Here is a 72,089-nt window from a genome sequence, read left to right as displayed (position 1 = left end):
CCTCTTTCTATACTGTCATGGACAGGTGCACCTGTGGCAGGCAGATTGGGGAGGATGAGATTAAAGAAGTGAATTTTGCCCTTCTTCGTTGTTCCCTCACATCCTGCCTTGGGCCCAGTCTAGCAACTATGTTGTTTAGGGCTCGAACCCAGCTCAGTCAGTAGTGGTGCTGCCAAGCAACTCTTGCTTATGGACGCTGAAGTCGAATAAACATACAAACAAAAGCAGGTCACTAAGCCTTTTGAGCCTACTCCACCATTCAATAGCTGATCCTATTTTAACCTTAAGTCTACATTCCTGTATATCCCTGATCATTTTTCTTCCCTTGGTAATCAAGAATCAATCTACTGCCTTAAAACTATTTTAAAATTCTGTATCCATTGCCTTTTGAGGAAGAAAATTCTAAAAACGTCCATCAGAGTACATTCTGTGCCCTTGCCACTCTGCAAGTGGTGTTCCACTTGGAGGAGTACTGCTTCATCAGCTGATATGGGAGGGGAAGGAGTGCTATTTGGTAATCAGAAGCATGTTTTCTTGCCACATTTAACCTGATGTCATGAGACTTCATGGGGTTCAATGTTGAGAACTCCCAAAGGCAACTCTCTCCTGACTGTGTCATGAAGTCTGACGGGACAGTATTGTCTGTGAAATAGGATGTAATCAGGGTTGGTGATGGCGGTAACTGGAACATTATCATACCAAATTGTAATTTGCAGACAATATCAGGCTTTTGCTTTTCTAATCTGTCAGACAGTTCTCTCAATTTTGGCATTAACTCTCAAATGTTACTAAGAACCTGCAGGACTACAGAATCATACAATGCAGAAGAGACCCTTTGACGCATCAACTATGTACTGTCAAAAAATTATACTATGACCTACATCAGTCATGCATTCCTGTACTAGACCTGTAGCCTTGAATGCCTTCTGAACTGCTCATTCATATACTTTTTAAAGGTTCCTGTCTCAACTACCCTCACAGGCAGTGCATTCCAAATCCCACCACCCTCTGGGTGAAAAGGTGTATCTCAAAATCCCTTCTAAACCTCCTACTGTTCACTTTTAAATTATGCCCCCTTGTTACTGACCCTTCAACTAAGGGAAACAGTTTCTTTCTATTCACTCTGCTCCTCATAATCCTTTACATTCTCTGCTCATAATCTATGTAATCCCATATGCCTTCTAAACTATCCTATTAACTTTACCTGCCACCTTCAGGACAAGCACACCAAGATCCCTCTGTTCCCCTAAGCTCCCTAACATCTGGCCATTCATTGAGTTCTCCCTTGTCTTGTTCCCTTCTCCAAAGCACTCATCTTACATTTATCAGGATTAAATTCCATCTGCAACTAATCTGCTTAATCCATTTACATCTTCCTGTAACCTAACACCTTGCTCTCCACTGTCAGCCAATCTTTGTGTCATCTACAAGCTTACTGATCATTCCTCCCACATTCTCATCTAAGCATTAATGAATATCACAAACAATAAAGGAACCAGCATTGATCCCCATGTGGTATGCCACTGCACTTTAGTCTTCAGTTACACAAACTGCCTTCTACCATCATGCTCTGTCTCCTGTATATAAGCCAACTTTGGATGCATTTTGCCAAGTTACTCTGGATCCCATAAGCTTTAACTTTACTTATTTGCTACTCGAAGGCATTGTTCCTAACATACTCATCAGAATGTCATTTGTTTGCTTTTTTAAATTCATTTATAGAACGGGTTGTCAATGGCTGTCCCTAGTCACCTTAGATAAGGTGGTCGTGTACAGCTTTCTTGAACTGCTGCAGTCCACTTTCAGTTTGGTTGACCCACAATGGCTTTAGGGAGGGAGTCAGCGCCAATCAAGTCAGCTGCTTTGTCCTAGATGATGTCTATATTGAATAAGTTAACCCCCCCCCTTAGTTTGGTGATAAAGGTATAGTGAGGGATATTGTTGTATGTATAGAGTGATAACTTTTAAACAAGAGATTTGAATTCTCAGAGATTATATTAAAAGGATTTGTGCAAGATTTTAAATAATGTTTATTGGAACAGAACTTAAAATGTTACTAAGAGATGACTAGAAGTTGAAGCTTTGAAATATTTACTCAGGGTGCCTGTAATCACCTAAAATATTTTTGAAACTTACATTTTTATTTTTAAGTTAATGGGATGTGGGTGTCACTGGCTTGGCCATTATTTATTAAGTGAAAGTGAGGACTGCAGATGCCGGAGATCAGAGTCAAGATTAGTGGTGCTGGAAAAGCACAGGTCAGGTAGCAACCGAGGAGCAGGAAAATCGATGTTTCAGGCAAAAGCCCTTCATCAGGAATCAGGCCATTATTTATTACCTTTCTCCAATTGCCTAGAGCGGAGATGAGATTCAACCAAATTGCTATGGGTGTGGAGCCATAGGTAGGCAGATCAGGTAAGGATATTAGTGAACCAGATGGGATTTTTTTAACAAAAATTAATTGTGGTCACCATTAGACTAGCCTTTTAAACTAGAATTTTACCATCTGCCATGGTGGAATTCAAATTCAGTACAATAACCTGGGTTTTGGAATATCAGTCAGTGATTTTACCACTACCTTCCTCAAATATGTAATAGATGTAAATTATGACTAACATATGGACAGTAGAAGTATTATCATGCTGTCCATTAATTTACTGCGAATGGCTGTTTTGACAGAATGGCCTGAACATATATCTGAAAGGGGATGATACCTTCCCCCTATATGATTGTACATGGCGTCTCTGAAATTCAACTGAACTACATAAGCTATTATCAACATGTTTGTTGGTTACCATGGGAAGGCCATCTTCAATGCTCTAACCCTCTGCTCTTCACTTACTTCCGAAATGTCGGTGACGTATTCACAATATCGGAGTCTGAAGCCACATCACAATTTTATTACAGCTCAATATTCTCCATTATAATAAAACAAAGAACTATGGATGCTGGAAATCTGAAAAATACAAACATGAAATATTGAAAAAACTCAAATCTAGCAGCCTCAGTCGACAGAAAAATTAATATTTCAATGCCAAGTGTCTCTTCTTCAGAACCCAAATCATCAGTTCAAATATGGATAAAAGATCTGAATTTTACAGGTGAGCAGGGAGTGACTGCCTTTGAAGTCAAGGCCACATTTGACAGTGTGGTATCAAGGACTCCTAGCCAAACTAGTCCATGAGAATCAGGGGAAATTCTCCACCCCTACCTGACACAGGGATTATGATTGTTGGAAGTCAATCATCTCATCTCTAAGATCTCTCTGCAGGTCTTCCTCAGGGAATATCCTAGACTCAGCTATCTTTAGCTGCTTCAATAATGACCTACCCTCCATTATAAGGCCAGAAGTGGGGATATTTGCTGATCATTAAACAATGTGCAACACCATTCAGAATCCTCAGATGCTGAAGCATCCAGGTTCAAATACAGCAAGATCTGAACAATATTCAGGCTTGGGCTGACAAATGCCAAGGAACATTTTCACCTTGTAAGCTTCAGGCAAAGACCATCTCCAACAAAAAACAGAACCTAACCATTGCTCCTTGATATTCAATGGCATAAGCATCATCAAATCCCCACTGTCAACATCATGAGGATTACCTGAACTGAACAAGCTATTAGCCATAGTCCTTACAAAAGCTTAACCACATTCTACAAGCCAACAGTGTGATGGAATACTGTCCACTTGCCTGGATGAGTTGGCTCCAAAACACTAAAGAAACATGACATCATCCAGGACAAAGTGGTCCACCTGATTGTTTTTGGATGTGATTCTATTGACTCCCTCAACTACTGACACTCAAAAGCAGCAAGGTACCACCTTCAAGATGCAAAAATTTACCGAAGTTCCTAAGACAGCACGCTCCAAAACCCGTGACCACTACCACGTAAAAGGACAAGGGTAGCAGCTACATAGGAACACCACCACCTTCAAGTTCTCCTGCAACACACAGCATCATCATGCAGAAATACATTGCCGCTCCTTCTGTGTCAAAGTCCTGTAACTCCCTCCCAAATTACATTGTGGCACTATCTGCACCAAAAGGATTGCAGTGGTTCAAGGCAACGGTCCACCACCATTTTTTCCAAGGGCAACTAGGTATGGACAATAAATGCTGCTGCAGCTAGTGTCATCCAGTGGGCTTCCCAGATATCAAAAACTATCAGTTAAGGTCATTGCTATTTTACATGAATGATTGGGCCCAGGGGGACCCTTGCTCACTTTGGTTGGACATTGAAGCGTCTCAGGCAAGATGCCCTCTTATGAGCCCACTGTTCTAAGGGGAAAAAAAAAGAGAACAATGGATATTGCTATAGCCCAATAATCATCAATATTGTCAAGGCTTGGAGGGTAATGTGTCAGGGTGAGGGCAATATTGTGCAAACGTAATTTTTGACACCCGTAGTTGGTATGCCAGGCTTTCAGCCAGTGATGATGAACTCTGGGTTTAAACTATGGACAGCTAGGGGCATGTTGTGCCTGGGTGATTTATTCGAAGAGGACATAATGATGTCCTTTGACCACTTGGCTCAGAAATATGAATTGCCTAGTAGGGACCTCTTTTGTTTTTTTCAAATTAGAAACTTCATACAAAAAGAGAGCACACTTCTAACTGATCCTTATAGATCCAACAAGAAGACATTGAGTGATGACGATATGTTATTTGTTAGCAATGCTTATCTATTTGGAGAGGGTCCCTTGGGCAAACAGCTCTGTAAGGTATGGGAGAGGGAGTTGGACGTTGAGATCTCTTCTGAATGTGAAAGGATATCTGGGAAAATGCAAGAAGGATCTTGATTTGCAACAGGCCTTGCAATTGAAGATTCTCCACAGGATCCATCTGGCCCCAGACCATCTCACTAAATTTAAAGTGGGAGCATCTTCGATGTGTCCTAAATGAAAGTGAGCATGGGCAAGCTTACTCATTGTCTTTGGTCCTGCCACAGACTCTGGCCATACTGGAGCACTGTGGTAGGTGAAATAGAGAATGTCTTGGAGAGGGAGGTGGAGAAGGACCCAGTATCTCCTCTTCTTCGCCTTATTAATTTACTTCCATTAGATGCACACAAAAAAGGCTTTTCAGTATCCTCATTTTTGGTGCTAGAAAGAACATTCTATTAGGATGGGTGTTGTAAAATCCCCTGGGGCTGGCAGGCAGGCATTAGCTACTCATGGAGCACAGCCCCTTGGGCTTTCTTAAGAGTATGGTGCACCATAAAAACTTAGAATTTCTATAAGACATGATGGCCCTTTTTGGACTACCTGGGTACGGATTTGTCTAATACTATTAAGAGCCTTTGTAGAGTCATGGCAATTCTATGTAATGAAGCTGGTATCCAGAGGGGAGGAACTACAAACATATGAATATGTATAAACTTATGCACTTGATGATCAAGAGCTATTGCTTTGTTTACTGAGCTTCATTATTGTTATCATTTTTATTACTATTAGTTAAGACTTTTTTTAGCTTAGTTATTAGTTGTATTTATGTAATTAGCAGTTTTTAAAAAAATATTAGTTTGAATTGTTTTGTATTTGTCATAGTGTGATGCATTTGCTAGAAGCTACATATATAAAAACACAGGACCCTGTTTTATGAAGGCAACATAAATTGACACATTATAAATGATCCCCTTTTGAAAGATGCACAACGTAAGAGCCAAACTCTGATCACATCACCATGGGAACATCGCAATCAGAATCAACCTGATACAAGAGCAGGAGAGTACAAGAACATGAAAAAAAAGATAGGCAACTAAAAACATTGCTGATACTAAGCCAGGAGGAAGATGAAGTGCTGGGTAGTGACAACAATCCATGTAAACGGTTGAAAATAGGTTTGCTATACTAGAAGCAAACCCATTGAAAGCAGGACCTAGGGACATAAAGAGGGCATGAGAATTCAGTGGTATGGCGAAGCAGCAGGCAACAAGAAGGTCAAAATCCTTTTTACAGAGACAGCATAAGTATTCAGCAAGGCAGTTACCCATTCTGCATTTTAATATTCCCAATGTACAGGAGACCACATTGTGAGCAATAAATAGGAGTTTGATTGGAATGTTACATATAACTCTCAGAGACTAGCATAACTGGCACCCACGACAGTTTCAATGGCTACATGTTTGACCTGAAAAAGGAAGAGGAATTAAAGGCAAAAAGCTGTTTAAGGTGAGGATGAACTCAGCCGGACAAAGGGTGGTAGCATGGGATGGGGACAGTTCAGGTTTTTGCCAAGAAAGCAGAGAACCCTCACTTTATTTTGTGGGGGCGGGGGAAAGAAAGAGAGAGGGAGGGGTTTGGGGGTAGAGATGAACATGTAGAGAGACTGTTCATCCATGGTGAAGAGGAAGCAGCTAGTGCTGGCAAACCAGATATTTTGAATCCAACAGTCAGATGAATGGTGGAAGTGGAAACAAATAGACAATGGGCGACAAAATAGAGTGAAACTAGGAGGAAATAAAAGTCTCTTGGGACAGGAACAGGCTGGAACTATGGGTCCACTTCAGCAGAAGGTAGAAGCAGACTGCACAGAGTTGGGAGATTGAGATGGGAAACAATTGCGGAGTTGGGAAGAGGAAAAGGGGTTTTGAGAAAGATTACCACATGAGATGAGGTTAGTGACAGTCATGGATATAGACTGATGTTCAATGGGAGAGGTCATGGTATAGTGAGGATATAAGAAATGTCCAACAGCTTAAACTCAGCCTCTACAAGGTAGAGGTTAGTATGCCAGACAATAACAGCAATACTCTTGTGGACGGGTTTTATCAGACAGCACGGTGCGCAGTAAGGAGAGACACTGAGGTGAGAATGTTGTGGGGAGCAGAAAAATTAAGGTAAAAGATGTCACATCAACGGCTCTCAATAAACAGGTCGAGTGCAGAAAATAGACCAAAAGAAGGGGTCTAGGTAAAGACAATGTTGGTGGCAGGTAAAGAAGTCTGTGGAACAGGAATAGGACTCATGTCAAAAGAACTGGGCACAATGGTAAAGACAACAGAAAATGAGTTGGATGCTACTTCTTTCCTGACATTCATTGAGGTGAAGGTATAACTTTTCAAGTTTGTTTCTGGAATCCAAGTTTTGATGAGTACAAGTTCAGAAGCCTCAACTTCTTGTCTCCTTTTAGCAAACAAGCTGAATTGTTTTATTAGAAAGTTAGTTGCCGACTACATAAACCAGTTATTCATAGTATTCAAATGGATGGCATGATAATTAAATTCAGAACCAGAGGCTTATATTTAGAAGACAAGGGTTTGAATCTCACCATGACAGATTGTGAAATTTGAATTCAATAAACAAAATTTAAGAGAAAAAAACTAACCTAATGGTAATGGTAACCTAATGGTGTCAAATTGTTGCTAAAAGCCCATCTGGTTTCCTAATGCCCTTTAGGAAAGGAAATCTGTTATCCTAATCTGGTCTGACCTACATGACTATAGGCCCATAGACAGTCCTGAAGGGTTAAGCACCTAAAACATTGACTTCTCCACCTCCTGATGCTAACTGGCTGTGTTCTTCCAGCCTCCTGCTTGTCTATCATAGCAACTTGGTTGATTCTTAAACACATCTCTTAAGGCAATTAAGGATGAGAAATAAATGAGGGCTTAGTCAGCAACATCCAGATTCCAAGAATAGAAAAAAGATATTTAGACTGAAATTGACACTTAGTATGCTACAATTTTAGTTTGAACCAACTGAACAAATACAAGAGCTGGACTCAATTAAATGGACTTTCAATAGCAAGGCAAATAATAGCAAATATTTTTACTGAATTGTAGCAAATATAGCTGCTGTAAAATTTAAATAATTGGCACACCATTAGCCGCTTATTGTGATTGTATTAAAACTTTTCAATGATTTACATACTTAAAAGTTTGAAAATTATTCAGCAGATTCAGAAATTAGGAACAATTAGCACAATTTAAAGGATTGAGAGAGGAGCAAAGTGATAAAGTCACAAATCTGACAAACAAATAGTTTGACATGTAGCAAAACTAAGCAAAAAATCCTGTACAACTTTATTTTGTGAATTTATTTTCAAATTATTTTTGCATCAACTTTAACCATTCTGTTCCCTCAAATTATACTTACATTACAAATTATACACAATAAAATTAATTTCCTTCCCTTCCTCTTACATCATCTTGATGTGAACTGTTAATGCCAAGAATTCCCTCAGAGTGCTCCACAATTGGGACAAGCACTTTTGGTTCTTTACCGAATCAATTTTAGGTCCTTCACAACAATAGCGATAAAACATAGGGGAGTGATATTTACATTATAGTAAATAGTATGTATCACATTAACTGACACTTCAATGGACCCTGACAAAGAAGAAACTAGGAACATCAGATAGCCTACTGCGGTATGCTGCTCAGCGAAAAGACATTTTTAGGTAATTCTCCTGGCTCTTAGCGGTTACATGTGTATTGGAAATAATCTAGAAGGAAATGGTGGAATAGGACATTGGTTTCTCAAACTTCCTTGCCTTTTAATTTCAGTTAAGATTGAGAACTTGCTGTTTACATAAACACAACATGGTCTGAAAGTCTAGCTGGCAGTTATACAGATTGCTTCCCCTCTGAAGGTTATACTCCTTGCATCATTTAAATTTTTATTTTGCCATTCTTCATGCACATATTGGAGTCTGTCAAACTAATTACCTTTGCAAAATATCACTCAAACTGAAGTCCATTTGTGACTGATAATATACAGAATATCATTTGGTCAGCAGTCAGAAGTGAAATTCTCAGCTATTTGTCCCTGCTCAGAGAGATTACTTGTATCAGTTTAGTTATAGGGCAGATACTAAATCTCAAACATTATTGTCAACATTGCTTAATAATACAATGGGCAGTAATATTTTCTTTTTAAATCACACTCGTCTCCTTTACAACACAGACTCTCCTAATATTCCTCTTAACAGTAGCACCCTCCACCTTTCCTCATTTAGAAATACCATTTAGTAACTCCTCTGATGGCATTCATTCTCTTGGAGCTATAAGCATATTTCTTCAGCTATAATTATAGCCAACCATGTATCCGTCACTAACTTGATAGAATAAGATTAATATATTGTAAGGTCAATGACAAAGTTAATCTGACCCTCATCCATAATCCATGCATCAGCAGATATGATGGTGGTTCACTGAAACTTTTCACTCTTATTCAAGTAATTAATTACAATAGGATACAAATAAGCAGTTAGGTAGATTGTTCTGTCAAATTATCAAGATTGCAGTCTTTGATCACTTTAGGATATTTCATTATCTTAAAGTTGATACATTATTGCAATGGGCAGTCAACTACATTTCCTTAAATCAACAGTGAGCAGGGTCTGAAGCAGAGATCTACTGGTTCATTTGTCTCATGATGATATCAACTGTGGATACAAAGTGAGCTTATTTTTTCCTCAGATTTAACCAGGATGCATTTCCCTTTTTGTAGTCTATGGTGTCAGCTAAGGAACATATGCATTAACACAATAACTCCTCTATCAAAGAATTTAAATAACATGAAATTCAAATGGAATAATTTGTTCATCACAAAAATGGGAATCATATCACAGCATTAAAGAAAGCCACTACACAGTATTATAGGGTGCAACACAAGAGTGACAAGATGTTATTGGACACTATAAATGTCAAATGGTTAATAAATCTACTTCCATTCTATTTAAAATATTACTTTCAGAACACATCATGCAAGGTCATTTCTTGACAGAGGTCTTAATCAGTCTTTTTGTCTGAAACATCTGTTGGTCCTTTTGTGGTGATGTCATCTGTAGCTTTATCAATGCAATTCCATTCCCCGTTCATAGCTGTATATTCAGACTAAAGAAAAAAGACAAAACAATCAGCAACTGAGAAATCAAAGCAGCACAGTATTATTTTTCCTCTTTCCAGAAAACTTAGTGGGTTTCAGTAAGAAAAGTCAACGTGAAGGATCATGACTCTGCAGATACTGTTCTGAAACCACCAAACCACTCAGTTAATTTGTCCAGACTACCAAAATTGGCTATAATTAAATTACTATAATTAACTTCAACTTTAAATTCTCAATCACCTTGCTGTTTTCAGTGATGCAAAAGGAATGTGACATTCAGATTTGCTCGTGGAACTACATTGTGCAAAGACAGACATATCTGGTGATTGACAACTGAACGAACACTGTCCTCAGTCTGCCTCACAGTAGCCACTGTCTACTTGAGTTTGCTCATTAGGTTACTTGACTGCCAATGAAAAAAGGGGCCATCACAATTTAGCTCAATCCCATCAATATTCAGGAGACCATTGACCAGCTCCTGACCAACTAAACAAACCCAAACCCCATAATGAACAAGATACCCTGATATTTATCACTGACTACAAGGAAACTACCCTTGCCAGCACATTAATACGGGCTGGTTAGTGAAAACCCGATGCAGATTCACAGCAAAACAAAATTAAGTGAAATTGTAGCCAAAAAAATATACAAGGATAACTAATGTTAAAAATCAGCTATAAAGTGGAAACAATTGAGAAAATCCACAAAGAAAAATAAGTCCAAGAGAAAGTTGATAAATTCTCTTCTCCTGTACACATTTCAGCAGCTGGTCACAAAACAGCTGCCTAATTGCCAAGACCTTGCATAGCAAGCAAAAGAGGAGATCATAACACATTAAAAACACAAGCTTTTACTGAACTGTGATCAAAGAAAAGAAACCTAAGTGAAAATTAACTACTGTTAAAGGCCCCCAATGGACTGCATCCCTGATTGCTAAAACTTTTACAAGACTGTTAACAAGCTGTCTCTTAACAGGTATGGGCAGAATTCTCACTGCTCTTGAGGCTGACTGTGGGTAATGCTGTGGAATCATGAACTTGGATAATGTGCTCGAAAACAATTAATGCAAGTTCAATACACAAAAAGATGCAAAATTCATTTTAACCAGATAAATACCTGCACAGAGAAACAGGCAGATTGTTAATGTATGGCTTTGGCTTTAAGTCAGGATAGCAGGAGAGGAAACTGGTACGTCAGGAAGCAGAGAATATAGAAACATATACAGGTACTCTCCTCTTCAGAAATCTACAATGTCACTGGTTGAGTGACAATTTGCAGGTACATCTGGCAGTCTTCAACTAAAATTTTTATAAAATAGTACATTAAAGAAGAGTTCGAACTCTATCTTGCTCCTAGTTCAGGAAGCATTTCAACCTCCTCAAAACATGTTCAAAATGATAAAAGTACTGGTACTAAATTGAGAACAATATAGTCGATATTAATTGGAAGAGGAGAATTTCAAAATGGTGCCATGCGTAATTTCATAAAATGAGGTAACATCTGCGTTGGAATGAACAATGGTGGCTCAGATCTAGAAGAGTTTAACTTTGTCTGTATATTTCTCCCCTGTCCTATAAAAATAACACTATAAACACAGAAATATTTGCTTCCTTTATTAATGCCAGCTGTTTAATGATTTCATTCAGTGGTCTGTGCAGCACTGTAGATATCTGTGCTAAAACTCTACAGTTAGCAGTTTCTGAGCTTTCATCTCACATGCCTTCACTTTCTTACATTTGTTCTTTCTCCCCTGTAACAATCATAACAGAAAAATGAGCATTGGGGAAAAAAATCCAAGTTAGCACGACGTGATACAAAGCAGGATAGTAATGAAGTTGCCAATTTTTAGAATGTAGACTTAATACCTTTTTGATTGTAACTGAGTTCTGGTCCAAATCAGACATGTCCATTGTAGCCAGTATGATCACTTCTGAAAGAAAAGATATCTATATCCCAAATTCGCATCCCGGTTCGCTGAGCCAAATAAAGCAAGATGCCCAATGTGGATCAGTCTGCTCAGAATTAATTACTTTTGGTTCAAAGAAAATTGACACAAGGTACTGAAGGCAGAACCAGATCTGGTTAAGCTGACCTACCCCCACAACCGAGCAACTGACAACATTTGGGAAGTTGTACATCTTTAATAAGGAATCAATATCACTAAAGATCAGGAAGGAAGGAGAGGTTAATGTGCCTTTTTAGTGTGGGGAGTCAAGAACTAGAGGGCATAGGTTTAGGGTAGAGGGGAAAGATATAATAGAGACTAAGGGGCAACTTTTCCATGCAGAGTGTGGTTTGTACATGGAATGAGCTGCCAGAGGAAGTGGTGGAGGCTCGTACAATTGCAATATTTAAAAAGGCATCTGGATGGGTACATGAATAGGAAGGGTTGAGAGGGATATGGGCCAAGTGCTGACAAATGGGACTTGGTTAGGTTAGGATATCTGGTCGACATGGACACATTGGACCAAAAGGTTCAGTTTCCATGCTGTACATCTCAGAGTATGGAAAAGGTAAATTCCATTTATCCTGACCCTATCTCCTTTCCTTAATTTTGGAGAGAATAGCTAGATTGGAAATTTGTCCTTAAGCTTGAAAAGTCGAGAAAGCTTTTCGGAATTTCTCTCAAATATCTGGCTCAGAGCAAGTCATAGGAATCATGGACACAAATGTAATTCTTGTGGATTCATGGTTATGGAACCTTCAGCACGACTGAACGTTATCATAGAACCTCTACAGTGTGGAAGCAGGCCATTCAGCCCATCAAGTCCACACCACCCTCTGAACAGCATCTCACCCACAGCCCAAATTTAGCCCTGTATCACTATTTCCATGGGTAACCCACCTAGCCTGCACATCTTTGGACTGTGGGAGGAAACCAGAGCACACCTTCCTGGAGAAAACCCATGTAAACATTGGGAGATTATGCAAATCCCACACAGTCACCAGAGGGTGGAATCAAAACTGGGTCCCTGACACCAAGAGGCAGCAGTGCTAACCACTGAGCCACCATGCCAAATCATTCTCAGTATTAGTCCAATTAAACTCTCCATCCTTAAATCAACCACAATGAATTCAGAAAGCAAAAGAAATCTAATGCGTACAATAAGTGAAAACAGTAACTGTATTACCTTTACTGTTCCATTACAAGCTTCAGCTTTCGGTGTAGTGATTTTCTCCTTCACTGCTTGCTTAGACCATAGACGGGAGATAAATGGAGAAATGAAAGGATATAAGATAGGCTCCAAGAATTTCTTGTAAACCCACAGTAAGACTGGAATGACTATGCAAGGAATGCAGACCATTGCTGTAGATCAGAACAGGGAGACAAAAATAATTACAAATGAAACAAAATTCTGCAGACCAAATTTTCTCAACATAATAGTAGATTTGCAGTAATAACCTTAAATTCACATTGGATATCAAGAATGAAACTTATTTCTACTCTTTTCACTGAGTTACAAGTCAACACTACAGACACATTTTAGCCCACACTATATTGTCATAATTTTAAACAAGAGTCTTAGACTAATACATTTTGTGAAAAGCATTATTGTATTTAAATATCTACTTAATGGTTACAAATGCGCCTGGATCCAGCTAGGTTGTGCTCACGAAGGCAGCCCAGAACCATCACAGCACCATCCTTTTTTTTTTAAAGTTTATCACGTCAAATTTCCTACATCATATATAATTTGCCATACTTTTACCCACTCACAATCTATGTATTTTTGTAACCTTCAATGACCCCTTCACAATTCAACATATTTACTCATATTTCCTTTAAACTTTCCTCTATCACCTCAAATCCATGCCTCTCATTTGAGATTTCTACCTAGGAAAGTGACTATCCAGCATATCTTTTGGTAATTTTATATACAGATATCAGATCCCCTCAATCTTCAATGCTCTAACAAAAGCAATCCAAGTTTACCCAATCTCCAATCCAGGCAATATCCTGTTAAACCTTTTCTGCACTCTCTCCAGAAGCATCCACATCCTTCCGGTTGTGCAGTGACCCGAACTGCACACAGTGCTCCAAATGCAGCCTGACAGAAGTCCTATTCAGTTGCAAAATGACTTGCCAACTTTTACACTCAACGTGCTGACTAATAAAGATAAGAATGCCATATGCTTTCATTACCACTTTATCCAGCCACTGCTAATTTCAGAGAGCTATGGACTTGGAGCGCAAGATCCCACTGCATATCAATGATCCCAAGAGCCCGGCTGTTTACTTTCGTCTTGCACTTTGGGAGGTCAAATGCATCACCTTACTTGTCCAGACTTAATTCCGTTAAACTAATCTGTCATTTCTCTGTAAGGATTTCCACCTGATTTAGATCCTGATGCGTCCTTTGATATGCCCCTTCTCACTATCCACAACTCCATTATCTTTAAACTTAGAATTATAATCACTGTCCCCTAAACTTTGATCACCTGGCCAGGCTGACTCCAGAGTTGGATTTTTTTGTTCATTAATGGGACGAGGGCATTGCTGACTTGTTCAGCATTTATTGCTCATCCATTATTGCCCAGACAGCAGTTAAGAGTCAACCACGTTACTATGGGACTGGAGTCATGTGTACGTCAGCCAGGTAAGGATGTCAGTTTCCTTCCCTAAAAAAGGACACTAACGAACCAGATAGATATTGCCAACAATCGACAATGGATTCATGGGACATCATTAAACTCTAATTCCAAATATTTTTTTAATTCAAATTCTACCATCAGGATTCAAAATCACATCCCCAGAACATTGCCTCCTCTAGACAACGTTGGAAGCTGTTATTAATGAAGTCTTAGCAGGCCACATTAGGTAAGTTCAGTGTAACCTACCAGTTTTTAAAAATTCATTCACAGGATGTGGGTGTCACTGGCTAGGCCAGCATTTATTGCCCCCCTATAATTGCCTAGAAGACAGTTAAGTCAATCGCATTGCTGTGGATCTGCAGTCTCATGTGGCCAGGCAAGGATGACAGGTTTTTTCCTTAAAAGGACGTTAGTGAACCAGATGAGTTTCATGATCCAATTTTATTGAATTCAAATTCCAACAGACACTATGACAGGAATCCAGGTCCCGAGAACATTCACTGGGTCTCTGGATTAATAGTCAAGCAATAACATCATTAGGTCATTGACACCTGCAACAGTCAACATAGTCTTGTGAAAGGGAAATCTATTGAAGTTCTTTTGAAGAATTCAAGGACTATAACAGATAGGTCAGAAGAGTTGTGCATGAATACATACATGGATAAAATGTGCCACCATTACAAGAATTTGGTTGAGAAGAGGGCAGGGCTATCAGCTGTACGTTCAAGGCTTAGATGTTTCAGGCACGATAGAGAAGGTCATAAAAAGAATGACGGATTTGCATTATTATTAAGGAGAATGTCACAGCTTTACTAAGAGGGCTTCTTAGTGGATTCATCCAACGAGGCCATATGGTAGCACTCAATGAGAAATGTACAATCACTATGGTGGGGTTATACTTTAGGCCTTTGAATAGCTAACAGGAATTAGAAAAACAGATATGGAAGCAGATAATTAAAAAAGGTAAAAACTCCAGAATTGTAGTGATTTTAACTTGCCCAATATTCACTAGGAATCCCTTAGTGACAGGTGTTTAGATGGGACAGAATTTGATAGGTGCATCCAGGAGAGATTCTTGAAACAATATGTAGATTGCACCATTGAGCTGAAGCCCTGCCATTCTCCCAACCAAATTTCTGTAATGGCTTCCACATCTTAGTCTTTGTATCTATTCAGGCACAAAGCTCATCTGACCTGTTATACTCCTTCTTGCATTCTTAGTAAAACTATGTTGGGGGGGGGGGGGGGGGGGGGGGGAGGGGGCAATGACCTAGTGGTGTTATCACTAGACTATTAATCCAGAGACCTAATGTTCTGGAGATCCAGGTTTCCATTGTGGAAAGATGTAAAAACATCAGGGTTGCGGTAATGGGTGATTTTAACTTTCCCAATATTCACTGGTCTGTGGCTTTCCCAAATCTTCCCTTAAGTCCCTTAAGAATACTGTATATGCCTCTCATTCCTCAGACTCAACCTTAACTTCTCTTTATCAGAGCATGAATATAGGAGTGGGGGGGGGGTCATTTTGCAGCTGTCTAGGACATTGGTTAGGCCACTTTTGAAATATTGTATGCAATTCCGATCTCCCTCCTATTAGATGTTGCGAACTTGAAAGGGTTCAGAAAAGATTTACAAGGACATTTCCAGTGTTGGAAGGTTTGAGCGAAAGGGTGAGGCTAAAACGGTTTTCCCTGGAGCATCAGAAGCTGAGGGGTGACCTTACAGAAGTTTTTAAAATCATGAGGGGCATGGATAGAAACAAGGTAGTTGGGGGGAAAAGAGTCCAGACCCGTGGGAGTCCAGATCTGGAGGGCATAGGTTTCAGGCAAAAGTGGAAAGATTTAAAAGAGATCTAAAGGGACAACTTTCTCATGTAAATGGTAGGAGCTACCAGAGGAAGTGGTGGAGACTGGTACAATTGCAACATTGAAAAGGCATCTGGATGGGTAATGTTAGGAAGGGTTCAGAGGGACATTGGCAAATGGGGCTAGATTATTTCAGCATATCTGGTTTGAATGACAAGTTAGATTGAAGGGTCTGTTTCTGTGCTGTATGTCTCTCAGACTCTTAAGACAATCTCTCCCATACCTATTATCAGCCTAGTGAACCTTTCTGGTCTGCCTCTAGACCAGTATCTTTCTACAAAGGAGCTCAAAATGTTCACCAGATGAGGCTGAGGTTTATCAAATAATGAGGGGCATGGATAGGGTAAATAGCTAAGGACATTTGCCTAGGGAGAGGACAGTCCAAAACTAGAGGGCATAGATTTAAGGTGAGGGAACAAAGATTTTAAAATGACCTGAAGGATAGCTTTTTCCATACACACACCACCATCTCAACAAGCTGCCAAGCTAGGGAAGGTGGATACAATTACAACATTTAAAAGGCATCTGGATGGGTAGATGAATAGAAGGGATTGAGAGAGATATGGGTTAAATGCTGTCAAATGGAACTAGATCAGATTGGGATGTCAGGTCAGCACAGATGAGTTGGACAGAGTCTGTTTCTGTGCTGTATGGCTCTGACTAAAGATGGTGGGACTAGTGCCTCATGCAGTTTTAGCAAAAACAGGGTCTGAGATCCTATTTTTGAATTCTATACTTCTAGAAACAAATTCTAGGGCTTTCTCGGTATTTAATCTAGCTAAGATAGAATATTGCTTTAAATGACTATTTACCTATATTCTAGGTCAATTTGCTCTTCCACACCACTCAGTTTTATTACAGCATTGATAAGATTTCTATACATCATCTCAAATTAATCCAGGTTAATTTGCCATTTTACTGCCAAATCTACAAGTTTTCCAATTATTTATTGGATCATGTTGCAGTTTTAACTATAATGTCATCCTACAAAGGATAAATTGTCTGCAATTTGTTGTTATTAGGCTAAAATTCCAAGTTCTTTATAGTATGAACTAATAGTAGCCTCTACACTAATCCTCTTGGAACACCACATTCTAACTTTTATCAAATCTCAATTCCTACACTTTTTTTTAAAACTAGTTTCCTCCTAACTCCAAATTCCCTAACCCTAATCACCCAACATCCCACTGAAAATCCACACTAACTCTTCCCTCTCCCCCAAAAGCCTGGGAACACTCCATTTCTGTAATTGCTAGTTCCTCAACTCACCAAGGTGGGTACCTACATTCATCTGACTTCGATGTGGAGACAGTATTGGACTGGGGTGGGCAAAATTAAAAATCACAAAACCAGATTATAGTCCAACAGATTTATTTGTAAACACTAGCTTTCACACCGCTGCTACTCCTTCAGGTGGTTGACAACTCCAAAAGCTAGTGCTTCCAAATAAATCTATTGGACTATAACCTGGTGTTGTGTGGTTTTTAACTTTAACATTCCAATTTAACAGTTCTTGGTGCCTGTGCTTTCAGCTATCAGGGTACTAAAGTCTGAAGGGCAGGCAAGGAGGTAGTGTTATGGCGACAATGTTATTAAATGAGCAATCCAGAGCCGTAGCGTTATGCTTTGGACCACAGTAATGTGATGAATTTTTAAGGAACTAGAAACGCACAGCAAAAGCTGGCCTAGCCAGCGACGCCCACAGCCCATTAAAAATAAATATATAAATAATCTTTTATACCCCTGCGGCATCCTACCGTCTTATATGCCGCAGCCTCAAATTCTGTGCATGATGCTGTTAGGGTCTAAAAACGAAAATCATTGTAGTTTATCCTCTCTGATTCATTCGGTTTAGCAAAGGGGGCCGTCGAAGTGGTAGCAAGCGCTGGGAACTGCTGCCTTGTTATTTACTTCCTGGGCCTGCGAATAACCTGACACCGCCACGGCCTACCTAACAGGTCACGGCCACTTCCCCACACATTTCACTGAGCACAGAGAGTTAAAGGTGACCATTTACCGCCCTAGGAGAGAGCGCTCACTCACCGACAACAGCTCCAAAACTCAACAACCCTCCACGGCCCCACTCAAACAACAAAACTTCCCCCAAAGGCAGCAGCAAGTGTAGGCCCCAACTGACGTCCGTGTCACAAGGTCAACTCCTGCTCCCTGACTGGCTGCCTATGACCCAATCTAACCCGTAACTATCGCTTATTGGTCCTTCATCAGCCGGGGGACAGGCCGGATCCTGGTTGGTTGATGTGTGAGGGCGCGGGCTATGATTGGTTGGCGGTGTGTGGATAGCGTCGTAGGTCCTCGACGTCACAGAGACCGCGACTTCGAGTGACCAATCATAAGCCTGTCAACAGGGCGGTGGTAAAGAGGGTAAATGTTTGAAGTGAGGGTAGAATGGTGGAGTTGGGGAAAAGAGTCGGGAATGATGTAGCTTGGAGGCGAGAGTGAGGAGGAGGAGGAGGAGGAGGAGGAGGAGAACAACAACAACAACGATGAAGCTTAGAGATGAATGATGAACCTCGAAAGAGAGAGAAGTAGAATGATGAAGGTGGAGGAGAGAGTAGCTGAAGGGGTGTTAAAGAGAATTGATGAAGCCGGCGGTTGAGACTGGAGACAATTATGGTGCTTTAGAAGTAAAACCAGATTGTGCAAGTAGACCGTTAACCCTGACATAATGCTGAGAAGTTCTGTAATCTTATATTCCATTCTTTCACAAGACTTAAAACGGTTTACCAACAAATTGTGACCATTGATCATAATGATCTAACCAGGGAATCAAATAAACTAAAAATAGAACTTAACGTAAGTATAAAGTTCTGTGTCATGTACTTTGTAATTCATAAATGATAGGGCACTCCGTGATCCATAAAACATAGGAGCAAACAATTAGGCCATTCAGCCCATTGACTCTGCTCTGCCATTCAATCATGGTTGATAGGTTCCTCAACTCTATTCTCCCACTTTCTCCCCATAACTCTTGATCCGCTTGACAATCAAGAACTTTTCTATCTCTGTCTTAAATATACTCAATGACCTGGCCTCCACAGCCTTTTGTGGCAATGAATTCTATGGCTGAAGATGTTTCTCCTTATTTCTGTTATAAAAGCTCTTCCCTTTACTCTAAGGCTGTGCCCTTGGGTACTAGTCTCTCCTAACAATGGAAGCATCATCCCAACATCCACTCTGTCCAGGCCATTCATTATTCTGTAAGTTCCTTTTGATTCCCTTCTAAACTCCATTGAGTATAGACCCAGAGTCCTCAAATATTCCTCATATGTTAAACTGTTCATGCTTGGGACCATTCTCACAAACATCCTCTGAACACTCTCCAGGGTCAGTACACCCTTCTTGAGATTTGGGGCCCAAAACTGCACACAATACTCAAAATGTGGTCTGACCAGAGCCTTATAAAGCCTCAAAAGTACTTCGAAGCCTCTCAAAATAAATGTCATTGTTGCATTTACCTTCCTAACGATTGACTCCACCAGCAAATGCACCTTGAAAGAATTCTAGACTAGAACTGTCAAGTCTCTTTGCACTTCAGATTTCTGAATTTTCTCTCTATTTAGAAAATAGTCCATGCCTCTGTTCTTCTTGCTGAGGTGCATGATTTCACACTTTCCTACATTGTACTCCATCTGCCACTTTGCACACTCTCTTAACTTGTCTAAATCCTTTTGCAGCCTCCCCCCCCCCCCCTCCCCAATGCAACCTGTCCCTCTATCTATCTTTGTATCGTCTGCAGACTTAGCCAGAATGCCCTCAGTTCCTTCACCTCGATCGTTAATGTATAAAGTGAAAATCTGTGATCCTAATGCTGAGCCTTGCACAGCACCACTTGTCACTGGCTGCCATCCTGAGAAATACCCTTTTATCCCCACTCTCTGATTTCTGCCAGACATCCAAGCTTCTATCCACGCTAGCACCTTGCCTCTAACTCCATGGGCCCTTAGTTTACTCAGTAGCCTCCTGTGTGGCACCTTGTCAAAGGCTTTCTAAAGTCCAGATAGATAACATCCATTGGCTCCCTTGGTCTAACCTTACTTACTCAAAGAATTCTAGAAGATTTGTCAGGCATCACCTCTCCTTGATGAAACCATGCTGACTTTGCCCTATTTTATCATAAACTCCCAAGTATTCAGAAATCTCATCTTTCACAATGGGTTCCAGGATCTTACCGATGACTGAGGTTAGGTTAATCAGTTTGTAATTTTCCATTCTTTGCCTTACACCTTTTTAAACAGGGGTGTGACATTAGTGATTTTCCAGTCCTCTGGGACCCTCCCTGACTCAATCAATTACTGAAAGATTACCACTAATGCCTCCATTATCTTTTCAGTTATCTCCCTTTGAACTTTGGGGTGTTGTCCATCTGGTCCTGGAGGTTTATCCACCTTCAAGCCACTCAGTTTTTCGAGCAATTTCTTCTTGCTGATGGCCACCATACTCAGCTCTGCCCCCTCACTCTCTTGAATTTTTGGGATATTACTCATGTCTTCCACTGTGAAGACTGATGTGAAGTAATTATTCAGTTTCTCAGCCATTTCCTTAATTCCCACTATCTCTCCAGTGCCACTTTCCAGCTATCTAATGTCAACTTGTGCCTCTCTTTTTCCCTTTATATATCTAAAGAAACTCTTACAGTCTTCCTTTATATTACTGGCTAGCTTACTCTCATACTTAGTCTTCTCCCTTCTTATTTCTTTTTTGTTGCCTTCTGTTGGTCTTTGTAAGCGTCCCAGTCTTCTGGTTTTCCACTGTCCTTTGCAACATAATATGCTTTCTCTTTTGCTTTTATGCTATCCGTGACTGCCTAAGTCAGCCATCCTCCCTGTATCATGCTTCGTTTTCCTTGGGTTGAATTTTTACTCTGTCTCCCAAATTACTTCAGTGAGGCTATGTGGATGGAGCTAAGAAATATGAAGGGGACGGTGACGTTATTGGGATTGTACTATAGCCCCCCAGGTAATCAATTGGAATTAGAGGAACAAATATGCAGACTGGGGAGACTTGCAGGAGCAATAAGGTTGTCAAAGTAAGGCATTTAATTTTCCTCAAATAGACTGGGACTGCCAGAATATTAAGGGCTTAGATGGAGAGGAATTTGTTAAGTGCATTTAGGAAAGTTTCCTCAAGCAGTATATACAGGATCCTCTTCAGGAAGGGGCAAAACTCGACATGATCTTGGGAAATAGAACAGGACAGGTGATGGAGGTAACATAGAGTCATCGAGATGTACAGCATGGAAACCGACCCTTCGGTCCAACCCGTCCATGCCGACCAGATATCCCAACCCAATCTACTCCCACCTGCCAGTACCGGACCCATATCCCTCCAAATCCTTCCTATTCATATACCCATCCAAATGCCTCTTAAATGTTGCAATTGTACCAGCCTCCACCACTTCCTCTGGCAGCTCATTCCATACATGTACCATCCTCTGTGTGAAAATGTTGCCCCTTAGGTCTCTTTTATATCTTTCACATCTCACCATAAACCTATGCCCTCTGGTTCTGGACTCCCCAAACCCAGGGAAAAGACTTTGTCAATTTACTCTATCCATGCCCCTCATAATTTTGTAAACCTCTATAAAGTCACCCCTCAGTCTCTGACGCTCCAGGGAAAACAGCCCTAGCCTGTTCTACCTCTCCCTACAGCTCAAATCTTCCAACACTGGCAACATCCTTATAAATCTTTTCTGAACCCTTTCAAGTTTCACAACATCTTTCCAATAGGAAGGAGACCAGAACTGCATGCAATATTCCAACAGCGGCCTAACCAATGTCCTGTACAGCCACAACATGACCTCCCAACTCCTGTACTCAATACTCTGACCAATAAACAAAAGCGTACCAAATACCTTCTTCACTATCCTATCTACCTGTGACTCCACTTTCAAGAAGCTATGAAGCTGCACTCCAAGGTCTCTTTGTTCAGTAACACTCCCTAGGACCTTACCATTAAGCGTATACATCCTGCTAAGATTTGCTTTCCCAAAATGCAGCACCTCGACTTATCTGAATTAAACTCCATCTGCCACCTCTCTGCCCATTGGCCCATCTGGTCAAGATCCTGTTGTAAATCTGAGGGAACCCTCTTCACTGTCCAGTACACCTCCAATTTTGGTATCATCTGCACACTTACTAACTATACCTCTTATGCTTGCATCCAAATCATTTATGTAAATGACAAAAGGTAGAAGACCCAGCACCGATCCTTGTGGCATTCCACTGGTCACAGGCCTCCAGTCTAAAAAACTACTGTCCACCACCACCCTCTGTCTTCTACTTTGAGCCAGTTCTGTATCCAAATGGCTAGTTCTCACTGTATTCTGTGAGATCTAACCTTGCTAATCAATCTCCCATGGGGAACCTTGTCGAACGCCTTACTGAAACCCATATAGATCACATCTACCTCTCTGCCCTCACCAATCCTCTTTGTTAGTTCCTCAAAAACTCAATCAAGTTTGTGAAACATGATTTCCCACGCACAAAGCCATGTTGACTATCCCTAATCAGTCCTTGCCTTTCCAAATACATGTACATCCTGTCCCTCAGGATTCCCTCCAACAACTTGCCCACCACTGACGTCAGGCTCACTAGTCCACTAGTTCCCTGGCTTGTCCTTACCACCCTCCTTAAACAATGGCACCACGTTAGCCAACCTCCAGTCTTCCAGCACCTCACCTGTGACTATCGATGATACAAATATTTCAGCAAGAGGCTCAGCAATCTCTTCTCTAACTTCCCACAGAGTTCTAGGGTACACCTGATCAGGTCCTGGGGATTTATCACGTTTATTCATTTCAAGACATCCAACACTTCCTCCTCAGTAATTTGGACATTTTGCAAGGTGTCACCATCTATTTCCCTACAGCCCATATCTTCCATATCCTTTTCTGCAGTAAATACTGATGCAAAATACTCTAGTATCTCCCCCATTTTCTGTGGCTCCACACAAAGACCGTCTTGCTGATCTTTGAGGGGCCCTATTCTCTCCTTAGTTACCCTCTTGTACTTAACGTATTTGTAAAAACCCTTTTGATTCTCCTTAATTCAATTTGCCAAAGCTATCTCATGTCCCCTTTTTTCCACTCCCGATTTCCCTCTTAAGTATACTCCTACTGTCTTTATACTCTTCTAAGGATTCACTCGATCTATCCTGTCTATATCTGCTTTCTTTTTTTTAACCAAACCCTCAATTTCTTTAGTCATCCAGCATTCCCTATACCTACTAGCCTTTCCTTTCACCCTAACAGGAATATACTTTCTCTGGATTCTTGTTATCTCATTTCTGAAGACTTCCCATTTTCCAGCCGTCCCTTTACCTGCGAACATTTGTCCCCATTCAGCTTTTGAAAGTTCTTGCCTAATACCGTCAAAATTGGCCTTTCTCCAATTTAGAACTTCAACTTTTAGATCTGGTCTATCCTTTTCCATCACTATTTAAAATCTAATAGAATTATGGTTGCTGGCCCCAAAGTGCTCTCCCACTGACACCTCAGTCACCTGCCCTGCCTTATTTCCCAAGAGTAGGTCAAGTTTTGCACCTTCTCTAGTCGGTTCATCACATATTGAATCAGAAAATTTTCTTGTACACACAAATTTCTCTCCTAAACCCTTAACACTATGGCAGTCCCAGTCTATGTTTGGAAAGTTAAAATCCCCTATCGTAACCACCCTATTATTCTTACAGGTAGCTGAGATCTCCTTACAAATTTGTTTCTCAATTTGGAGGTCTATAATACAATCCCAAATAAGGTGATCATCCCTTTCTTATTTCTCAGTTCCACCCAAATAACTTCCCTGATTGTATGTCTGGAAATATCCTCCCTCAGCACAGCTGTAATGCTATCTCTTAACAAAAACACTGCTCCCCCTCCTGTCTTGCCTCCCTTTCTATCCTCCTGTAGCATTTGTATCCTAAACAGTGGGGGAGCACTTTGAGACCAGTGACCATAATTCTATTAATATTAAATTAGTTATGGAGAGGGACAAAACTGATCCACAGGTTCAAATTCTAAATTTGGGCAAGGTGAATTTTGATGGAATTAGACTGGAACGTGTCGGGGTAGTTTGCTTGCAGGGACTTCTGGCAAGTGGGAGGCCCTTAAAAGTGAGAGAGATAAAGTTTAAGGTTTATGTGTTCCTATGAGTAGGGTGGGCAAGGTTGGCAGGAATAGGAAATCCTTGGTAACAAGAGATATTTGGCAAGAAAAAAGGAAGAGGCATGGCTCAGGTACAGGCAGCTGGAATCAAGGGAATCCTTGCAGATATACAGGGAATACAAGAGTTTACTGAAGAAGGAAATCAGGAGGGCAAAAAGGGTGCACAAGATGGTCTTGGCTGAGAAGGTTAGCATGAATCCAAAGAGGTATTTCAGTATATCAAAGGTAAAAGAATAACTAGAAAGAGAATAGAGCCCCTCAAGCACAAAATTAGACACGTAAGTGTAGAACTGCAGTAAATGGGCAAGGTCGTCAATGAATATTTCTCCTCTCTGTTTACCATGGAGAAAGACATGAAGATTTGGGAACTTGGGGAAGTTAGTGGTGATATCTTGCAGACATTCCATATCACAGTAGAGGAGGTGGATAAATCTCCTGGTCCTGACCAGATATATCCAGAACACTGCAAGAGGCTAGAGAAGAAATTGTGGGGCCCTGGCTGATATTTTTAAATCATCGTTAGCCACAGGTGAGGTCCCGGAGGTCTGGAGAGTAGCCAATGTTTTGTGCTATTATTCAAAAAGGGCTGCAAAGAAAATCCTGGGAACTGTGGACCAGAACATAACCTCTGTGGTGGGTATGTTACTTGAGAGGATTTTGAGAGAGGAGATATACATGCATTTGGAAAGACAGGGTTTGATTAGGAGTAGTCAACATGGAGATCAAATTTGTTAGAATTCTTTGATGAAGTGACCTAGAAGATTGATGAGGCCAGGGCAGTCGACGTAATCTATATGGATTTCAGTAAGGCCTTTGATAAGGTTCCACATGGTAGGCTGTTCTGGAAAGTTAGATTGCATGGAATCCAGGGTGAGTTGGCAAACTGGATACAAAATTGGCTTAATGGTAGGAAGCAGGGGGTAATAGTGGAAGGATGCTTTTCACACTGGAGGCCTATGACTAGTAGAGTGCCTCAGGGGTAGGTGCTGAGCCCATTACTGTTTCTTATCTATATCAATGATTTGGATGAGAATGTACAAGACATGATTAGTAAGTTTGCAGATGACACTAAAATAGGCGGTATTGTGGATGGTGCGGAAGGTTATCAGAAATTGCAGCAGGACCGTGATCAGCTGGGGAAGTGGGCCAAGAAATGGCAAATGGAGTTTAATATAGATAAGTGTGAGATGTTGCATTTTCGAAAGTCAAATCAAGACAGGATTGGGTATTATGGTAGGGCCTTAAGGAGTGTAGTGAAACAGAGAGATCTTGGAATTCAGGTGCACAGTTCCCTGAAAGTGGAATCACAAGTTGACAAGACAGTAAGGAATGCTTTTGGCACACTGTCCTTCATCAGTCAGGGCATTGAGTATAGACGTTGGGAAGTTATGTTGCAGTTATACAGGATGTTGTGAGGCTGCATTTGGAGTATGGTGTTCAGTTTTGGTCACCTCGTTATAGGAAGGATATTATTAAACTGAAAAAAATGCAGAAGAAGTTTACAAGGATGTTGCCTGGACTCAATGGTCAGAGTCATAGGGAGAGGTTTGACAAGCTAGGATATTTTTCTTTAGAGCGTAGGAGACTGAGGTGGGACCTTATCATGGTGTATAAGATCATGAGAGGCATGGACCGAGTGAATTCAGTCTTTTTCCCAGGGTTGGGGAATCAAGGATGACAGAGTATCAGTTTAAAGTTAGAGGGGAAAGAATAGAAGGCAACCTGAAGGGCACCTTTTTATTACACAGAAGGTGGTGTGCATATGGAATGAGCTACCAGCAGAAGTGGTTGAGGCGGGTACATTAACAACATTTAAAAGGCATTTGGACAAATACATGGATAAGAAAGGATTAGTAGGATATGGGCCAAGTGCAGGGAAATGGGGTTAGCGTGGACTGACATTTTGGTTAGCATAGACCAGTTTGGGCCAAAGAGTCTGTCTCCGTGCTGTAGGATTCTATGACTCTATAATTTCTATTCCTAGGGACTCCTGCCATTGCTGTTCCACTGTCTTTCCATTTAGACGTATAAAATTATTAATGGATTGGACAGTCTGGAATCAGGAAGCATATTTCTGCTAATGGGTGAGTCCAGAACTGGAGGACACGGTTTATAAAAAAGGGTAGGCCATTGAGAACAGAGTTGAGGAGAAATTTCTTCACCCAGAGAGTAGTGGATATATGGAATGCTCTGCCCCAGAAGGCAGTGGAGGCCAAGTGTCTGGATACTTTCAAGAAAGAGATGGATAGAGCTCTGAGAGATAGTGGAATCAAGGGTTAGAGGATAAGGCAGGAACAGGATATTGATTGTGGATGATCAGCCATGATCATAATGAATGGAGGTGCTGGCCTACTCCTGCACCTATTGTCTATTGTCTGTTGGGCTCCTCTCCCAGTCAATTCTACCCAGCTCCTCCCTCATGGCTCTGTAGTTGTCTTTATTCAGCTGTAGTACTATTACTTCTGATTCCATCTTCTCCCTCTCAAATTGCAGAGTAAAGTCAATCATATTATGATCATTGCCTCCTAAGGGTTCTGCCACTTTAAGCTCCTTTATCAAGTCTGCCTCATTGCACAACACTAAACCCAGTATTGTCTGTTTCCTCGTGGGCTCCACCACAAGCCATCTTGTAGACATTCCACAAATTCCTTTTCTTGCGAGCCACCACAACCTGATTTTCCCAGTCCGCCTGCATATTCAAATCCCACATGATCACTGTAACTTTGTCTTTCCTACACATCTTTTCTATGGTGTATCTTGCGCTCCAGCTCCTGACTGCTGTTTGGAGACCCGCACGTAACGCCAACAACGTTTTTTTTTAACCTTTGTGGTTCCTCATTCTATCCACACAAATGCTACATCATCTGAACCAACTTTGTTTCTTACTACTGATTTAGTTTCATTTCTTACTAATAAGAGAACCCATTCCCTCTGCCCACCTGCCTATCTTTTCAGTAGGATGTACAACCTTGAATATCCTGATCCCCTTGCAGCCACCTCTCCATGATGCCCACCATGTCATACCTTCGAATTTTGATCTACGCCAAAAGCTCATTTACCTATTCCTTATACTGTGTGCATTCAGTAATAACACCTTGAGTCCTGTATTAATCATCCCTCTTCTCATTGTCATTCGTATGTCCAGTGTGTTTGAAGTTTGATTGCTAATGCTTTCCAAACACTCTGTCCTATTTGAGTCTGTGCTGGAGACTTTAATAACTTCCTTTAAGTTCTGTACTCTTACCTCCTCCTTTAATTCAGGTTTTCAAAATTCCCCTATAACTGAATCCTCTCCTCCCCCCCCCCCCCCCCATTTAGTTTTTAGACCCGTCTACAGCCTGAACTATGCAATTCACTAGGGCTCTGGTCTCAGCACGGTTCAGATGAAGACTGTCCATCATAACAGGTCCCTTCTTCCCCAGTATTTGTGCCAATGTCCCATGAATTCAATCCTATTTCTCCCACACCAATCTTTAAACCACACATTTATCTTCTTAATCTTATTGACCCTTTCCCAATTAGTTCATGGCTCAGGTAGTAATCTAGAGATTATTACCCTTTTTGATTCTGCTTTTTAATTTAGCTCTGAGCTGTTCATACTCCCTTAACAGAACCTCTGCCCTAGTTTTATCTATGTCATTGGTACCTACCCTCCCACTCCAAGTTCCTCTGCAGCCCAGATGAGATATCCCGAACCCGAGCACCAGGCAGGCAGCATAAGCCTCGGCGTTCTCGATCCTGGTCACAGAGGACAGTGTCTGTGCCTCTAACTATACTATCCACAATTACAACAACATTTTCTTCTCTCCCCCCATTTGAATGGTTCCCTGTACCACAGTGCTGTGGTCAGTTGGCTCATCCTCCCTGCAGTCCCCATTCCTGTCCATACAGGGAGAAAACCTCTTGAATCTGTTGGACAAGCACAGAGGCTGAGGCTATGGCAAATCCATCTCCTGGATCCCACTACCTACCTCACTCATAGCAACACCCTCCTGTCCCTGACCACAGGTGAATTTGAGTTAGTTAGTCTAAGGGGTGTGACTGTCTCCTGGAAGACAGAGTCCAGGTAACCCTTCCCCTCCCTGATGTGTTGCAATGTTAGAAGCTCAGACTCCAGCTCATCAACTCTGAGCCAGAGTTCTTCCAGCAACCAACATTTACTCCAGACATGGTCACTGGGAACCACAATGGTGTCCACCATCTTCATGAAGAAACAACACATCACCTGACCCTCCATGCTTATTTAATTAGTTTTGTATTTAGTTTTTTAAGCGTTTATTTGTTTCTTCATCTGCGTATTTTCTCAATCTGAATGCAAGTTGTAATTAATAATTTGCAAAGATTCAAAGTTAGCAGATTTCCTAATAACCAGTAAAATCACAGCTCTCTTGTGACATCACTTTCCAGTTTCCCCCTCAGAATCAAACTCTTAATTTCCCAGGCTGCTCTCCCTGTTCGATCCTGCTTAGTTCTGTCCTGACGTGAAGGCCATAAATCCACAAGGTATGTTTGACATCATGTCAACACTGACAGTGTATGATGTGAAGGTGCCAGTATTGGACTGCGTTGGAGAAGGTCAAAAATCACACAATACCAGGTTATAGTCCAGTGGGTTTATTTGAAAGCACTAGCTTTTGAACACTGATGAAGGAGGAGCATCCTGAAAACTAGTGGTTTCAAATGACAATATAGTCATTTCCTTGGACATGAAAGAGATCAAGGATTTGATTTTGGACTAAGGATGGGCAGGGACACCGTGTGGTGTCAATTACTTTTTTGCATACCTCGTGGCCCTTAATAAAAATTTGGTATCACTTCTGACATACTGACAATCTATTGAAACTTCTTATCTCCATTTGTCCATAGGTGACAAGTGAAGCTTTGAAGGATATGTGGTTGCAATGAATCTAATATGATGATCTAAATTCCTTTAAAAATGCTTCCTTAGGAGACGCCAAGATAATCCCAAAAAGGCCAGTATGGTCTCGTTCAAGATAGTGCTAACTTGAATCAGGCCATCATGACTCAGCGGTCAATGGTTTTCTCTGAATTGTCTCCAGTGACTTATAGTCAGTCTCTATCATAAATCTTTTGCCGAATAGATATGTATGAAATGCACTACTCCAAAATTGAAGTGAATATACCCTCTTCACTAAGTTGAATAGTTGTAATTAACTATAAACAGAGCTATTGAAGCAAATGCAATCCGTTTGCTCTTTTGTAGTATGCATGCTCCCATACATTTTTGTGAGACATCTATCTCCAGGAGGTTGTCTCACTAAGGTTAAAAAATGTGCAATTTAATGCTTCCGGTAGTGACCGCTTCACAGAGTCTGGAAGTTGCACAGACTGGATTTGCTATAATGTCCATTTCATAACTTGTAAAGTGAGCAAGTTTTAAACAAACTATCAACTGAGATTATCATTCCCTGTTGAGTATCATTTAATGATGATCATGAAACCATTATCGATTGTTCTAAAAACTCATCTGGTTCACAAAATTATGATGAGAGATTACACAAATTAGGCCTGTTTTCTCAAGAATTTAGAAAGTCAAGGTGTGATCTCATTGAAGTGAAGGTAGTAACAGGAAAAGACAGGGTGGATAAAGGTAAACTATTTCCACTGGTTGGGGATTAGAGTCATAGAGTCATACACCACGAAACAGACCCTTCAGCCCAACTCATCCATGCTGACCAGGTTTCCTAAACTGAACCAATCCCATTTGCCTGCATTTGACCCATATCCTTCTAAACCTTTCCTATCCATGTATCTATCCAAATATCTTTTAAAGGTTGTAATTGTACTCGCCTCTACCACTTCCTCTGGCAGCTCATTCCATATAAGCACCATGCTCTGTGTGAAAAAGTTGCCCCTCAGGTCACTTTTAAATCTTACCCCTCTTACCTTAATCCTTTGCCCTTTAGCTTTGGACTCTCCTACCGTGGGATAAGACCTTGGCTATTCACCTTATTTGTGCCCCTCATGATTTTATAAACTTCTATAACACCTTCCCTCACCTTCTGAGCTGCAGGTCTCTCCTTACACCTGAAGGCCCCCAGTGTTGGTAACATCCTTGTAAATCGTTTTTGCACACATTCCAGTTTAATAACATTCTTCCTTTATCAGAGCAACCAGAATTGTACGCAATTATCCAAACGTGCCCTTTACAATGTCTCGTACAGCTATAGCATGATGTCCCAAATCCAGTAACGTAATGCTTTGATTGATGAAGACAAGAGTGCCAAATGTCTTCTTCACTATCCTGTCTACCTGTGAGCCACTTTTAATGAACTATGTGCCTACACATCTATAGCTCTATTCCTATTATCACAAGCATGTGGCACAGAGAGTAATCCAGAGATTACTATCGATGAGGTCCTGCTTTTTAAAAAATCTCCTGTCTAACTCCTCATAGTCACTCTAGAGGACTTCTACCTATGTAAGTGGTACCAATGGGTACAACAACCTCCGGCTACTCACGCTACCCTTTGATAATTTGTTGCAACTGTTCCAAGACGTCTTTGACTGTGGTACCAAGGCAGCATCACACCATCCTGGAGTCTTGATTGTGACCTCAGAAATGCCTGTCTGTGCCCCTGACTAAAGAGTCCCCTATCACAATTGTTTGCTTGGACTTTGCCATACCCTGCTCTACAGCAGAGCCTGGCTGGTGCCAAAAATCAAGCTGCTGCTGCTATTTTCCTCTGACAGGTTATCCCCACAATCCATCCAGTAGCATCCAAAATGGTATATAGCTGTACTTGTTTGAGAGGGGAATAGCCACAGGAGACTCCTGCACTACCTGCCTAGCTGTCCTGGCAGTCACCCATTTACCTGGGTGTACCTGTGGCATGACCACCACCCTGAAGGTACTATCTATCACACTCTCTGCCTCCTGTATGCTCCTCAGTGCATCCAACCAATCCATGCTAGAGAGGACCTACTGCCAGACACACTTCCCTAGAGTCAGTTGACTGCTCCCTGATCTCCCAAATCTCTGACAGGAGGGGCATACCATTGGAGAGCACTTCACTGACTGCCATCTCTGCCCCTTTAACAACAAGCAGACTTGGGGGAAAAAATTCTTACTCTAACCTTGTTGCTGCTCACCCACCTCAACAAAGCCTGATATTCACCTAGGCCTGATCTAACCAGCAGCACCTCAACCACAAATCAGCCGTTGGCAAAAATGGCCACAACACAACATAGTAATGGTTCCCTCTCCCACTTGCCTAAATTCCCACATTTAGCTCAAATCACATCAAGTGCACGCTCTGTGCTGGAAGAATATAGGACTGTTATAGTCCAAGGCCTGTGAGAACTAGATCCAACCAGTTTACTTAATTAGATTAAGTAGCTACAGAACTAGGAGAGATTGTTTAAACTTTCCTCGGCCTGAAAAAAATACAACCCTTGAATGTCTACCCTTTCCCTTACCCACGATTTTAGATTTGAAGAATGCAAACAATTAAGATCTATACTCAAACTCCCATACTTAGCTCAACTCCCAGTGATTGCACACTCTTGTTGGTCGCACTAAAACTATGGGCACTGTCTGAAAATTAGGGCCAAACCATTCAGAAGAGATGTTAGGAAGCATTTCTACACAAAAACAGCGGTAGATATTTGTAGCTCACTTCCACAGATGGCAATGGATGTTTTATCAGTTGTTAATTTTAAGATTGATTTTGGTTAAGTAAAGGTAGTAAGGGTTTTGGGCTAAAGGCAGGTATATGAAGTTAGGCCACAGTTCAGCCATGATCACTTTGAATGGTTGAGTAGGCTCAAGGACTGTCTGGCTGAGTCCTGTTCCTATGATCTATTTATTGCCATTCTTTGTTTCCTGTGCTATAGACAAAACCAGACTGCCTCAACATATTTTAAGAATGTAGCCTAGATCTTAACGTTTTCTAATTTTAAAGGTAAATGTAAAGTGCCATGTTCCAGATGCAGTTCGACTGGTCAAACTACTCAACATTAAACAAAACACAATATATTCAAACATTATAGTCAAAATACAACAAAAGAAAGAGAAAACTTAATAGAATAATGGATATTGTAATTATTACTAATTAACTGTTCCAATATAGTAACATCCCATAAACACATTGCCCTCGTCAAAAAGGCAAATTCAGAAATCAGATTTTCTCATATGCAATCCAGAGAGAAAGAAAAGATATCAAGTTAAAACCCAGAGTAGCACCCAAGAGACATTGACTGCAGCTTCCAACCTTGTTGAGACACCAGCAGCTACTGATGCTGAATGTTAAAGCTTAAAAACTAGAAATCCTGGTCTATGAGAGCTGGCAACACCCATCCAGGATGCTTCTATTGTTCCAACTTTCTAAAATCACCAAGGCCTCACAAGCTGCTTATTGGCATTTCAACTAGGCAGATCAAAACCTCTCTTTAAAACAAAAATACAAAATAACCTCTTAAAGCAATACCGTGATCACATCTGTCTGCCAACAGTTCTCAAGCCATTTCGTAAAATCCCTACAGTGTGGAAGCAGACCATTTGGCCCATCAAGTTCACACTGACCCTCCAAAGAGGATCCCGTCCAGACTCAGCCCCCTACCCTATCCATGTAACCCTGCATTTCTGACTCACTGGCAAGACAGACACGACAGAGGTAACAGCACAGTTGTGTAGGTAGTAAGGGAGTTACTAGAAGACATCAACATTGAATCCTAACCCATAAAGTCTCATGACATCAGATCAGCCACGGACATAAAAACCTCCTGCTGACTGCCACACATCATGACCTCTGTCCACCTCTGATGAATGGAACATAGAGGAAGCATTGAAGCGAGGGTACAGAATGCACTCATATCGGAGGACTTCAATTTCCATCACAAAGAGTGGCTGAGCATTACCGCTATCTATCATGTTGGCAGAGTCCAAAAGGACAAAGCTGCAACATTGAGTCTTGGCAGATGGTAAGGAAACCAACAAGAGAAAAATAAAAATCATAATTGATATCATTCTCACCACGCTGCCTGTTGCAGATTCCTCTGTCCATGACAGTATAGGTAGGCATGACTACTGCAAACTCATTCTTAAAGTAAGTCATAGGAGTCATACAACATGGAAACAGATCCTTGTGTCCAACCATTCCATGCCGAGCATAATCCCAACTAAATTAGTCCCACCTGCCTACGCTTGGCCCATATCCCTTCAAAAAATTCTTAATAATGTAATTATCCAAATGTCTTTTAAATGTTATAACTGCACCTGCATCCTCTGGATGTTCATTCCACCCATGATCCACTCTCCATATAAAAAAAAAATTGCCCTCATGTCTTTTTTAAATCTTCGTCCTCTTACCTTAGAAATAAGTCTTAAAATTTCCCACCCTTGTGAAAAGATCCCTGCCATTCACCTAATCCATATTGCTCATGATTTTATAAGCCTCTAAGATCATCCCTCAACCTCCTACACTCCACTTAAGAAAGTCTTCAACTATCCAGCTTTTCTTTATAACTCAAACCCTCCATTCCTGACAACATCCTCGTAAATCTTTAATGAACTTTCTTCAACCTAATAATTTCCTTCCTGTAACAGTGTGATTAGAACTGGACACAGTAATCCAGAAGAAGCCTCACCAAGGACCTGTAAACAAAGGGATAGAAAAAGAGAGGGAGGAAAAAGAGAGTCATAGAGATGTACAGCATGGAAACAGACCTTCAGTCCAACTCATTCATGCCGAACAGATATCCCAACCCAATCTAGTCCCACCTGCCAGCACACGGCCCATATCCCTCCAAACCCTTCCTATTCATATAACCATTCAGATGCCTTTTATATGTTGCAATTGTACCAGCTTCCACCACTTCCTCTGGCAGCTCATTCCATACACGTATCACCCTCTGCATGAAAATGTTGGCCCTCAGGTCTCTTTTATATCTTTCCCCTCTCTTCCTAAACCTACGCCCTCTAGTTCTGGACTCCCCCACCCTTGGGAAAATACTTCGTCTATTTTTCCTATGCATGCCCCTCATTACTGCATAAAACTCTATAAGCTCACCCCTCAGCCTCTGAAACTTCAGGGAAAACAGTCCAAGCCTGTTCAACCTCACCCTATAGCTCAAATCCTCCAACTTTGGCAACATCTTTGAGGATCTTTTCTGAACCCCTTCAAGTTTAACAACATCCTTTTGATAGGAAGGAGACCAGAATTGCATACAATATTCCAACAGTGACCTAACCAATATCCTGTACAGCCGCAACATGACCTCCCAACTCCTGTACTCAATACTCTGACGAATAAAAGAAAGTATATCAAACGCGTTCTTCACTATCCTATCTATCTGTGATTCCACTTTCAAGGGGCTATGAACCTGCACTCTAAGGTCTCTTTGTTCAGCAACACTCCCCAGGACCTTACCATTAAGTGTATAACTCCTGCTAAGATTTGATTTCCCAAAATCCAGCACTCCGCATTCATCCGAATTAAACTCCATCTGCCACTTCTCAGCCTATTGGCCCATCTGATCAAGATCCCGTAGTAATCCGAGGTAATCTTCTTCGCTGTCCACTAAACCTCCTATTTTGGAATCATTAGCAAACTTACTAACTATACCTCTTATGTTCACATCCAAATCATTTATATAAATGATGAAAAGTAGTGGACCCAGCGCCAATCCTTGTGGTACTCCACTGGTCACAGGCCTCCAGTCTGAAAAAACAACCCTCCACCACCACCCTCTGTCTTCTACCTTTGAGCCAGTTCTGTATCCAAATGGCTAGTTCTCCCTGTATTCCATGAGATCGAACCTTGCTAACATGTCACCCATGGGGAACCTTGTCAAATGCCTTACTGAAGTCCATATAGATCACATCTACCGCTCTACCCTCATCAATACACTTTGTTACTGCTTCAAAAAACTCAATCAAGTTTGTGAGACATGATTTAACACACAAAGCCATGCTGACTATCCCTAATCAGACCTTGCCTTTCCAAATACATGTACATTCTGTCCCTCAGGATTCCTTTCAACAACTTGCCCACCACCGATAACATCAGGCTCACTGGTCTATAATTCCCGGACTTATCCTTACCACCTTTCTTAAACAGTGGCACCACGTTAGCCAACTTCCAGTGTTCCGGCACCTCACCTCTGACTATCAATAATACAAATATCTCAGTAGCAGGCCCAGTAATCACTTCCCTACCTTCCCACAGAGTTCTAGGGTACACCTGATCAGGTCCTGGGGATTTACCCACTTTTATGTGTTTCCAGACATCCAGCACTTCCTTCTCTGTAATATGGACATTTTTCAAGATGTCACTATCTATTTCCCTACACTTCCATATCCATATCTTCCATATCCTTTTCCACAGTAAATACTGATGCAAAATACTCATTTAGTATCTCCCTCATTTCCAGCAGCTCCACACAAAGGCCCCCTCGGTGATCTTTGATTCTCTCCCTATTTACCTTTTGTCCTTAATGTATTTATATAAATCCTTTGGATTCTCCTTAACTCTATTTGCCAAAGCTATCTCATGTCCCCTTTTTGCCCTCCTGATTTCCCTCATAAGTATACTCCTACTACCTTTATACTCTTCTAAGGATTCACTTGATCTATCCTGTCCTGACATATGCTTCCTTCTTTTTCTTAACCAAACCCTCAATTTCTTTAGTCATCCAGCATTCCCTATACCTACCAGCCTACCCTTTCACCCTGACAGGAATATACTTCCTCTGGACTCTTGTTATCTCATTTCTGAAGGCTACCCATTTTCCAGTCATCCCTTTACCTGCAAACATCTGTCTCCAGTCAGCTTTTTAAAGTTCTTGCCTAATATCGTCAAAACTGGCCTTTCTCCAATTTAGAACTTCAACTTTTAGATCTGGTCTATCCTTTTCCATCACGATTTTAAAACGAGTAGAATTATGGTCGCTGGCCCCAAAGTGCTCCCCACTGACACCTCAGTCACCTGTCCTGCCTTATTTTCCAAGAGTAGGTCAAGTTTTGCACCTTCTCCAGTAGGTATATCCACATATTAAATCAGAAAATTGTCGTGTACACACATAACAAATCCCTCTCCATCTAAACCCTTAACAGTATGGTAGTCTCAATCTATGTTTGGAAAGTTAAAATTCCCTAACATAACCACCCTGAGATCTCCTTAAAAATTTGTTTTTCAATTTCCCTCTGACTGTTAGGGGGTCTATAATACAATCCCAATAAGGTGAACATCCCTTTCTTATTTGTTCTGCCCAAATAATTTCCTTGGATGTATTTCAGGGAACATCCTCCCTTAGCACAGCTGTAATGCTATCCCTTACCAAAAACGCCACTCCTGCTCATCTTTTGCCTCCCTTTCTGTCCTTCCTGTAGCATTAATCTTGGAACATTAAGCTGCCAGTCCTGTCCATCCCTGAGCCATGTTGTTGTAATTGCTATGATATCTCAGTCCCATGGTCCTAACCATGCTCTGAGTTCATGTGCCTTCCCTGTTCGGCCTCTTGCATTGAAACAAATGCAGTTTAATTTATCAGTCCTACCTTGTTCTCTGCTTTGTCCCAGCCTGCCCTGACTGTTTGACTCACTTCTGTTCTCAACTGTACCAGTCTCAGATCGATCTCTTTCCTCACTATCTCCCTGTGTCCACCTGCCCATCTTACTAGTTTAAATCCTCCCGAGCAGCTCTAGCAAATCTCCCTGCCAGTATATTAGTCCCCTTCCAATTTAGGTGCAATCCGTCCTTCTTGTACAGATCACTTCTACCCCAAAAGAGTTTCCAATGATCCAAAAATGTGAATCCTTCTCCCAGACACCAGCTCCTCAACCATGCATTCATCTGCTCTATCCTATTCCTGCCCTCACTAGCTCGTAGCACTGGGAGTAATCCAGATATTATTACTCCCGAGAAACTTCTTTTTAAATTCCTGCTTAACGCTCTGTAATCTCCCTTCAGAATCTTAAACCTTTCCCTTCCTATATCGTTGGTTCTAATGTGTAAAATGACCTCCTGCTGGTTCCTCTCCTCCTTGAGACCATTATGCACCCTCTCTGAGACATCCTTGATACTGGAACCAGGGAAGCAACACACCATTCCGATTTTTCGCTGCTGGCCACAGAAACATCTGCACCTCGGACTAGAATGTCCCCTAACACAATCGATCACTTGGAACCCGATGTACCCCTCATTGCATTACAGCCTGTCTCAATATCAGAAGTTTGGCTGTTCGTGCTACATTCCCTGAGAATCCATCACCCCCAACATTTTCCAAAACAGCATACATGTTTGAAATGGGGAAAGCCACAGAAGAGTCCTGCACTACCTGCCTGCCTCTCTTACCTTTCCTGGAGTTATCCCAACTACGTGACTGTATCTGAAACTTTTCCCCCTTCATATAACTGCCATCCATCACATCTCCTTGCTCTTGTAAATTCCTCACTGCCTCGAACTGTCTGTCCAACCGATCCATTTGATCTGATAGGATTCGCAACCAATGCCATCTATTGCAGATATAATCCTCAGAAACCTGTAAACTCTTCCTAACTCCCACATCTGACAAGAAGAGCACTTCACTCTCCTAAAGGCCATTTTTGCTCCTTCACAATCTACAGACCCAGAAAATAGCACTATCTTGTTCTTCGACAAAATACTGCTCCAGGTTAAATTAATTGTTAATGGCTTATATCTTAAGTGTAATCAAGAGACATATCTCGATAAAACACATAATCAAGAAAGAAGCCACTCTACTCACTACTGCAGACTTACTATAAGGCCACGCTTAAATATTCATTTACCTGTTTCTGCACTGTGACCTCTCCCAAACAGGTTCCTCCAAGATCAGTTGTGAATTTCACTGTTTGTTAATTTTCCCAGATGCACTCCGATGTCCAGCGATACATGAATTCAAACATCAAAGGCAGTAACTGTGCAGGTTCACTGTGATGTCAGTTAGCAACGTGGGTTTCTTTCTCTCTCTCTCTCCTGCACTGACCTCACCATGTGCTTCCTTTGCCTGTACCTCTCCCTTTTAAAACTGCTGTTGTTTTGACTTGTTTCTTCTCCAAAGTTCCAAAACAATGCAACAGCATATAAAACAGTAATTGCTGCTCCTGGAATTCAAGGAAATCGCCTCCAATACCTAAAATACCTCAAAAAAGGAGCAGCTTTACAGCCAGAAATTTTTCCTGTTTTCCATCTTGGATTAGTAAGAGTCATACTCAGAAAGCTAGTGAGGTATTTGCTGTTGTGTCAGATGAAGTGTCAAGAGATTATGAAGAGGTTAAACAGGCTATTTTAAGTGCTTATGAATTGGTACCAGAAGCATAGAGACAGCAGTTCAGAAATACAAAGAAGGAACCAGGTCAGACTTACATTGAGTTTGAAAAAATTCAAGTCATTTTGATCGATGGGTGCGTGCTTTGAAAATAGCTAAGACGTTTCAGGCTCTAAGAGAGATTATTCTGTTGGAGGAGTTTCAAAACTCACTTCCAGAGATGGTACAAATTCATGTGGAGGTACAGAAAGTTCAGGAAGTGAGAAGGAGCAGCAGAATTAGCAGATGAATACATGTTGGTGCATGAGACAAGCTTCCAGCCGAATTCCATCCTGTAAGGGATAGAAGTTGGGAGAAGGGGAGATCCTACACTACTAAACCAAGAGTAGAGCACACTGGTAAGAATTTACCACAAGATAAAAAGAAACCCAATAGGGTGGGTAAGAGGTGAAAGGCATCCGGTGTTTCCACTGTGGTAAAGTTGGACATGTAAAGTCACAGTGCTGGTCGTTAAAGAAAGGCGCTGTGGGAAAAGATGTGGTAAAAGAAGCGAAGCCAGTGGCATTAGTGAAGGAAGTAAAGGAGACCCCAAGAAGAGCTGAGGAACTGTAGGAGACTGCACAGCCTAGGCAGGCTGGGTATGGAGATGATACCTGATCTCTACAAAGAATTCACTTCTGTAGGTAAAGTTTACTCAGAAAGGACAGGGGTAAAAGGACATGAAGTTATAATTACAGCATGTAACCAGTCTGTATTAGTAAAAGATGAGCAAATTTGCACTCTTTCTGATCTGTTACCTGAGAGTGTGGTAATTTGTGGGATAGATGGACAGAAATTTAGTATTCCCCTATGTAAGATCAGGTTGGAGTGCCAACTGAAGACTGGGTAAGTTACAGTGGGTGTGATTGACAGAATGTCAGTTCCCAGAATCCAGTTTGTTCTTGGGAATGATTTAGCAGGGAGTGACACCTCTTGTTTTGGAAAAGCCCAAGGAAGATAAAAAAATTGAGGAGTTGAAAGAAAAATATTCTGGTATTTTCCCAGACTGTGTAGTAACCAGATCCTGTTATCATAAGTCACAGCACAAAGCTAAAACTAAAGAGAAAGATGAAGGTGTTACAAGGTTCAGTTGGCGGATACCCTGTTTGACGTAATGGTGCAGGAAAAACCTGAACAGGCAGAGGGTCAGACAGAAGTGTTTAGTTCTAAAAGGCTAAGGGACTTGCAACAGAAAGACATAGAACATAGAACAATACAGCGCAGAACAAGCCCTTTGGACCTCAATGATGCGCCGACCTGTGAACTATTCTCAGCTCGTCCCCCGACACTATCCCATCATCATCCAAGTGCTCATCCAAGGATTGTTTAAATCTCCCTAATGTGGCTGAGTTAACGACATTGGCAGGTAGGGCATTCCACGCCCTTACCACTGTCTGAATAAAGAACCTGCCTCTGACATTTGTCTTAAATCTATCACCCCTCAATTTGTAGTTATGCCCCCTCGTAAAAGCTGACATCATCATCCTAGGAAAAAGACTTTCACTGTCTACCCTATCTAATCCTCTGGTTGCCTTGTATGTCTCTATCAAATCCCCTCTTAGCCGCCTTCCTTATAATGAGAACAGACCCAAGTCTCTCAGCCTTTCCTCATAAGACCTTTCCTCCAGACCAGGCAACATCTTCATAAATCTCCTCTGCACCTTTTCCAATGCTTTCACATCCGTCCCAAAATATGGGGACCAGAACTGTACACAATATTCCAAGTGTGGACATATTGTATAGTTGCAGCATAATATTGCGGTTCCGGAACTCAATCCCTCTACGAATGAAACCTAATACACCGTATGCCTTCTTAACAGCACTATCAACCTGGGCGGCAACTTTCAGGGATCTATGCACATGGACTCCAAGATCCCTCTGCACATTCACACTACCAAGAATCTTTCCATTGACCCAGTACTCTGCCTTACTGGTATTCCTCCCAAAGTGCATCACCTCACATTTAATTGCATTGAACTCCATTTGCCACCTCTCAGCTCAATTCTGCAGTTTATCTAAGTCCCCCTGCAACTTGTAACATTCTTCTAAACTGTCCACTACTCCACCGACTTTAGTGTCATCTGCAAATTTACTAATCCATCCACCTATGCCTACATCTAAGTCATTTATAAAAATGACAAACAGTAGTGGTCCCAAAACAGATCCTTTTGCCACACCACTAGTAACTAGACTCCAGGCTGAATATTTTCCATCAACCACCATTTTGTGCTTTCTTTCAGAAAGCCAGTTTCTAAACTGCTAAATTACCCTCAATTCCATGCTTTTCTCCAACAGCAACCATGTGGAACCTTATCAAAGGCTTTACTGAAGTCCACGTACACCACGTCAACTGCCTTACCTTCATCGACATGCTTGGTCACCTTCTCAAAAAACTCAATGAAGTTTGTAAGACACGACCTGCCCTTCACGAAACCATGTTGACTATCTGAAATCAAATTGTTGCTTGCTAGATGGTTATAAATCTCATCTCTTATAATCCTTTCCAAAACCTTTCCTACAACAGAAGTAAGGCTCAATGGGCTATAATTACCTGGGTCATCCCTACTGACTTTCTTGAACAAGGGCACAACATTTGCAATCCTCCAGTCCTCTGGTATTAAATCTGTAGACAATGCTGATTCAAATATCAAAGCCAAAGGCTCTGCTATCTTCTCCCTAGCTTCCCAGAGAATCCTTGGATAGATCCCATCCGGCCCAGGGGACTTGTCTACTTTCACTCCCTCTAGAATTGATAGCATCTGTTCGTAATTAATCTAGATCCTTTCTAGTCTAATATCTCATTCTTCTCCTCTTCAATAATCTCCTTTTCCTGAGTGAAAACTGATGAGAAATGTTCGTTTAGCACCTCTCCGATCTCCACAGGGTCCACCTTTAACTTCCCACTTCTGTCTTTGGCCCTATTCACGGGCGGCACGCAGGCACAGTGGTTAGCACTGCTGCCTCACAGTGCCAGACACCCGCCCCAGGCAACTGTGTGTGTGGAGTTTGCACATAGTCCCAGTGTCTGCATGTGTTTCTTCCGGTTTCCTCCCACAGTCCAAAAATGTGCAGGTTGGGTGAATGGATTTGAGTGGGAGCAGCGGCCGAGGAAAAACGAACCCGGGAGACTACAGCTAAGGTAAGACAGTTTGTTTCAAAATTACTTACCTGTAGCGGGCAGCGGAAGTGAGGTTGGAGCGCATAGCTGGGCGGGAAGGCAAGTGATTAGTATTTGAGTGGGTGTGTTCTAGACCCCAGGTTATTGACTCAGTGTTCTTGTTTTTGGAGACAGTGTACAGTCATGGCAGCGCAGGCGGTGGAATGTTCCTCCTGCAGGATGTTTGAGGTAGGGGTGACCACCGATACTCCTGCCGACTTCGTGTGCAGGAAATGCAGTCAGATCCTGATCCTCACCGAACGAGTTAGGGAACTGGAACTGGAGCTGGATGAGCTGAGGATTATTCGAGAGGCTGAGAGGGTGATCGATAGAAGCTACAGGGACATAGTTACGCCGGAGAACAGAGGTAGCTGGGTAACAGTTAGAGGTGGGAAGGGGAAGAAGCAGGCAGTGCAGGGTTCCCCTGTGGTCGTTCCCCTAAAAAATAAGTATGCAGCTTTGGAAACTGTTGGGGGGGACAGCCTTGCAGGTGTAAGCTGCAGTGAAGGGGTCTGTGGCTCTGAGATTCAGAAGGGAAAGGGGGAGAAGAGGAGAGCGCTAGTTATAGGGGACTCTCTAGTTAGAGGGACGGACAGGCGGTTCTGTGGACATGGGCGAGACTCTCGGATGGTTTGTTGCCTCCCGGGTGCTAGGGTCCGAGACGTCTCGGACCGTGTCTTCAGAATCCTTAAGGGGGAGGGTGTGCAGCCAGAAGTCGTGGTACACATTGGCACCAACGACATAGGTAGGAAGAGGGGTGGGGAGGTCATTCAAGAGCTCAAGGAGTTAGGCTGGAAGCTAAAAGCTAGGACAGACAGAGTCGTCATCTCTGGGTTGTTGCCGGTGCCACGTGACAGAGAGGCAAAGAATAGGGAGAGAGTGCAGTTGAACACGTGGCTGCAAGGATGGTGTAGGAGGGAGGGCTTCAGATATTTGGACAATTGGACTGCATTCTGGGGAAGGTGGGACCTGTATAAACAGGACGGGTTGCACCTGAACCAGAAGGGCACCAATATCCTGGGGGGTAGGTTTGCTAGCACTCTTCGGGGGGATTTAAACTAATTTGGCAGGGGATGGGATCCGGACTTGTAGTCCAGCAAGTAAGCTAGCTGTGTGTCAGGATGTCCAAGACTGTAGGGAGGCTGTGGAGAAGGTAGCACTGACAGGGACTACTTGCGGACACAGAGATGGGCTCAAGTGCGTATACTTCAATGCAAGGAGTATCAGAAATAAGGTGGGTGAACTTAAGGCGTGGATCGGCACCTGGGACTACGATGTTGTGGCCATCACGGAAACATGGAAAGATGAGGGACAGGAATGGCTGTTGGAGGTTCCTGGTGACAGATGTTTCAGTATGATTAGGGAGGGTGGTAAAAAAGGAGGGGGGGTGGCATTGCTAATTAGAAATGGTATAACGGCTGCAGAAAGGAAGTTTGAGGGGGATCTGCCTCTGGAGGTAGTATGGGCTGAAGTCAGAAATAGGAAAGGTGCAGTCACCTTGTTGGGTGTTTATTATAGGCCCCCCAATAGCAGCAGAGATGTGGAGAAACAGATTGGGAAACAGATTTTGGAAAGGTGCAGAAGCCACAGGGTCGTAGTCATGGGCGACTTCAACTTCCCAAATATTGATTGGAAGCTCTTTAGATCAAGTAGATTGGATGGGGCGGTGTTTGTGCAGTGTGTCCAGGAAGCTTTTCTAACGCAGTATGTAGATTGTCCAACCAGAGGGGAGGCCATATTGGATTTGGTACTCGGTAATGAACCGGGACAAGTGGTGGGCTTGTTAGTGGGTGAACATTTTGGTGATGGCGACCACAATTCTGTGACTTTCACCTTGGTTATGGAGAGAGATAGGTGCGCACAACAAGGAAGTTTTTACAATTGGGGGAAGGGAAATTACGATGCTGTAAGACAGGATTTGAGGAGCATATGTTGGGAGCATAGGCTGTCAGGGAAGGATGTGGTGGAAATGTGGAACTTTTTCAAGGAGCAGATACGACGTGTCCTTGATATGTATGTACCGATCAGGCAGGAAAGAAATGGTCGTGTGAGGGAGCCTTGGTTGACGAGGGAGGTTGAATGTCTAGTAAAGAGGAAGGAGGCTTACATAAGGTTGAGGAAACAAGGTTCAGACAGAGCAGTGGAGGGATACAGGATAGCCAGAAGGGACCTGAAGAAAGGGATTAGGAGAGCTAAGAGAGGGCATGTAAAATCCCTGACGGATAGGATCAAGGATAACCCCAAGGCATTCTATGCGTATGTGAGAAACCTGAGAATGATGAAAACGAGGGTAGGTCCGATCAAGGACAGTGGTGGGAGACTGTGTATTGAGTCGGAAGAGATAGGAGAGGTCTTGAACAAGTACTTCTCTTCAGTATTTATGAACGAGAGGGACCGTATTGTTGAAGAGGAGAGTGTGAAACGGACTGAAAAGCTAGAAGAGATACCTGTTAGGAAGGAAGATGTGTTGGACATTTTGAACAACTTGAGGATAGACAAGTCCCCCGGGCCTGACGGGATATATCCTAGGATTATGTGGGAAGCAAGAGAGGAAATTGCAGTACCGTTGGCAATGATCTTCTCGTCTACACTGGCAACGGGGGTGGTACCAGGGGACTGGAGAGTAGCGAATGTTGTGCCCCTGTTCAAAAAAGGGAATAGGGATAACCCCGGGAATTACAGGCCAGTTAGTCTTACTTCTGTGGTAGGCAAAGTAATGGAAAGGGTACTGAGGGATAGGATTTACGAGTATCTGGAAAGACACTGCTTGATTAGGGACATCCAGCACGGTTTTGTGAAGGGTAGGTCTTGCCTTACAAGTCTTATTGAATTCTTCGAGGAGGTGACCAAGCATGTGGATGAGGGTAGAGCAGTGGATGTAGTGTACATGGATTTTAGTAAGGCATTTGATAAGGTTCCCCATGGTAGGCTTATGCGGAAAGTCAGGAGGCATGGGATAGAGGGAAATTTGGCCAATTGGATAGAAAACTGGCTAACCGGTCGAAGTCAGAGAGTGGTGGTAGATGGTAAATATTCAGCATGGAGTCCAGTTACAAGTGGAGTTCCGCAGGGATCAGTTCTGGGTCCTCTGCTGTTTGTAATTTTTATTAATGACTTGGATGAGGGAGTCGAAGGGTGGGTCAGTAAATTTGCAGATGATACAAAGATAGGTGGAGTTGTGGACAGTGAGGAGGGCTGTTGTCGGCTGCAGAAGGACTTAGATATGATGCAGAGCTGGGCTGAGGAGTGGCAGATGGAGTTCAACCCTGCCAAGTGTGAGGTTGTCCATTTTGGAAGAACAAATAAGAATGCGGAATACAGGGTTAATGGTAGGGTTCTTGGTCAGGTGGAGGAACAGAGGGATCTTGGGGTCTATGTACATAGATCTTTGAAGGTTGCCACTCAGGTGGATAGAGTTTGTAAGAAGGCCTATGGAGTATTATCGTTCATTAGCAGAGGGATTGAATTCAAGAGTCGTGAGGTGATGTTGCAGCTGTACAGGACTTTGGTTAGGCCACATTTGGAGTACTGTGTGCAGTTCTGGTCGCCTCACTTTAGGAAAGATGTGGAAGCTTTGGAGAGGGTGCAGAGAAGATTTACCAGGATGTTGCCTGGAATGGAGAGTAGGTCGTACGAGGATAGGTTGAGAGTTCTCGGCCTTTTCTCGTTGGAACGGCGAAGGATGAGGGATGACTTGATAGAGGTTTATAAGATGATCAGAGGAATAGATAGAGTAGACAGTCAGAAACTTTTTCCCCGGGTACAACAGAGTGTTACAAGGGGACATAAATTTAAGGTGAAGGGTGGAAGGTATAGGGGAGATGTCAGGGGTGGGTTCTTTACCCAGAGAGTGGTGGGGGCATGGAATGCGCTGCCCGTGGGAGTGGTAGAGTCAGATTCATTGGCGACCTTTAAGCGGCATTTGGATAGGTACATGGATGGGTGCTTAATCTAGGATAGAAGTTCGGCACAACATCGTGGGCCGAAGGGCCTGTTCTGTGCTGTATTGTTCTATGTTCTATGACTATGCTAAATTGCCCGTTGTGTTAGGTGAAGGGGTAAATGTAGGGGAATGGGTCTGGGTGGGTTGCTCTTCGGAGGGTCGGTATGAACCTGTTGGGCCAAAGGGCCTGTTTCCACACTGTAGATAATTAATCTAATCTACCCTAGTCTTCCTCATATTCCTCACATACCTATAGAAAGCTTTAGGCTTCTCCTTTATTCTATTTGCTAAAGACTGCTCGTGTCCTCTCTTTGCTCTTAACTCTCTTTAAATCCTTCCTAGCCCATCTGTAACCCTCCATCGCCTCATCTGTTCCATCTTGCCTCATCACCACATAAGCCTCCTTCTTCTGCTTAACAAGAGATGTAATTTCTGTAGTAAACCACAGTTCCCTTCCCTATCGCTTCCTCCTTGCCTGACAGGGACATATCTATCAAGGACACGCAATATCTGTTCCTTAACCGGACGGGACTTTACGATTTGGCGTGGATGATCAGAAGGTCAACACTGTCACAAAATCAGACTCTTATCCAATACCAAGATTGGAGGACTATACAGAGGAAGTTTGACAAGCCAGTTATGTCACCAACTTGGACTTACTGCATAGTTATTGGCAGGAACCTTTATCAGAGAAGGCAAAAGAAACTTCTGCATTTGTAACCCCAAATTGGCTATATCAATTCAAAATGAAGCCCTTTCGAATGAAGAACGCACGCACCACATTCCAAAGACTCATGAACAGAGTTGTGGTCGGGTTAACAAACTATAGTCAATTTGGATGATGTAGTGATGTTTAAGTCCTGGAAACATCACATGGTAGAGTTGGCAGAGCTCTTTGAATAACTATGAAAAGCAAAACTGTAGTAAACTCAAAACTGAATTTGTTAAAGCAGAGGTGACATTCTTGGGAGAAAACATCAGTCATGGAAAGTTGACCCCACAGAAGCAAAGATGAAGGCCATTGAGGAATTTCACCAACCAACCTTGAAGAGAGAGGTGCTTTTGATTCTTGGGACTATGTGATTCTATTGGAAGTCTGTTTCAAACTTTAGCAGGGCAGTGGCAGTTAACTGATTTGCCAAATAAGAATATAAAATTTCTATGGATAGAACAATGCTTGCAGGTGTTCGACCATTTAAAAGCAATATTAACCACTGCACCAGTTTTAACTACACCAAACTTTGAGATCTTTCAAAGTTGCCATGGGTTGAACTGCTAGATGGTTCCTTTTTGAAGAAATACAACATGTACCAGAGGAAATATCCATGATCAAAAAAGAACTATTGAGTTTAGTACCGCTCTTACAACATTTTAATGTGTACGTCACAAACAATGTGTTGAAGATGGTTGTGTACACTGATCACAATCCTTTTACATTTTTGGAATGCTTTAAAGACAAGAATATGAAACTATTCTGGAGTCTTATATTACAGACTTTTAATTTACAAATTATACATGTTGCAGGTCACAACTTATCTGCCATTACATTCTTATCACTGATTTAACTGATGAAGTATAGATAAGATTGGTATATATTTATTTATACGTGTGTGTATGTGAGAAGAAGTTAATATGACATTAGATTAAAATCATATGTAGGTCCTGGTAATGTAGTTAGGACCAGAGAGAAAAATGAAGTTGTATTTTCAATATGATGGTTCATTTTTTTCTTAAGTGGGGAGGTGTTATGAAGGTATTGTATTGTATTGTACTTTTGAGATTGTGCTGTCCTTGCTAGCCTCCTGAGTGCTGAACGAGGTAAAAATGTAACACTTAATTGAAACAAATAGCTGGAGTTGCGTTCCATGGAACAAAAACAAATTTGCCCAGTCGAAATTATGCTCCAGCTACCAAAATCCAATCAATGTGAATGTTATTTTGATGACATCAAACCAATGAAAAGAACCAATGTTTTGGGGTTATAAAACTGCACATTTTGAACAGTTAGGTGGAGAACTGCCAAGAAAACCAACATGTATAGATTGCTAGCCAAATATTCCTGGAACCTGTCCATAAGAATTTTGTGCAAATACCAAAGCAGACCTAGAAAAATATACAAAGAATCATCAAAGTCGACTGGTTTTGAAACAGGATTATTTTTTGTAAATCTTATTCAGCATTTTTTTTAAAGAGGTAGTCAGACCAGTAGAGTGGGAGGTAAAAGATGGTTTGAGAGAAAGGGGTTATAAATAGTTATTCAATGTTCTCTGTTGGACTTTAAAAAAATTAAGGTCATTAATTTTTCACTTTAAATATGACCTCTGGGATAGTTCTTTGCCTCTCGAAATTTAACAGATTACAGAGCAAGATGAACTTGTGTCAGCAGAGGGGTTTACCCATTGTCATAACACCATGCTAAACAGGATAGACTTCAAACAGATCAGGCGACCCTAGACTGAGCTGATGATCCAGTTCAGTCTCCCTCAGAGGACTCCACACATTCTAGCCTTCTCGACATTGTACTGAGAAATGGTGAGGCATTGGGTATTGCAAAAGCTCGTACCAAGCAATCTAAACACATGAGCTACTTTTGATGATGAGAGGTGCCAATGCTTTCCAGCAGTACTTACTCAGCAAGTACTGCTGTTCACTGAAGCTTGGTTTCAATTCTACCAGGGCCATTTAACTCCTGACCTTTGTTCTAACACTGACAAAGCTCTTACTTCCAGATATGAGACAGGGCTTTGACACCAAGGTCACATTTGACAAGATTGGCTTCAAGGAGCTCAAACACAACTGGAGTCAATGCAAATTATGGGAAATCTCACGAGTTAGAAATATTCCAACAAAAAGGAATAATTGAAAATAATTTCTAACATAGCACTGAAGCTCCCATGCCCAACCATACTTAGCTGCTTCACCTTCCCTCCACTGTTATAAGTAGGAATGCATAATAAACATCATTCAGGCACCTCAGGTACAAAGGCAATTTTCTCCCCCTCAGGATTGAGCTAACAAGTAAATTTGTGCCACATAAGTGCCTGGCAATGCCCATCCCCAACAAAAGAATATAACCTTCATCTCTTGATATGTAATGACACTAGGTTACCAGATCACCCACTTTGAACATTTGAGGTTATTATTGACCAAAAACTGGACTACCCATATATTGTGCAGGTTAGAATGAAGGAATCCCATCACAACTCACCTCTTGACTCCCTTAAACTTGTCTGTAGATACTCCCTACTTGTCTGGAGCAATACAAGTCCAACACTCAAGAAACTTAGAATCCCTGCAGTGTGGAAACAGGCCATTTGGCCCAACAGGTCCACACCAAAGAATAACTCACCCAGACTCATTCCCCTATTCTATTGCTCTACATTTACCCTGACTACTACACCTGGCCTACACATTCCTCAACACTGGACAATTTATCATGGCCAATTCACCTAACTTGCACAGCTTTGGATTGTGGGAGGAAACCCACACAGACATGGGGAGAATGTCTGTGTGGAGTTTGCACCGTCACCCAAGGCTGGAATCAAACCTGGCACAGTCATGCAGCAGTGCTAACCACTGAGCCACCATCTGTTTCTTGGGACAAAACCTTAAAGCATGTGATAACATCCAAGATAAAGTAGCACACTTAAATGACTATTCACACTCCCTCCAGCACCAACACTACAGCAAGTGTACCTACAACATGAAATGCATGACCACCAAGACATCAACAAATTTCTCTCCAAGTCACTTAACACCCTAACTTGACCCTCAGCTAACAATGCCCATATTCCTGAGTGATTAATGCTTTTGTCAATTGTCCCTACCCAATGAACTCTATTCCCCCCACCCTTATTCTCTTAAAACACTTTTACCAAGGAACCTCTTATCTGGAGGACATGGGTGAGAAGTACTTAGTTTGGTTAATTGAGTGCCTGATACCATTGTTTAGCCAAGCATCAGGAGATTGCGATCTTGCCAGATTATTCAATATTTAAAGGTTCCTCTGAAAATGGGAGTTTTATTTCAAGTCATGTACGAATTTCAGACAGGATATTTTCCATCACCTAAATTGCACCAAAGTCTTCTTGCAAACTAAATTGAGAAAGGTCTTTCTTGTAAACTCACTGACACAGTTTAAGTCTCCAGAATGCCAGCTAGAATGCCCTCACCAACTATTTTCACCTTCATGAGGACACATTGGACATCTCCCCTGAAAGCAGAACAGAATCAAACAAGCTACAATAGTGGTTTCCAATAATTTTATTATATGTACAGAAATTGCTGCTATATGAGTAGAATCTAATCTCGTGCCATAAGCTTCTGCTTCTTCAGCTTCTTCTGGGAAACCTAAAAGAGAAAAGTTAGTAAGAAATTACTTACACTCCAAGAAAAAATTAAGGACATCACTCAAAATAACAACACAAGGACTCGAGTAACACCAATTATAAGTTGATAACTTCATTTACTCTACAGCAGTCAATTTTAGTAAAAAAAAAATCTAAGGGCAAAATTTAGAGTAGAAAATGGTGCTGAATGCAGTTGCTCAGATTAGTTATTTTTCATGGTTAACATCTAAAAGGTGTCCTAAGATGGTCATCACTGCAACTACACATTTCAGCAACCATATCAAAAAGCTTCTCCAACAATTTGTTTGAAGCTCCAGCACCTGTAGTTCATTGTAATATATTAAGCAGCATATCAGCCTTATGCTTTTAATGCAAATCATTTGAATTCAGAAAATTAAAAACACAGCAGGAGTGTGTACTTCAGCCCCTTGAGCCTGCTCCACCATTTGATACAATCAGTCAATCTCATCTTGGTCTTGTTTCACCTTTCCTGCCTGCTTTCCATAACCTTTCAACCCATTACTAATTAAAAATTCTCGCCTCTTAAATTTATTCAATGTCCCAGCATTCACTGCACTCTAATTCCAGATTCATAACTCAAATAATTTCTGACCCGTTTTAAATCTGCTAATTCTTATCCCAAAACTGTCTTCTCATTCTAGATTAACCCACATAAGGAAACAATCTTGATGTCCACTTTGTCACATCCTTTCAGCACCTTATTACTTAAATTTTATCTCTGCTCATCCTTCTAAAATAGCATAAGCCTAAACTGTTCAATCCCAAGTCCAACACCTCAGCTTTGGAATCAATCTAGTGAATCTCCTCTAAACTGCCTCCAATACAACTACACCCCTCAATTAAACAGACCAAAATTGTACCCAATACTCCTGATGCAGTCTTATTAATGCCTTGGTACAGTACACTTCGCAACTTGCGCACACTATTCCTTTAAGAATTAACACCAAAATTCCATTTGTTTTTCTTATTACCTGCTGTTCCAGCTCAGAACCAATAAGTAGCAAATAACTAAATCAAGAACAGCAGTTAAAACAAAATAAAACCAAGTTTGCTGAGAAAGAGAAACAGAAAATACTGTAGTCACTGAGATCAGGTAACATCTGTGTAAGTAAAGAGAAATAAATTGTTTTAGATCAATTCTGAGTCATCAACCTCACACATTAAACTGTTCCAGTCCAAAACCTGCTTGAACTGAGTATCCCAGCATTGCCTGTTCTGCTGCTACCCTAACTATTGGGGCAAAGCATTGCCCTGATATGACAGATAACTGCTGGCAAGCAATTCAAGAGTATTAGAAGATTTTCAGTTACAAATGCTTTAAATCAATTCACCAGAACTTGAGATTAATATAGGCAACTTCCAACACTGGGCTCCAAACGCTCAATGCCCTGCTCCATTTCAGCTTACCGTCCCTTGAGCAAGAGGGAGAGATTGAGCAGCCAGGGAGGGAGCAAGAAGGTGGTGACTGTAGCACTGAAAGTGCAACGGGTTTTCTTCAGATATACAAATGTTAGTGACATTGTGCATAAGGACAGAGCAGATGCCAGCTTCTGGGGATAGGAACATAGATGATTGGCTTCTACTATAATTTCAGACTTCCAGCTTCTTCACTAATGTACTTCTATAGCTTGGTGATGTGAATCGAGAGGATATAAAGTGTCAGTAAAGTGCCAAAGAATCAATCATTAGACATTTTCTCTTAATTCAGAAGGAGAAAACAAGGGATCACCTTTTTCTTCTGAACAACTTCCTCCTCTGGTTTTGGAACAATCTGCTCCTTCTCAGTGAGGATCATCTCAATGTGGCATGGTGAGCTCATGTATGGGTTTATACGACCATGGGCACGGTAAGTCCGACGGCGCATCTTAGGAGCTTTGTTCACTTGGATGTGCTCAATCACCAGAGAATCCACATCCAGACCCTAAAAAACGTACTGTGAATAAGTAACTTCATACCCACACCACTGAGCTCACTGCAGTGGTCAAATTTCAATTCTGTAAACATTTAGTCTAATCACTTAATAAGTGACTCACTTGTTTTTCAATCAACAATAGCACACAGAGAAACACAAATAGAAAGTGGAGAAACTCAGCAGGTCTGGCAGCATCTGTAGAGAGAAGCAGAGTTAACGATGAGCCAAGTAACTATATATCTATTCCATTTATGCAGCAACATTTCACTTCAATAAGGCAGCATAGCAAGAAACTTCCAAAAATAGGTCAATAGTCACTTAAGAAATGCATAGCCCCAAATTTAAGAGGGGACGTAGTGATATATTGACATGTTTCAGTGGCAGTAAAAGACAGTAATTTCCTCACACTAATGAACTCGAAATAGATGCACAATTGATGCAGACCAAATTCTCACCTTGCAAACTGATTATATTTTTGGCATAATTGTTAATTTTTAATCTGCTGACCTGAAATATAACTATTTGCTCATTTCATCCTGACTACATAATTTAACATCACCATGCACCCTTCCCATAACAACTGTATCATGGCTGCTGCAGTTATACTATCCATAGAACAACAGGCACAGACCTACTCAAGTGGTCACTCAAGGAGTACATTACTGTTGTCATCTATAATTCAAAAGTATCTTAAGATGGTCATCATTGTAACTATGTTAAAACTACTTCAATGCAACAAAAATTTCCACATTACGAATCAAAATCAATTAATAACCTAGCTGAAATTTTGCTCTTCAGTTCCTGAAAAAGCCTCAAATATTCAGAACTTCCTAATGTACAGAACACACTTGATGTGACAGTTTGCATTTTAATGCAAGCCACCTTCATCAGTCCAACAGAATAGCAGAGGAACTGAGCTAAGAGGAGACCAGTACATTTTGCCATCACAGCAATATACATAGCTAATGAAGTCAGCACTATGGGATTATTCATGAAATAACAACCATGTCCAGGAATGAAGGGACATTTTGTTAGCCACAACACCCCTCCCAGTGTAAAGCAAAAAAAAAGGCAGATGTTTTGCAGGACCTATGGAAAGCTACTTTCCTTAAAAACTGCGCATAAATCACAATGCAAACTGGTATGCAGCAGCACACGCGGTCACCAAACTCCAAAATACTCATCCATTTACTATAGTCTTCCACACCACATACATTACACACTTCCAGTCAATTTAGAACTCAGCTTCAAGACCTCTCACTCCCCCCCCCACCCAATTCCTTCAACACAAAGGATTTCATTTCCTCTGAAAGTTCCACTAATGATTGTGTGTGTAAATCTATATATTTAAAGATACATTACCACGTACCTTGAGTTCAGCATTGCTCTCCGCATTTTTTAGCATGTGCAGCAAGAACTCTGCACTCTTTTTAGGCCAACGACCTTGCGTCCATCGCCAGGCCTTAGCCTTCAAAAAAAAAACAAATAGCAATCAATTCCACAATACACCTGAAATAGACAAAAATCAAACATCTGCCTTTCACGAGAAAATGGATATCAAGTCACAATCGAGAAATTAGCAATAACTTTCGACAGAAAATGTAGACAGACTCCATTTGCATGTCTGGTTTCAATAACCCACTTTGAATTTGACTTTTGTAAAGAGTAGCTATTTCCATTAAACCCACAATGTGGAAGCTCAGGACATTGCCATTGTTTTCATGATTATTCCAAAGGTGTCCTAAGATGGTCATCATTGCAACCACATTCTGAGAAGTCAGAAGTGCAGAACACCAAAACAAAAAAAAACTATAGGTGCTGTAGGTTTGAAATAAAAACTGTTGGCAGAAACTCAGCAGTCTGGCAGCTGAGAAAACAGAGTTAATGGCTGAATCCATTTGGACAAAGTCATCAGGTTTAAAGTGTTAACTCTAATTTCTCCCCACAGATACTGCCAAAATTAAGAACCAGAGATGTACAGCACAGAAGGATTCTTCAGTGCAACTTATTCCTGTCCACCAGGTATCCTAAATTATTGTAGCCCCATTTGCCAGCACTTGGCCCATATATCCCTCCAAACCCCACCGATTCAAATACCACCCAGCTGATAAATCTCTCCCAACAACTTGTTTTGTTTCAGAAATACAATGAATCGCAACATACGTACATTGATTTGTACCTCTAAATACTCCTGATTTTCACTTTAAGCTGCCAAAGTAAACTAGCTAAAATTTACACCCTACTGGGGTGGGTATTTGAATAGGCAGGGTTTAGAGGGATATGGGCCAAGTGCTGGCAAATTGGATTAGAATAATTTAGGACACCTGGGGACAGCACGGTGGTTCAGTTGGTAGCACTGCTGCCTCAGCGCCAAGGACCCAGGTTCGATTCCACCTTAGGACGACTGTTTGTGTGAAGGTTCCACTTCTCCCCATGTCTGCGTGGGTTTGCCGGGGTGCCCCGGTTTCCTCCCATAATCCAAAAACATTCAGGTTAGGTGGATTGACCATGCTATATTTATTGCCCATAGTCCTCAGGGATGTGTAGGTTAGGTGCATTAGTCAGGGTAAAATGTACAGTAATGGGTATGGTTGGGATACTTGTACAGCGGGTTGGTGTGGACTTGTTGGGCTGAAGGGCCTATTTCCACAGGAGAGGGCAAACAAAAATCAGTGCAAGAGAAGCTAGGAAAATTTATGTTCAAATCAGCAAATGACAGCAAAACCTTGCTTTAAATGAATTGGATGGCAGCTTATTATGGATTTCATCCTCCTAAACATTGACTCACTTTCTCAAACTTTTAACTCACTTGAGCACATCTGCCAACTCCACCATTGTAGCGTCGGAAAGGGACACACTGCCTCTGGATCACAACATCTTTCAGGAACTTTGTTGCCTTGCGGATATGCATGCCTTTGATGGTCTGGGCAGTCTCACGAGTATTCTAGGAACAGAATATCTTTGGCTACAGATTAACCAATTCTCAATGTGTCAAGATTTCTGAATTTGACCACTCTATAGACAATATTACTTCATGGACATTACAGAAATGTCAAGATGGTAATCGCTGCAACTGCTTTTTGGAGATTTTAACATAGTAAATATTCCCTTCCCAACAGATGGAAGAACAATGCATAATCCATATTTCTACTCCTGTGTTGACTGCTCTCCTCAGCTGCCAGGACATTAAGGTCAATTCCAGAACGTACAGGAAACCAGATCAAGCAGGAATAAATAAATACATCAAAACCAGTAAATTAGAGTTGACACAGCTTCATTTTCATGAGCGTTGCTGACAAGTCCAGAATTTGTTCAGAAAGGAGCAAACAACTTGCCACAGTGGTATAGAGCATTGTGAAGTTCTAATTCTAGGATGCCATTGGTCCCATCGCCTTATATAACAGGACAACTATGAGATGCATCTGCCAGAGTGGACAGCAGATTCATCAGACGAATTCCTGGGGAGGTAGGGCTGTCTTGTTAGACCAGATTAAGGAAACTGTACCTGTACTCTCCAGAGTTTAGACAGATAAGTTGATTTCAAAGAACTTAGAATTTGTCAACAAGGACAGAAAATAGGCTCAAAGTAGACATTGTAGGATTTACAACCAGAAGCCATATTCCTGGAATAAAAAGGCAAAATACTTAGGACTAAGATTATGGTGAATCTTTGGAATTCTCCAAACCAGAAACATTGATAGATTTTTAGTTAATGACATCAAGGATATAGGAATAGCAAACTGATATAACAATCATGATCTGGAATAGCAGAGCAGCTTGAATCACCAGCTTCTGTTCCCACCCCTTCTCTCATTTGACCTTGCCTACAAGGCAGAGAGGGGAAAAGAACACTGCCAAACCTTTAACCATGGTAGACAAACCGGAGGCTGGAAGAACACAGCAAGCCAGGTAGCATCAGGAGGCAGAGAAGTCAACATTTCAGGTGTAACCTCTTATCGTATGTATTAGAATTAATATTAGCCCATATACTATTAGATGAGTAAAATTCAATTCTATTCAACACGAATTCTAGGCTAGCAAAACAATACATGAGGACAAAGGGAGGACTGCAGATGCTGGAGATCAGAGCTGAAAAATGTGTTGCTGGAAAAGCACAGCAGGTCAGGCAACATCCAAGGAGCAGGAGAATCGAGGTTTCGGGCATAAGCCCTTCTTCAGGAATGAGGAGGGTGTGCCAAACAGGCTAAGATAAAAAGGTAGGGAGGAGCATTGGGAATGCGATAGGTGGGAGGAGGTTAGGGTGATGGTGATAGGCCAGGAAGATGATTGCAGGTCAAGAAGGCAGTGCTAAATCTGAGGGTTGGGACTGAGACGGGGGGGGGAGAGGAATGAGGGAGGAATGAGGGGGGGGGGGGAGGGGAGGGGGGGGGGGAGGGGAGGGGGGGGGGGGGGAGAGGGGAGGGGGGGGGGGAGGGGGGAGGGGGGAGGGGGGGGGGAGGGGGGAGGGGGGGGGAGGGAGGGAGGGGAGGGAGGGAGGGGAGGGGGGGGGAGGGAGGGGAGGGGGAGGGAGGGGAGGGGGAGGGAGGGGAGGGGGGGAGGGGAGGAGGGGAGGGGGAGGGGAAGGGGGGGGGGGGGAGGAGGGAGAAGAAGAATGAGGAAGCTGGAGAATTGCAGCCGATGAATGCCAATTTCTCCAGCTTCATTTCCCCTCCCCCCACCTTATCTCAGTCCCAACCCTCAGACTCAGCACCGCCTTGACCTGCAGTCTTCTTCCCGACCTCTCCGCCCCCAACCCCTCTCTGGCCTATCACCCTCACCTTAACCTCCTTCCACCCATCGCATTCCCAACACCCCTCCCCCAAGTCCCTCCTCCCTACCTTTTATCTTCGCCTGCTGGGCACAACCTCCTCATTCCTGAAGGGATGTATGCCCAAAACGGCAATTCTCCTGCTCCTTGGATGCTGCCAGACCTGCTGCGCTTTTCCAGCAACACATTTTTCAAAACAATTTATGAACACTTTTATTCTGAACTAGAGCTTGCCAGAGCCAAAGGACCCCACAAAACTTTCAGTTAATATCAAACCTAGGGCGATAATAGGACAGAAAGCCAAAACTCTGATCACATTTTTAGAATTGCCTTCCAAAGAAAGAGGTTTGGGGGTGGGTGGTTTGGAGAGCCATTGGAGTTAATTATCCAACTACCAACAACAGAGCATTAAAATCAATGATTCTCAAGCAACTTGAAGATATCATAGAGACAGGGATGGATTGGCCACGAGGATGAGAACTTTCAATTAACCAAACAAGATGAATCCAAACCAAAAAAAGAACATTCTGCTTTTAAACTCATCTACAAAATAAGCTACAAATGTTCTCTCATTTGCACACTGATAATTTTCCCTTAAATCTAATGAGGGAGAATTTCAGAATAAGACTGACCTTGAAGTGTACTCGCAAGTTCGAACCCCTTGCCTTACATGCTGTGGAAAATACAAAAGGGAAGTAAATCACTTAACATTACAAATGGAATGAACATTAAAAAAGAAGTAAACTACTTACATTTGGTGGGGTTTTCTGGGTCTAACGAATAACGAACCATTTTCAGAGAACTAGGAAGAAAAATAAAGCAATTTCAAATTAACTTAGTTTAGTTGTGTAAACTGCATTTTAAAAGGAATATTGCCCACGGAATTTCTACCAGAAAATGCAATTGTCAATTCAGTACAGGCCGACATGTGGAAGCTCAGAAAACAAAAGACTTTTCATGATTAGTTCAAAGGTGTCCTAAGAAAGTCATCATTGCAACCACATTATACAAGTCAGTTTCAATGCAGCAAGTAAAAAAGATTCATGCACTAAAACCCACCCTCACACGAGGTAGACAGAAATCCAAGTACACTCAAATGGGATGAATCTATTTAACTTATAACTATAAACCAGGTTGTCGCGGCCGTGTTATAGTTCTTCCAACGCAAACATTGCGCCAATATTCTGGAATAAGAGGCTGCAGCCTCTTGTGGTCGATGCCGTGTGGGTTTAAAGCGGAAACCGGCACCTCCAGCCCTGCTTCCAACGACATTCCGCAGCTGCAGGTTAGTCCAACAAATGTAATTTTGGCAGCACTAACACGAAATAAACTCAAATCAAAACATCAAAACTCCGAAGACGAAGATTTTTCACCGCGACTCAGTCCCGGAACGTCCAGGCAGCCATTTTGTTGCGCGCTTGGGTTCTCAGTTTTTAAACCAGCTCCATCTTTTACATTCAATACGGATTCAAATGGTAATACCAAGCCGATACTGTTGTATATCAGCCTGTGTAACCATTGTTAGTGAACATATGGTACGTACGATTCGGATGCCTGAGATTAGCAGCGGATTGCCTACCACCTTTCTCGCAGCTCTCTCTGATCCCCACTCACCTCCACACGCCAACAGGGAAAGAGAGAGCCAGAGGCTCACGGGAACCCAAATCACAAAGCTCATCTCGCGAGAGTTCCCGTGACACCACGCGTGAGTTTGGATTGTAAATCAGCCTATCACATCTGTATCTGTCATCAAACAACCAACACCTCGGAAACCACCCAGTGGACCGAAGTGCTCACCTAAATACTGCTTAAATGTTTTGGGAGTTCCCGTCTAGTACCTTTTAAAGCAGCGATTTTTAGATACCGACATCCCTTGGGTTTAAAAATTATCCTCAAATCCCGTCTAAAACTCCTCTTGTTTCTTAATTTAAAACTGTGCGCCTGATCATTGACCCATCTACTAAGGAAAAAGGGTTTCCCTTATCTATATACCCTATTTGTCCTGTCTCTGCCATTCATAACTCAACCAAATCCCCCACCTTCTCTGCTGTAAGGAAAACAACTCCAGCATATCTAGTCTCTTAGTTGAATCACTCCAGCGCAGGTAACATCCTGGTGAATCTCTTCTAAATCAAGTCTAGTGCAATCACCTTTCTATAGTGTGGCAATCAGAACTGCACAGCTGTGGCTCAACGCAATAATATACAGCTTCCTCAAAATCTGCTTGCTCTTGTGTTCAATGACAACTAATGAAGGCAAATATCGAATTTGCCTTCTTATTCATCTTGTCTACCTGTCCTGTCTTCAAGGATCTATGGACATGAACTCCAAGGTCCCTCTCATCCTCTGCACTTTCCACGGTCTTTCCATTTAATGTGTACTCCTTTATTTGCCTTCCAGAAATGTGAATCCTCATACTTTTCAGGACTAAATTCCATTCATCACGGCACGGTGGCACAGTGGTTAGCACTGCTGCCTCACAACACCAGAGACCTGGGTTCAATTCCCGACTCAGGCGACTGACTGTGTGGAGTTTGCACGTTCTCCCCGTGTCTGCGTGGGTTTCCTCCGGGTGCTCCGGTTTCCTCCCACAGTCCAAAGATGTGCAGGGTCAGGTGAATTGGCCATGCTAAATTGCCCGTAGTGTTAGGTATGGTTGTAGGGGTATGGTTGGGTTGCGCTTCGGCGGGGCGGTGTGGACTTGTTGGGCCGAAGGGCCTGTTTCCACACTGTAAGTAATCTAATCTAGTAAGTTTAGCCTAACTGACCAGCCCAGTTAGATTAGATTAGATTAGATTCCCGACAGTGTAGAAACAGGCCCTTCAGCCCAACAAGTCCACACCGACCCTCTGAAGAGCAACCTACCAAGACCCACTTCTCTCTGACTAATGCCAATTTACCTAACCTGCACATCTTTGGACTGTGGGAGGAAACAGGAGCACCTGGAGGAAACCCACACAGACACGGGGGGAATGTGCAAACTCCACACACAGTCGCCCGAGGCTGGAATCGAACCCACCAATTTTCACATCATCTGCAAACTTTCTAATCATGCCTACATCATTCATGTCTAGATCATCAATGTACATTACTAATAGTAAGAGATCCAACACTGAACCCTAGACATTTGCTTCCAGTCCCAAACCACCCTTTGAGCATCACCATCTGTTTCCAACCACTAAGCTAATCTTAGAGCCAGTTTGTCAGATTGCCCTGGATCCCATAGGTTCTTATCTTATTAACCAGTCTGCCATGCAAGACCTTGTCAAAAGCCTTACTGAAGTCCATGTAAACGATATTAACTGGACTAACCTACGATCATACCAACTACATTCATGTCTAGATCAATAATGTACACAACATATTGCAAGAGGACCAGTACAAAGCCTGTGGTGTGCCTTTGAACATGGGCATCCACTCACAAAAAAATTCTGTTTCCCTTTTCTAAAAGTGCCCCAGAGTCAGATGATCAAAGCACAGGAGGATGTCATTCAGCAAATAATGTCTTTCTCACATTAGCAGGCTGTGACTAATGTTGTTCCAGCTCTTCACAATAAGGGGACCAAATATAATTCCTAATTCACAAATGATGCAAAGCTAAGTGTGAGGAAAGTTGAAGTGACTTCAGGAGGATTTCAACAGGCTGAGTGAGTGGGAAGGAATATGGCAGATGGAATGTAAAATGTGAAACAGGTGTGCAGCGTATTTAGAGTAATAGAGCCATAGAGATGTACACCATGGAAACAGACCCTTCGCTCCAATGTGTCCATGCTGACCAGATATCCCAATCCAATCTAGTCCCACCTGCCAGCACCTGTCCCACATCCCTCCAAACCCTTCCTATTCATATACCCATCCAAATGCCTTTTAAGTGTTGCAATTGTACCAGCCTCCATCACTTCCTCTGGCAGCTCATTCCATATATGTATCACCCTCTGTGTGGAAAAGTTGCCCCTTAGGTCTCTTTTATATCTTTCCCCTCTCACCCTAAACCTATGCTCTCTAGTTCTGGACTCCCCAACCCAAAGAAAATACTTTGTCTATTTATCCTATCCATGTCCATCATAACTTTGTAAACCTCTATAAGGTCACCCCTCAGCCTCCGATGCTCCAGGGAAAACAGCCCCAGCCTGTTCAGGCCCTCCCTATAGCTCAAATCCTCCAACCTTGGCAACATCCTAGTAAATCTTTTCTGAACCCTTTCAAGTTTCTTAAATGGTAAAAGGTTGGAAAGTGTAGAAGCACTAGGTGTTGTTGTCAGCCAAGAAGATTTGAGTTCAGGAGTAACAAAATATCGCTTCAGTTATATGGGAGTTAGGTTAGACTGCACCTGGATTGTGTGGATGTTTAGGCTCCTTATCTCAAGAAAGATAATCTCTTGCTTTAGAGGGATTGCAATGAAGATTCGCTAGATTTGTTCTTGAGATGGTAGAAATAGAAATCGGGCAACTGAGATTGCATTTTATATAATGTCAAAGAATTACAGGTGATCTCATTGAAATGTATAAAATATTTAAAGGGCTAGTCAGGTTCAGATACAGTACTGGTTGGGGAGTCTAAAACTAGTGTGTACAATTTAAAAATAAGGTCTACTCGGTCCAAGACGAGGAGAAATTATTTAACTCTGATGGTTATGACCCTTTGGAATTCTCTACCAGAGCAGTTCAGGATGCTCAGTCTTTGAATATGTTTAAGGGAGACATTGATAGTTTTCTGATTAACAATAGTGCACAAAGCTATGGGAATGTAATAAATAAAAGGCATTGATGTGTTTGATCACCAATTCCTTTAAGACATAAAAGCCCAACAGGAAAATGAGCAAACTGTAGCTAACAAATGAAATTAGAGACTGTATTAGATCAGAAGAGGAGGTCTGAAAAGTTGCCAAAATGTGTAGTAAGACTAAGGATTGGGAGCAGTTTAGAATTCTGCAAAGGAGGATGAAGGTACTAAGAAAGAAGAGAAGAAAAGGAAATAGAAGCAGCAGTAGGCCATATAGCATTTCCTGCTATTTAATAAGATCATGACTGATTTATAAAGTTCATTCATGAGATGTGGGCAGTGCAGACTTGACCGAGATTCATTGCACACTCCTATTGATCCCGGGAAAGTGAGCTCCCTTCTCAAATTGCTGCAGTCTTTGTGCTGTAGATGGACTCACATGCTGTTAGGGAGGGAGTTTCAGGATTTTGACTCCAACACAATGAATGAATGGTGACATATTAACAAGTCAGGATGGTTTATGGTTTGGAGAGAAACTTGCATGTGGTGGTGTTCTCATATGCCTGCTGCCCTTGTCCTTTGAGATGGTAGTGTTGTGGGTTTGGAAAGTGCTGTCTAAGGAACCTTAGAGTTATTCTGCAGTGTATCTTAAATGGTACATGCTGCTACTAAAGAGCATTGATGAGTTTGGGAGTAAATGTTTGTGGATTTGGTGCCAATCAAGTGGGTTACTTTGGCCTGGATGCAGTTAAATGTCTTTAGTGCTATTGGAGCTGCACTCATCCAGACAAGTGGGAAGTATTCCATCACACTCCTGACTTGTGCCTTGTAGATGGTGAACAGGTTTTGGGTAGTCAAAAGATAGTTACTGAGTCATAGAGTTGTACAGCACAGAAACAGACTTTTTGATCCAACTCGTCCAGGCTGACAGTATAACCAAATTTAATCTAGTCCCGTTTGCAGCATTTGGCCTGTATCCCTCTAATCCTTCCTATTCATATACCCATCCAGGTACTTTTTAAATGTTGTAATTGTACCATCCTCTACCACTTCCTCTGATAGTTCATTCCGTACATGCACCGGTCTCTGCATGAAAAAGTTGCCCTTTAGGTCCCTTTAAAATTGTTCCCCTCTCACCTTAAACCTATGCCCTCTAGTTTTGAACTTCCCAACCTTGGGAAAATGATGTTGGCTATTCACCAATGCCTGTCATGATTTTATAAACCTCTATAACATCACCCTTCAGCTTACGATGAACCAGAGAACATTGCCCAGCCTATTCATGTCAAACCCTCCAACCCTAGCAACATCCTTGTAAATCTTTCTGAACACTTCCAAGTTTAACAACATATTTCCTAAAGCAAGAGACCAGAATCGAATGCAGTATTCCACAAGTGGATCAACCAATGGCCTGTACAGTTGCAACATGACATCCCAACTCCTACATTTAATGTACTGAACAATAAGGCAAGCATATTAAATGCCTTCTTTACTCTACTGTCTACCTGTGACTCCACTTTCAAGGAACTATGAACCTGTATCCCAGGTCTCTGATTGGCAACACACACCAGGACCCTATCATTAAGTGTATAAGTCCTGCCCTGATTTGCCTTACCAAAGCACAACGCTTCACATGTATCTAAATTAAACTCTATCTGCCACTTAGCTCATTTCCTCATATGATCAAGGTCCTGTTGAACTCTGAGATAACCTTAACTGTCTACTACACCACCAATTTTGGTGTTATCTGCAAACTTACTAACCATACCTCTTGTATTCACATCCAAATCATTTATATAAATGACAAAAAGCAGTGGACCCAGCACCTTGCAGCACACCTCTGGTCAAAGGCCTCTAGTCTCTAATCTCCTCTTGTAGCCATAGTACTTACAAGGCTAGTCTAGTTTAATCTAGATTAATCTGTGGTGATGCACTCAGGCGGGACAAACAGGGCAAGGGAATACAGGAACGGTGTTCATGTTGGATGTTGGTGTGCATTTACAGTCTATTATGGTGTCAGATGGATAAAGTGGTTAAGAATGCATATGCTATACTGCCTTTATTATGATGTGGTGATGCCGGTATTAGACTGGGGTGGACAAAGTCAGAAGTCACACGACACCAGGTTATAGTCCAACAGGTTTATCTGACAAAGGAGCAGTGCTCCGAAAGTTTGTGATTTCATAGAACATAGAACATAGAAGAATACAGCGCAGTACAGGCCCTTCGGCCCTCGATGTTGCGCCGATCAAAGCCCACCTAACCTACACTAGCCCACTATCCTCCATATACCTATCCAATGCCCGCTTAAATACCCATAAAGAGGGAGAGTCCACCACTGCTACTGGCAGGGCATTCCATGAACTTACGACTCGCTGAGTGAAAAACCTACCCCTAACATCAGTCCTATATCTACCCCCCCTTAATTTAAAGCTATGCCCCCTTGTAATAGCTGACTCCATTCGTGAAAAAAGGTTCTCACTGTCAACCCTATCTAACCCTCTAATCATCTTGTCCACCTCTATCAAGTCACCCCTAAACCTTCTTTTCTCCAATGAAAACAACCCCAAGTGCCTCAGCCTTTCCTCATAGGATCTTCCTACCATACCAGGCAACATCCTGGTAAACTTCCTCTGCACCCGTTCCAGTGCCTCCACATCCTTCCTATAGTATGGCGACCAAAACTGCACACAATATTCCAGATGCAGCCGCACCAGAGTCTTATACAACTGCAGCATGACCTCAGGACTCCGGAACTCAATTCCTCTACCAATAAAAGCCAGTACGCCATATGCCATCTTCACTGCACTATTTACCTGGGTGGCAACTTTCAGAGATCTGTGTACATGGACACCAAGATCCCTCTGCTCTTCCACACTACCAAGTATCCGACCATTAGCCCAGTACCCCATCTTTTTGTTACTCTTACCAAAGTGAATCACTTCACACTTAGCTACATTGAACTCCATTTGCCACCTTTCTGCCCAGCTCTGCAGCTTCTCTATATCCCGCTGTAACCTGCCACATCCTTCCTCACTGTCTACAACTCCTCCGACTTTCGTATCATCCGCAAACTTGCTCACCCAACCTTCTAACCCTTCCTCCAGGTCATTTATAAAAATGACAAACAGCAATGGTCCCAAAACAGATCCTTGCGGAACACCGCTAGTGACGCCACTCCAAGATGAACCTTTGCCATCAACTACTACCCTCTGTCTTCTTCCAGCCAGCCAATTCCTAATCCAAACCTCCAACTCACCCTCAATGCCATATCTCTGTATTTTCTGCAGTAGCCTACCATGGGGGACCTTATCAAGCGCCTTACTAAAATCCATATATACCACATCTACCGCTTTCCTCTCATCTACCTCCTTAGTCACCTTCTCAAAGAATTCAATAAGGTTTGTGAGGCACGACCTGCCCTTCACAAAACCATGCTGACTATCCTTGATCACATTATTCTTATCCAGATGTGCATAAATCCTATCCCTTACAATTCTCTCTAAGACTTTGCCCACAACAGAAGTGAGACTCACTGGCCTATAGTTACTAGGATTATCCCTACTCCCCTTCTTGAACAAGGGAACCACGTTTGCTAGCCTCCAGTCCTCTGGCACTACTCCTGTAGACAAAGAGGACACAAAAATCAAGGCCAATGGCTCTGCAATCTCCTCCCTTGCTTCCCAGAGAATCCTAGGATAAATGCCATCAGGCCCAGGGGACTTATCTATTTTCACCCTTACCAGAATTTCCAACACCTCTTCTCTGTATATCTCAAAGCCATCCATTCTACTTATTCATGCCTCAGTATTCATATCGACAACAATGTCCTGTTCCTGAGTGAATACTGACGAAAAGTATTCATTCAGTGCCTCCCCAATCTCTTCAGCCTCCACACGCAACTTCCCATTACTATCCTTGATTGGACCTATTCCTACCCTAGTCATTCTTTTATTCCTAACATACCTATAGAAAGCCTTACGGTTTTCCCTAATCCTACCAACTAAGGACCTTTCATGTCCCCTCCTTGCTGCTCTTAGCTCTCTCTTCAGGTCCTTCCGGGCTACCTTATAACTCTCAATCGCCCCTATTGAACCTTCACGCCTCATCTTTACAAAGGCCGCCCTCTTCCATTTAACAAGGGATTCCAATTCCTTATTAAACCACGGCTCCCTCACACGACCCTTTCCTCCCTGCCTGATAGGTACGTACTTATCAAGGACACTCAATAGTTGCTCCTTGAACAAGTTCCACATATCAATTACGCTCTTACCTTGGAATCTACTTTTCCAATCCACACATCCTAAGTCATGCCTCACCGCATCATAATTTCCCTGCCCCCAGCTATAACTCTTGCCCTGTAGTACACACTTATCCCTCTCCATCACTAGAGTAAAAATCACCGAATTGTGGTCACTGTCCCCAAAGTGCTCACCTACCTCTAGTTCTAATACCTGGCCTGGTTCGTTACCCAGAACCAAACCCAGTATGGCCTCACCTCTTGTTGGCTTATCTACATATTGTGTCAGGAAACTCTCCTGCACACATTGGACAAACACTGACCCATCTAACGAACTTGAGCTATAGCTTTCCCAGTTAATATCAGGAAAGTTAAAGACCCCATAACAACCACCCTATTACTGTCACTCTTCTCCTGAATCATCTTCGCAATCCTTTCTTCAACGATTCTAGGACTATTAGGAGGCCTGTAAAAGACTCCTAACAGGGTGACCTCACCTCTCCTATTCCTAACCTCAACCCAAACTACCTCAGATGGCAAATCTTCGTCCATCTTCCTTTCCACCGCTGTAATACTATCTTTGACAAGCAAAGCCACACCCCCCTTCTTTTACCCCCACCTCTGAACCTACTAAAACATTTAAACCCTGGAACCTGCAACAGCCAATCCTGTCCCTGATCTAGCCATGTCTCCGTAATAGCCACAACATCGAAGTCCCAGGTACCAACCCACGCTGCGAGTTCACCTACCTTATTTCGTATACTTCTGGCATTAAAGTATACACACTTCAAGCCACTCTTCTGTTTACAGGCACCCTCCTTTAAGATTGATGCCATATTCCTAACCTCCCTACACTCCAGGTCCTGCACCCTAAAGCTACAGTCTGGGTTCCCATGCCCCTGCAGAGTTAGTTTAAACCCCCCCCAAGAGCACTAGCAAACCTCCCCCCAAGGATACTGGTGCCCCTCAGGTTCAGGTGCAGACCATCCTGTTTATAGAGGTCCCACCTTCCCCAGAAAGAACCCCAGTTATCCAAGTACCAAAATCCCTCCCTCCTGCACCATCCCTGTAGCCACGCATTTAACTGTTCTCTCTCCCTATTCCTCGACTCTCTATCACGTGGCACGGGTAACAAACCAGAGACAACAACTCTGTTCGTTCTAACTCTGAGCTTCCAACCTAGCTCCCTAAAAGCCTGTCTAACATCCTCAGCACTCCTCCTACCTATGTCATTGGTGCCAATATGGACCACGACTTCAGGCTGCTCCCCCTCCCCCTTAAGGACCCGGAAAACACGATCAGAGACATCACGTACCCTTGCACCTGGGAGGCAACATAACAAACGTGAGTCTCTCTCCTTCCCACAAAACCGCCTATCTGTTCCCCGAACTATAGAGTCCCCAATTATTATTGCTCTGCTCTTCTCCACCCTTCCCTTCTGAGTAGCGGGGACAGGCTCCGTGCCAGAGGCCTGAGCCCCGTCACTTACCCCTGGTAAGTCGTCCCCCTCACAAGTATCCAAAACGGTATACTTGTTCTTGAGGGGTACGGCCGCAGGGGGTCCCTGCACTGGCTGCTTCCTCCCAGTCCCCCTCACTGTCACCCATCTATCTGCCATCTTTGGAGTTACTACTTCCCTATAGCTCCGATCTATGACCCCCTCTGCCTCCTGAATGATCCGAAGTTCATCCAACTCCAGCTCCAGTTCCCTAACACGGTCTTGGAGGAGCTGGAGATGGGTGCACTTCCTGCAAGTGTAATCAGCAGGGACGTCCATGGCATCCCTCACCTCATACATGTTGCAGGAGGAACATTGTACTGCCTTCACTGCCATCCCTCTAAAGCTAACCTTTATTTTAAAACAAAACTGGGTCTAAAGAATACAACAAGCAAAATTCGGCACTTACCTACTTACCACAACGGATCTTATTATCAAATAAACCTTTACTAGCCAAGGCGAAGACTTTAACAGCAGGATAGTTATGCTGGAGCTGTATAAAATATTGATTAGACTACAGCTTGTGTGAAGTCTGGAATCCATGTTATAGGAGGATTGTGATAGCTCTGGAGATGGTGCAGGGAAGATTTACCAGGTTTTGCCCGGGCTGGAATGTTTTGGTTATGAAGAGAGTTTGGATAGACTGGGTTGTTCTTCTTAGAGCAGAGAACATTAAGAGAGGACATGATTGAGATGGATAAAATTGTGATGGCAGAGATAACATAGACAGGAAGAAACATTTCCCCTTGACAGAGCAATCAATTATATTACTCTCATCAAACTTAATCATGTTAAATACTATTGGTATCCACTTGGTATCCAGGCTGGCTTTCCTTAATTAATCCACAATTGTCCAAGCGACTGTCAATTTTGGTTTGATTTATTGTTTTTAAAAGTGTTCACATTTGTGGAACCTCGAATTGAATTGAATTGAATTTATTGTCGCGTGTTACCGAAGCACAGTGAAAAGCTTTGTCTTGCGAGCAATACAGGCAGATCACAGAGTTAAATAGCATAGATAGTAAATAATAGGTAAACAGCAGCAAAAAACAAAACACAGTGAATGCTAAGAGTTTGTGAGTCCATTCAGTATTCTAACAATAGTAGGGTAGAAACTGTTTCAAAGCCGGCTGGTGCATGTGTTCAGGCTTCTGTACCTTCTCCCCGATGGTAGAGGTTGTAGAAAACCATTGCCAGGGTGGAATGGATCTTTGAGAATGCTGGCAGCCTTTCCTTAACAGTGAGCCTGTGGGCGGCACGGTGGCACAGTGGTTAGCACTGCTGCCTCACAGCGCCAGAGACCCGGGTTCAATTCCTGCCTCAGGCGACTGACTGTGTGGAGTTTGCACGTTCTCCCCGTGTCTGCGTGGGTTTCCTCCGGGTGCTCCGGTTTCCTCCCACAGTCCAAAGATGTGCAGGTCAGGTGAATTGGCCATGCTAAATTGCCCGCAGTGTTAGGTAAGGGGTAGATGTAGGGGAATGGGTGGGTTGCGCTTCGGCGGGGCGGTGTGGACTTGTTGGGCCGAAGGGCCTGTTTCCACACTGTAAGTAATCTAAGTAATCTAATCTAATCTAGATGGATTCTATAGATGGGAGGTTGACCTTTCTGATTGTCCAGGCCGAGTTCACCACTCTCTGTACTGACTCTGATCTTGAATGGTACAGTTGCCATACCAGGTAGTGATACATCCAAAATGATGGTGCACCTATAAAAGTTGGCAAGGGTATTCACCGTCATGCCAAATTTTATCAGTTGTCTGAGGGAGAAGAGATGTTGTTGGGCTTTGTTACCAGTCCTTCCACATGAAGAGTTCAATAAAGTTTGTTGTTGGTGACCACTCCCAGGAACTTGACACTCTCCACTCATTCCATCTCTGTGCTGTTAATGTGTAGGGGATCATGAGTAACATCTTGCCAAAGGTCCATAATGAGTTCCTTGGTTTTGCCGGCATTGAGAACTAGGTTGTTTTAATTGTGATGGAGTTATTGTTACATCATTTTTTGAACAACGGTCCAATATTTGCTAATTTCCTGGCCTCTGGCACCACTCCTTTAAAGAAAATTGAAACAATTTCCCATTATCTTTATAATTTTCACCCGTACTTATTTCTGTATGCTCACATGCAATTGATCTGCTCAGTGATTTATCAGTTTAGTATTAAAGGGTGACTTGGTGGCTCAGTGGTTAGCACTGCTGCTCACAGCACCAGGTTCGATTCCAGCCTCGGGCGACTGTCTGTGTGGAGTTTGCACATTCTCCTCACGGCTACGTGGGTATTCTCCGGTTTCCTCCCACAGTCCAAAGATGTGCAGGTCAGGTGAATTGGCCATGCTAAATTGCCCATAGTGTTAGGTGCATTAGTCAGAGGGAAATGGGTCTGGGTGGGTTACTCTTCGGAGGGTTGGTGTGGTCTTGTTGGGCTGAAGGGCCTGTTTCACATTGTAGAGAATCTAATCTAATCTAATTTTAAATACAATCAGACTTTCAACTGCCCTTCACTTCATCAATTTTTAGTCCATCTTATGTCTCAACTACCTCTTTCATTATGACTGGGACAGCATTTTCTTCCTTAGAATATAAAAATATGCAAAGACTTCATTTTGTACCTCTATTATGCTACATTTTCTATCCCCAGTTGGCTGCCTTACTCTCTTACTATACTGTTAGTATTAAATATCTACACAACATCCATACCAATGGTTTTCCCTTTATGTTAGCACCAATCTCTTTGCATCATTTTTGTTTGTTGATCATGTTTCTGTCTTCACTCATTCTCTGATTTTTTTCAGTTCTGCCTAATTCTCACTTATAATATCAACTTGATATAAAGTCATAGAGTTGTACAGCACTGAAACATACCCTTTGTTCCAACTTGTCTGTGCCAACCAGATATCCAAAATTCATCTAGTCCCATTTTCCAGCATTGGGTCCATATTTCTCTAAGTCCTTCATATTCATGTACCCATCCAGAAGCCTTTTAAATGTAATTGTGGCAGATCTATCCCTTTCTCCAGCAGTTCATTCCATATACGCACCATCCTGTGCGTGAAAAAGTTGCCCTTAGGTTTAAAGCTTTTAAATCTTTCCCATCTCACCTTAAACCTATGCATTTAGTTTTGAACTCACCTACCTTGGGAAAAAGTTGTTGGCTATTCACGCCTGTCATAACTTTATAAACCACTATAAGGTCATCCCTTAGCCTCCAATGCTCCAGGGAAAACAGCCCCAGCCTATTTAGTCTCTCCCAATAGCTCAAATATCTTTCTAAATGTATTTCGAACCCTTTCAAGTAAATTGAAGGTGTAGTAGAGAGCGAAGAAGGTTACCTTAGAGTACAATAGGATCTTTATCAGATAGGCCAATGGGCCAAGGAGTGACAGATGGAGTGTAATTTAGATAATTGTGAGGTGCTGTACTTTGGAAAGACAGATCAGGGTGGGACTTATATACTTAGTAGTAAGGTCCTGGGAGTATTGCTGAACAAAACGACCTTGGAGTGCAGGTTCATTGTTCCTTCAAAGTGGAATTGTAGGTAGATAGGATAGTGAAGAAGATGTTTGGTATGCTTGCCTTTATTGGTCAGTGCATTTCATATTGAAGTTGGCTAGCTCTCCCCAGATTCTATATGATCCAACCTTGCTAACCAATATACCAAATGGAACCTTGTGGAACGCCTTGCTGAAGTCCACGTAGAAACACAGCTCTGCCTTTATCAATCTTCTTTGTCACTTCTTCAAAGAATTCAAACAAGGCTCACTGGTCTACAATTCCATGACTTCTCCTTACCACCTTTCTTAAATAGTGGTACCACATTAGCCATGCTGAAGTCTTCCAGCATCTCACTGTGGTTGTTGATGATACAAATGTCTCAGCAAGGGCCCGGCATCACTTCCCTAGCATCCCACAAAGTTCTGGGATACAGCTGGTCAGGTCCTAGGATTTGTTCGCTGCTTTGTGTTTTAAGACACCGAACACCTCCTCCTCCTCTGTAATATGGACACTTTTCAAGACATCACTCTTTATTTCTTCAAGCTCACTAGCTTCCATATCTTTCTCCACAGTAAATATTTACGTGAAGTACTCGTTTAATATCTCACCCATGTCTTGCAGTTCCACATATAGATGGCCTTGATGATCTTGGCTGTTTACTGCTTCATCTCCACCTCTTTTTATGTTGAAGTAGACACTCCTGGGGTTAGATTGGCCTCCCTAACAAATAAACAAACAAAGCTCATAGAGCTCCAATTATGAAGACCTTAACCCCCAAAAACCAAAGAAAACAACCTGAAATATAAAATGTCATTAATAGTATTTACCATCCTGTCCAGCCACTTTTAGGTCCTACTGGTTGCAGAAAGGCTCAAGGCTATTGGCAGACAACATGCGTTTCCTCTCTTGGGGCATTGGGTAGAGACACAATTACAGAGGAGAGGTAGGTAGCTAGAGCGACTACACACACTGGTTTTCTTCATACACTAACAAGGTGCTAAAGTGCTATCATCATTTTGTGTAATTTAAGATGCAAAATTCCTTTATAGAGCTATAGAGTCATAGGAATGTACAGCATGGAAACAGACCCTTCAGTCCAACTCGTCCATGCTGACCAAATATCTGAACCTAATCTAATCCCATTTGTGAGCACTTGGCCCATACCCCTCCAAACTATTCCTGTTCTATACCCATCCAGATGCCTTTTAAATGCAGTAATTGTTCCAGCTTC

General features: G+C 42.2%; 2 protein-coding genes and 3 non-coding genes across 5 annotated transcripts; all 5 read right to left on the bottom strand.

The window, feature by feature from the left end:
* Window positions 1-8,018: 8,018 nt before the first annotated feature.
* On the bottom strand, window positions 8,019-18,462 carry LOC140480016 (UPF0729 protein C18orf32 homolog). The gene is made up of 3 exons (XM_072574513.1): window positions 18,334-18,462; window positions 12,964-13,139; window positions 8,019-9,840 (listed from the first exon to the last, which is right to left on the bottom strand). The coding sequence occupies exons 2-3, from the start codon at window positions 13,135-13,137 to the stop codon at window positions 9,736-9,738; spliced, it is 279 nt and encodes a 92-aa protein (XP_072430614.1). The 5' UTR covers window positions 13,138-13,139; window positions 18,334-18,462; the 3' UTR covers window positions 8,019-9,735.
* Window positions 18,463-50,106: 31,644 nt separating this feature from the next.
* rpl17 (ribosomal protein L17) lies at window positions 50,107-58,544 on the bottom strand. The gene is made up of 7 exons (XM_072574501.1): window positions 58,452-58,544; window positions 57,661-57,710; window positions 57,541-57,581; window positions 54,950-55,084; window positions 53,510-53,608; window positions 51,958-52,149; window positions 50,107-50,208 (listed from the first exon to the last, which is right to left on the bottom strand). Exons 2-7 carry the CDS (start codon window positions 57,698-57,700, stop codon window positions 50,161-50,163), a joined length of 555 nt encoding a protein of 184 aa, XP_072430602.1. The 5' UTR covers window positions 57,701-57,710; window positions 58,452-58,544; the 3' UTR covers window positions 50,107-50,160.
* On the bottom strand, window positions 50,400-50,466 carry LOC140483100 (small nucleolar RNA SNORD58). Its single transcript, XR_011961893.1, has one exon. It is a non-coding gene; the product is annotated as a small nucleolar RNA SNORD58 (small nucleolar RNA).
* On the bottom strand, window positions 53,835-53,902 carry LOC140483091 (small nucleolar RNA SNORD58). Its single transcript, XR_011961888.1, has one exon. It is a non-coding gene; the product is annotated as a small nucleolar RNA SNORD58 (small nucleolar RNA).
* On the bottom strand, window positions 57,840-57,906 carry LOC140483096 (small nucleolar RNA SNORD58). Its single transcript, XR_011961890.1, has one exon. It is a non-coding gene; the product is annotated as a small nucleolar RNA SNORD58 (small nucleolar RNA).
* Window positions 58,545-72,089: the final 13,545 nt, after the last annotated feature.

The sequence above is a fragment of the Chiloscyllium punctatum genome, chromosome 1 (genome assembly GCF_047496795.1).
Source record: "Chiloscyllium punctatum isolate Juve2018m chromosome 1, sChiPun1.3, whole genome shotgun sequence".
Lineage (NCBI taxonomy): Eukaryota > Metazoa > Chordata > Chondrichthyes > Orectolobiformes > Hemiscylliidae > Chiloscyllium > Chiloscyllium punctatum.
This window is presented reverse-complemented; position numbering and strand designations above follow the sequence as displayed.

What these genes read in the sequence shown, in the direction of transcription:
- LOC140480016 (XM_072574513.1), bottom strand. Translation starts at nt 13,137, where the DNA reads ATGGTCTGCATTCCTTGCATAGTCATTCCAGTCTTACTGTGGGTTTAC. An exon ending in CTTGTAATGGAACAGTAAAG is followed by an intron (nt 9,841 to 12,963) that starts GTAATACAGTTA and finishes TTTTTTCTTTAG; the next exon opens with TCTGAATATACAGCTATGAA.
- rpl17 (XM_072574501.1), bottom strand. Translation starts at nt 57,700, where the DNA reads ATGGTTCGTTATTCGTTAGACCCAGAAAACCCCACCAAAT. An exon ending in ACTTGCGAGTACACTTCAAG is followed by an intron (nt 55,085 to 57,540) that starts GTCAGTCTTATT and finishes TTCTGTTCCTAG; the next exon opens with AATACTCGTGAGACTGCCCA. An exon ending in AGAGCAATGCTGAACTCAAG is followed by an intron (nt 52,150 to 53,509) that starts GTACGTGGTAAT and finishes TACGTTTTTTAG; the next exon opens with GGTCTGGATGTGGATTCTCT.